At 34.6% G+C, this 72,089-nt stretch overlaps 2 protein-coding genes across 3 annotated transcripts; both read left to right on the top strand.

Moving 5' to 3' along the window:
- The first annotated feature begins 14,504 nt into the window (after positions 1-14,504).
- LOC104247106 (E3 ubiquitin-protein ligase RHF2A-like) lies at positions 14,505-20,887 on the top strand. Of its 2 annotated transcripts, none has more exons than XM_009803055.2 (9): positions 14,505-14,611; positions 15,098-15,238; positions 15,446-15,492; positions 17,970-18,032; positions 18,127-18,235; positions 18,354-18,730; positions 18,877-18,984; positions 19,094-19,451; positions 20,664-20,887. In XM_009803055.2, exons 2-8 carry the CDS (start codon positions 15,107-15,109, stop codon positions 19,395-19,397), a joined length of 1,140 nt encoding a protein of 379 aa, XP_009801357.1. In that variant the 5' UTR covers positions 14,505-14,611; positions 15,098-15,106; the 3' UTR covers positions 19,398-19,451; positions 20,664-20,887. The 2 variants fall into 2 exon arrangements, with proteins under 2 accessions (XP_009801357.1, XP_009801358.1); XM_009803056.2 differs by having other exon boundaries at positions 19,094-19,494.
- Positions 20,888-37,326: 16,439 nt separating this feature from the next.
- On the top strand, positions 37,327-39,769 carry LOC138883516 (uncharacterized). The gene is made up of 7 exons (XM_070164208.1): positions 37,327-37,917; positions 38,019-38,156; positions 38,265-38,425; positions 38,738-38,789; positions 38,849-38,924; positions 39,030-39,158; positions 39,522-39,769. Exons 1-7 carry the CDS (start codon positions 37,327-37,329, stop codon positions 39,767-39,769), a joined length of 1,395 nt encoding a protein of 464 aa, XP_070020309.1.
- The last annotated feature ends 32,320 nt before the right edge of the window (positions 39,770-72,089 follow it).

Raw genomic sequence — 72,089 nt, 5'->3', positions numbered from 1 at the left:
GTATGTAAGGCAATATACTGAAAGCTGAAACTGAACTGATAATATAATAACTACAAGTAGCTGGAAGTCAAAGATAATCTTAAGATATGCTTACCTGCTGATACTGACTTAATTCTCTCAATATAGTAAGTAAAATAGTTGTCCGGCCCTATAAGGCTCGGTATACATATATATCTGCTCTACCGTAGTAGGCTCGCTCATAAGCGCTCGGCCATACTAGGCTCTATATCTCGACCAACTGGGCTCGCTCATAAGAGCTCGGCCACAGTAGGCTCGATATATATATAACTGCTCTGCCGTAGTAGGCTCTCCCATAAGCGCTCGGCCATACTAGGCTTTGTATCTCGACCAACTGGACTCGCTCATAAGCGCTCGGCCACAGTAGGATCGGTATATAACTTACCATCTGATCAGAGGTTGCCCAATAGGGGCCTGCCCATCGATTATAGTTCGATGGTAATGAAAATACTTTTAATACTGTATATATGTAACTTCTGTGCTTTCTTGACTGGAAGAAGGAAATAATCAAATGAATATGAAGTCCCAATAAAGAGAATATTGTAACTTGCAAGACTAGCAAAATATATGTAAATTTCGGGATATGAATTTTTCTTTATGCTTCGTTATCAAACTTGTGTAATGACGAATAAAGTCCAACTTACAATTGTCACCTAACTTCTCTTAATAGAGTTGGTAAGGCTAGTTAGTCCTAAGCACATGAACAATCGCAGAACAATTTTGAAAGGAGGAGATATAAAATATGACAACTTTCGACACTATGCCTCCTATCATCTTTCTATGCTAACCATTGGAAGAGTAATGTATGATAAGTATTGTAGTACTACGTATCTTTCTTTCAAAGTGACATCTTGCAAGTTTAGTTTAAGAGTCATCAAATGAATACCATATGGCTGCTACGTGGAGAGGGATTTTAAACCTTTATCCAATAACTAATTATTCAATTCGGTAATATCTCGCTACCCGATAATTAATCAATTACCCAAAAATTTGAAAATTATTCCCACTTAACTTAAAATATTACTCACTTTTCACATACCTTATACACCTTTCTATCATGGACACATAGTACCTTGTATGGCACTAGTCCATAAATACCGGATATTTTAGCTCGGGCCGTATTTTATCCCAAAATGCCAAACTTTGACAAAATTCATTTTCTTAGACTTGCTCCCCCTTTCACCTTCATGAATTTACTAATCACTTGTGAAATAGCATAATCCTTATAATTCTCAAATAATCTTTTCCTTGGACTGATGGCAATTACCTTACGACAAATTCAACGTAAAATACTGCAGGGTGCAACATCATCGTAACTTATTACTGCGAAGCATAATATCACCGTAATATATTACTGCAGAGGATAACACCATCGTAACATATTACTACAGAGCATAACATCGTCGTAATATAATACTACGGGACGTAATATTGCGGGGCGTAACATCATTCCCCCCTTTGGATCATTCGTCCTCGAATGTTGACTGATGCTCTTATCATTTTCGTAACTTATAGCTCTTGTGAATACCTTAATACTCTTCTTGCCATTTAAGCAATTGCTCTGTGAATAAATCCAAAATCTAGGTTATTCCCCCTTTTGGTCTTTTTGCTCATATCATGACCTGTGGTCGAAATCTTCCTAATCTTGCAACTTCTGTTACCTCCTGTCATGCAGCCTGTATGACCCTGGCTTTGTAGGTGCACTTATGCGATTCATCTTTCCTTTTTCCTTTTAACTTTTAGTCAATCTGTAGGCCTTACTTTGTATATACAAGTCTTAACAGGATGCTTCTCTGGGCCACTATAGGTATACTGCAGTTCTTTGCTCGATACTTTGGATAACTTGCGAATATGGCCATATCTTATTTCATAGATCTGGTTATCCATTCATATGACTTTACTGCTTTTCCATGGGTTATACTATATCATAATTTGTTTTTTTTACTTCAATCTATCTTTACTGAGGTATGCCTACCAAGCTCCCAGTCACTTTTTACCTATCTTTTAGGTATAAATCTCAGTCCCTCAATGCTCCTTCATTACCGTTCATCTTAAGAATCATGGCCTAATATCATGTCATACTTTGTAACTTGTATCTGACCATTGTTGATTCGCCTCAATGTTGATCTATAATCCTCTACTTGAAAACTTGAAACTTCTTACGTAATACATTATTGCAAGGGCTTACGTTGCATTGAGGAATATTTGAAGTGATTTCCATAATTATATTTCATAGTGTTTTAATGTGATTCATCTTATGGGGGTATCCTAATTTCGTGCCGCCATCGATATCTTTTCTCCCTCTTTTTTTTTCTTTTTTCAAATCATTATTCAAACGAAGGCCCAAACGTCATCCTTTATCTGTCACAATTATATCCTCATTTTATTACCAGGTCAGCATTTCATTCCTTCTAAATGCTATTAATCTTAGACTACTTTGAGTTCATTAAGGCTATAGTGAGCTTTGTATAACATAGAGAATCCATTAGCTCCCTTGTTCTCATGGGCCTAATCCTGAGGACTAATCCATTCTCCTCACCTTCTCACTCGCCTTTTCTCGTTCTTACATCCTGTCATAATACTTTGTCGCTTTACTATACTTTAGCTTGCGACCTATACATATCTATTTATACTATTCGTAATCTCCCTTTACTTGCTTGAATTTCCTTGTGTTATTTTAGAATATCAAGCGAGACAGGACATCATCTCTAACTCTTCTTTACTCTCTTAACTAGATCTCTCAGTACTTAGAAACCATAGGCTGGAAGATATGTTGCCGACGATGTCGCTATCATTCTCGGTTATTGGATATCCGTGCTTATAGCCTTCTATCCGAAGTATGGACTATTCACAACTTTTTGTATTTGAGTATCTCGTACGTTGTTCACCTTTACCTTACTTACCTTAAAATTTTGCATCATATCTTCTATCTCTTTCATGACATTCCCTCCACAGAGGTATAATTCATGTCCATAACTTGAAGCTCTATTATAATACTCGCACCTCTGCTACATACACTATCCGATGGGAGCTTCGTACTGACTTCTTATGAGGCTGGTACTTCTTCTAACTGGATTTCTTGTAGAGCCATTATAGATTATGGTTGTTATGTTATTCCTCTTGAACATCTGATATTAAGAGTGATTCTGTCATGTTCTCAAGCACAACTTTTATAATTTTTCTAGGTCCAATAATCAGACTCCTGATTTACTTGGGTGATGTAATTCTTTAGTTTCCTATTCCTTATGATCAACCTTACGTAGGCTTAAGCTATCTTCCGAACTATGGCTCATGGGATCAGTTATCACCTTAGCCTTTCATGGGCATTATGGAATATCCATGATACAATCTTCTAACAATTCAATCCTTTGTCTATGCCCTGGGTTCAATTCTTTCTTTTAACTTATACCGGAGTCTTCTATGGTTGTATGATTATCAACAAATATGTTGTCTGGATAATACTCCAAATTCTTGAGTGTATCCATAACGTACTAACTCTGGATCATTGATCGAAAAATTCTTTTTGTTCCATCTCAGCTTTCTTTAAACGTGTGCAATTACTTTTCTTGGTCTTTCTGACCCTTATTGCATCCATACTTAGCTTATATTAGTGCCCACACTTGCCAGGGTTTTCATACAACTCATATGATCTCGAATATTATTTTTAATTTTTACTTCCCGTTCATTAGCCACGGTAGGTGCCACTTTCCTTTGGAATGTTTACACTGTTGTTACGAGATTGTTATTACATGACCATTTCCTCTTTAGGTCATTGTGCTTAGGTTGAAGCCTTCTTTCTTATCTCCCCAGCTAGTTTTTCATTGTAGTACTTAGGGAGAACCCTTGATTCTCGTAAAGATGTGAGCTTATTACGGACCTTTTTGATGTCCTTACTTGCTTATAATCATCCGTAGTTGCTTGTTTCCATGCCCTTGTGCTTGTATGGTTGCTTCTGAACTAATATTTTGACTGCCTTCCCAGTGGCACTTTCTTTTATCCCCGTAACACTCATACGGTACCTTTAACTATCCCTACTCTTGTTTGAATATATCTCAAGTATTATAATGATATTTTTTAGGCTGAATTCTCCATGTTGGGTTCTACTATGTTTATCTTACACGATCTGATGACTCGTCTGTAACTTCCTATTTAGCCATAACTGGGATCTTCCTGACCAATTACTAACTACTTGTTGGCCCATTCTCATATCGATATTCCTCGTAATCTTTCTTGGGTTATTTTCTTTATCTTAACTTACGTCTCGCGCTGGTTCCTTATTTATTAATAACAGCCCGGGCAAGAACCTTTACTTCCTTTACCATTCCATTGTCCTAGAACCACTTAATTCTGACTTAATGCCACATCATCCCATATTCCCCCCTTTAGGGGTGTACTAAAAGCTGAAGCCACGAATACCTATAGATATTTTACCTCTTCATTTTTGGCGTCGTTTCTCAACATCAATGATCCTTACTCGCCTTACGGCAATCCTTTTGTACCAAGGATGACAAATTCCCTTATTCGCGAGGGTGACACTTAATGTAACTGAAATATACAGTCTCTTAAGCTTAACTTTGCTCACATTTCTTGCTCTAGGGAAGCGTATCCCTGAATGGCCATTCTCTGAATTCATCATGAATCTCCTTCTATGGTCCATTCTATTACCGCCGAAACGAAATCTAAAATTACCATGATGTCGAGTACTTTCCAATCATTCAGTCCCTAATTCATATTTAGTTTATCTTGTTTACCAGCACATACTGATTTTTATTACTCTGGGGATTAACTCTCCCTTCTGGTAGTCGCGTTGGAGTCACGAACTTATTTCTCGAAATAAGGATATAACCTTATGGCCTATATTCTTTTGTTGTCTTAAGGCCCATCACCTTTCGTCTCTTCATTCATTTGACTATAGGTTTGTAACACCCTACCGTTTTCATCCATGTGTGATGTGTCATACCTTATTCATAATGCTTCCTTATCTCTCTTCTCATTACTCTGCTAATATTTCTGCATATCCCTTTTCTTGTGAAAACTTCAATATGACATTCTTTCGCTTTTTGCTTTCCTTTGCTCCATCCAGTGGCTCTTCAAGTTGCTTAATATTCTCGATTTACTAGGGACGCGAGCCACACTAAGGTAATATTTATACCTTTAAGGCTTATAGTGTGTGTCTTTGTAGTACCCATATCTGGCTGCACTATTTTGGAGTGTACCATCTAGGTGTCTCATAAAGAGATCTATTAGCACATTTGCAATATCCTTCAGAAATGTCAACTAACGCAATCAATTTATCCATCATATCTTCTTATACTACTTTTGTTAATCTCATAGGGCATATCTGGAATGGGTGCGACCTATTGTATATACCTCTATTACTATTGAATATAACTCAAAAAGCTTATGTTCCTCTACCTCAATTATAAATGATGTTAACCTTCATTAGTTGGGTACCTCGTACCCTTTTTCACCTTGCTCCTTTTACTTGCTGAAACTTGTACTTATCTTTTTAATCTCTCATTGTCCTTCACCATAAAGATGGATAGGTATTCTAGACTTAAGGCTTCTTATCAGGAAGCTTACACCTTTCAGTACACTCATGATATGCTAAAGACCTCATATTTACTTATCGTAGGCATCATACAAAAATCCAATTCCTCTGACTCAGCTTTTCCATAACAATCTCTCTTTCCAACCTTCTTTCCAGATACTTATTACGAATAGAAGTTCGGGACTTGAATTTTTATAAGTGAGCTCTACCATACGATCTTAGAGTAAAAAGAAAGAGTGATAGTCTTAAATGCCCTGTAGCCTCCTGCTTATAAGTGTGGTGCACGACACACCTATAAACAAGACTACTAGACACGGCTTGTAGACTCCTTAGGATAGAACTGCTCTGATACCACTTTTGTCACGCCCCGAACTTGGGGGGGAGAGACCGACACTCAGTGCCTCACCTATCCTTGCGTACCAACTTGCAACTAAGGGGCTATGAACATATGATGCCATACTTTGGCCATGGGCCACATTGTAAGACGACTACGAATGCTGACTAAATGTCAATATAAAGCTGGGCTGACAAGGCCGTCATAATTATTACAGCTGACAAACCAACCAAATATACATACAAGGCCTGGAAGCCCAACATACTACACTAACTGACAGGATATGTCTACAAGCCTCTACTAATGGATATATTGTGATCGGAATGGCTATCCGACCTACTCATGACATATATACGTATATATACAAGATATACATAAGGCTTTAGACCGGGAAACTACGAAAGGCATGGAGCTTACCGATCAAGCTGATCTCGGGCAACACTTATTGAAGAGGCCTACTCGTCTGTCTGTCTGACCTGTACGCATGAAATGCAGCGCCCCCAGAAAAGGGACGTCAGTACGAAATAATGTACTGAGTATGTAAGGCAATATACTGAAAGCTGAAACTGAACTGAAAATATAATAACTGCAAGTAGCTGGAAGTCAAAGATAATCTGAAGATATATTTACCTGCTGATACTAACTCAATTCTCTCAATATAGTAAGTAAAATAGTTGTTCGTCCCTATAAGGCTCGGTATACATATATATCTGCTCTGTCGTAGTAGGCTCGCTCATAAGTGCTCAGCCATACTAGGCTCTATATCTCGACCAACTGGGCTCGCTCATAAGCGCTCGGCCACAGTAGGCTCGGTATATATATAACTGCTCGGCCACAGTAGGCTCGGTATATATATAACTGCTCTGCCATAGTAGGCTTGCCCATAAGCGCTCGGCCATACTAGGCTTTGTATCTCGACCAACTGGACTCGCTCATAAGCGCTCGGCCACAGTAGGATCGGTATATAACTTACCATCTGATCAGAGGTTGCCCAATAGGGGCCTGCCCATCGATTATAGCTCGATGGTAATGAAAATACTTTTAATACTGTATATATGTAACTTCTCTGCTTTCTTGACTGGAAGAAGGAAATAATCAAATGAATATGAAGTCCCAATAAAGAGAATATTGTAACTTGCGAGACTAGCAAAATATATGTAAATTTCGGGATATGAATTTTTCTTTATGCTTCGTTATCAAACTTGTGTAATGACAAGATCATGCCAAAATAAAGGAAGAGCTTAGCCTTAACATACCTGGCCACAAACTGATTTCTTCTATTTGTGAACTACGGCAGTGAATAAACACAGATGTACAAGACTTCATGCTTCAATACTTCATAGCTTCCAGTCACGGTATACTTTATTCCCCCTAATCATGCTAGCATTTTAATCATAAACATACTGTGACTGAACAATGCTCACGAATAAAGTCCAACTTACAATTGTCACCTAAGTTCTCTTAATAGAGTTGGTAAGGCTAATTAGTCCTAAGCACATGAACAATCATAGAACAATTTTGAAAGGAGGAGATATAAAATATGACAACTTTCGACACTATACCTCCTATCATCTTTCTATGCTAACCATTGGAAGAGTAATGTATGATAAGTATTGTAGTACTACCTATCTTTCTTTCAAAGTGACATCTTGGAAGTTTAGTTTAAGAGTCATCAAATGAATACCATATGGTTGCCACGTGGAGAGGAATTTTAAACCTTTATCCAATAACTAATTATTTAATTCGGTAATATCCCGCTACCCGATAATTAACCAATTACCCAAAAATTTGAGAATTATTCCCACTTACTTAAAATATTACTCACTTTTCACATACCTTATACACTTTTCTATCATGAACACATAGTACCTTGTATGGCACTAGTCCATAAATACCGGATATTTTTGCTCGGGCCGTATTTTATCCCAAAATGCCAAACTTTGACAAAATTCATTTTCTTAGACTTGCTCCCCCTTTCACCTTCATGAATTTACTAATCACTTGTAAAATAGCATAATCCTTATAATTCCCAAATAATCTTTTCCTTGGACTGATGGAAATTACCTTACGAAAAATTCAACGTAAAATACTGCAGGGTGCAACATCGTCGTAACTTATTACTGTGAAGCGTAATATCACCGTAATATATTACTGCAAAGGATAACACCATCGTAACATATTACTGCAGAGCATAACATCGTCGTAATATAATACTGCGGGACGTAATATTGACGTAATATTGCGGGGCGTAACAAGTTAACTAGTATTCGGGAATACATAGCTCGCTTGGTTCTTAGTTGAGTGTTACTAGAGGTTGATTCTGCCAAGATCTGAAAGAAGTTGATTTGACATGAAGTGCTATTCTAGTACTACTTGTGTCGAGGTATTATGGTTGTTTCATTTTGAAAAGATTAGTTAAAGTCTAGTACTGTATTTGGCATGTTTAACCAAGGCTTGAATGTGCTTCAATACTGTTAGCATAGATATGCATCTGTCGTATTTGCCAAATTAATTTGATCACAGCCTGGAACCATTAGTCTACAGGATAGCGACACAACATGTTCTCAGAATTATTTCTTTGGTTTGAGTAGTAACGCACGCATGCTATTATTTGAAATTTTGTTGTGGTTTAAGCCTTGATTGATAGTTTTCTTTATAATAAGTACTCTGCTGGATTTAAAGTGAGACAAAATTTCAAAAGGCCTCCTCGTTCCCAAGGTTCTATTTGCTGCTAGCTTCGGACAAGCTTAAGATGCATTTTAAAATTGTGTGGAGTTTAAGAGTGGATTTAAAACTAGTAGGTAATTATTTTTGAGTGAAATTTCATGTATATAGAAGTTAAATTAGGTGAGAATAAACTGATTGACTCACATAATTAATTTGTGAACTTTTTAGGACTTAAACATGAGTAGATCTGTTCACCTAAATTTAAGTACAATGTGATGGAATTATAGTAGCCTTGTTTGAGCACATTAGTTCATGGTTATATTGCAAGTATCATAAGTCATTATCGAATTAAGGAATTATCACTTTAAGGTTGGGCAAGAGTGTTTTATAAAGGTATAATGGGTTGATGGGTTTAATAACATGCTCTTATCATATTTGGATCGACCCTTAGTTCTTTTACTTTATTTGTTTCTTTCTTTGGCTCATACATTCTGGGCGCCAACTTTTTCATGTCTGTATGGATGGTTGCTTGATTCCATGGGATTGATATTTGATTGAATAGTTGTTGATCTGTGGGAATGGGGAGAGGCCGAAGCTCAGTAGCGGTTGATTTGTCTCCATGCTTTAGTTATCAGGCTCGGTCTAATAATAAAAATGATAAGTTGAGAAAGGAATGAGCATGATTTAGAATTTTCTCCTACTTTATTTAGTTTTCTTTCATTTGTTTAGTTAACTACATTGTCCGCTAGGAGCATGCTTAGGCCAACCACATTTGGGTAGGCAAGCCTTAAGATTTTTGTTGGTCTCGAGGCGAGAGGTCGTTCCCTTAGTCAAATTTATCCGGGGAATGTCCCGAAGGATTTGTATGTATTTATTTCGGGGTATACCTCGAAGTATACATTTGGAGGTCGATAGTAGAACTCATAATATTTTTATTTTTATTTTTATTTTTATTTTATTAGGTGGGGACGACTTCGAGCCTCGTATGTATTTACTTTACTTTTCTATATTTTTATCTCAACTTGAATATTTTAAAAGCCGACTAGATCAAGTATGCAACCGTACTAGTTACGGGACTTGGGGAGTGCCTAACACCTTCTCCCCGAGCCAAATGAACCCCCTTACCCGAATCTCTGGTGCGGACTTGGTTTTAAAGTCTAAAATATTTTAAAAGGAAAAATCATTTTTTTTAAAAACGGTGACCTGGCACACCGAAATCAAAGTTAGGTGGTGACTCTGAGTTAATCCTTTTGAACACCATTTTTGTCACTTTCAAAATTGAAAAACCCTTTTCGAGCTTTACAAAATCTTTTTATATTTTTAAAAGGGTTAAGTGAGTTGGTTTGTAAAAAAGGGGTGTGACACTTGGCTCATCATCATCTTGCATCACCATATCATCATTCACAATCTTTCTTAAGTTTGAGGTACTAGAAACTCCACCTTTCCCACTTCTTGTAGTCACCGCCATAGCATGCCCCATATTGTTCCCATCCTTCGAGTTTACTATCGTATCACTTGGTAGTTCCCCCTTAGGGCGAGTATTCAAAACTTGAGAAATTTGGCCAAGTTGGACTTCCAAGTTGCGGATAAAAGCGTTCTGGGAGGTTAATTGGGCATCGGAGTCGGCATTTTTCTCCATCATCTGCTTGAACATATTTTCAATCCATCCTATCTCATTGTTGGAAGAACTAGAACCTTGTGACGGATATGGAGGCGGGTTGTTCGGTTGTTGATACATCAGGGGCCTTTGAAAGCCCGACCCTCGGATTCCTTTATTATTGTTGTTCCAACCTCCTTGATTGTTATTGCCTCCCCAATTACTATTATTGTTGCCACCCGGTTGCCTTGATTTCCTTGATTACCCCAATTTTGATTGTTGTTGTTCCTCCAATTGCCTTGGTTGTTATTGTTGCCACTATTCCAATTTCCTTGTTGACCTTGATTGCCTCAATTTCCTTGGTTTCCCTGTGATTTCCACTGTTGTTGATTCGGAGCATCGCTCCATTGGCCTTGATAATTGTTGACATATTGAACCTCTTCACTTTGATCATCATATGAATCATCTTGATTGCACCCACTACCACTTTGCTCAAATTGATCCGGATTGTTTTGAACTTGTTGACCCTATTGCCTTCTCTTGTTGACCATCATGTTCACTCCTTCTATGGCATTCACTTGTTTTGGCCCTTGAACTTGTTGAAGCTGAGATTTGTCCAATTGGTTCATGGTAGTTGTCAACTCGGCTATAGCTTGCCCATGGTCATGTAGCTCCTTGTGCAGGTGAATAACATTAGGGCCACCTTGGCACATTGGCTCTACTTTGCCACGCCGAAGAGGTATCCTCCATCTTATCAAGTATTTCACAAGCTTCGGCATATGGCATGTTCAGGAAGTTTCCACGGCAAGTTGGTTAACCACACATTGGTTTGTTGTGTTGATCCCCCTGTAGAAAGTTTGTTGGATCATGGCCTCATTCATATCGTTGTTCGGGCACTCTTTAACCATTGTTCGGTATCTCTCCCAAATCTCATGTAACGGTTCATTTGGATCTTGTTTAAAATCAAGCATCTCATCTCTTAACGTTGCCATATGTCCTGGAGAAAAGAAATTTGAGATGAACTTCTCGACCAACTCATCCCATGTTTGTATGAAATGGTTGGGTAACCTCTCTAGCCAATCCAAAGCCTTCCCCCTTAGAGAAAATGGGAAAAGCCTTAACCTCAATACGTCGTCGGAGACATTAGTTTGCTTGCTCCCCCAGCACGTGTCAACAAAACCTTTGAGATGTTTATAGGCGTTTTGATGTGGAGCTCTGGTGAAGAAACCCCTCTGTTCCAATAGTGTAAGCATGACATTGGTTATTTGAAAGTACTATTGCACTCACATAGACTTCATTAGGTAACACCCTGTGTGTTACCTTTGGAGGAGGTGTGGGGGAGGGTTTGGGATGTTGTCATTAGGCGGGCGGCCTCTCCTTTGTACTTGAGGTTTAAGATGAACCCCATCCACTTGTTCGTCATCTACCTCCTCCCCCAATGGTATATTCCTGAGGGCTTCTTTGTTAAGAGACATTTGGTACCTAAAAGCAATTCACACGCGAAATTAGAAAAACAGAAAGAAAGAAAAATAAAATACACAAATACTTAGATATATAGCTAAGACCGTCTAACTCCCCGGCAACGGCACCATAAATAGATCGGGTTCAAGCCTACACTAGTATTGAGTAGCGAGGGTTGAGAAATGCCCTCCACTTCTTCGCCGTCGAACAATAGGATGTCTTCGGGCACATAACTTGGAGTCCGTTTTTCTCTGGTGAGCGACACCTTGGTATGTTTGAATATATGCCCTTCTAGAACCTCGACCCCCCCAACGATCATAAGAATTACATGTTGCAGTTCTTCTTACTCATTCTTTCTGTTGGCGTCTCTTTCTCTTAAGTGATTCTTAGCTCGGTCACTGAGGAACTCTCGAAGGTGGCCCTCGTTGAACAATTGAGCTACCTCCTCCCTCAGTTGTCTGCAGTCTTCGGTACTATGGCCACGTGTACCATGATATTTACACATCAAGTTTGGGTTTCTCTGAGAAGGATCGGTTTGTATAGGTCTGGGCCACCTGGTGTCTTTGATCCTTTCAATAGCCGATACAATCCCTGATGCATCGACACTAAAATTATACTCCGATAATCGAGGCACTTCTGTGGGATCGGTATGTTTATCAAAACCATTCTTACTCATAAGTCCCTGAGAATTTTGCCTTTGATCATTTCTTCGATCATTCCGAGGAGGATTGCGCCCCGAACCATTGTTTCTTCAATCTACGACATATGGCTGATATCGTTCTCTGTTCGACCTTCGTTCCCTATCGGTATCCCTCGGGGCTTTAAGTGCCAATCTGTTTGGATGAACTGAACCCGAGGGGGCTCCTAGCTGGTCGTCCTCGACCCTGATCTTCGATTGATAACGATAATGGACATCTGCCCAAGTTACAGCTGGATACTCAATCAGATTTTGCTTCAATTGTCGTGACGCTATCAAACTCCCCTCGTTCAACCCCTATGTGAAAGCTTGAATGGCCCAATCATCCGTGACCGGTGGTAACTCCATTTGTTCCATTTGAAATCGGGACACGAACTCCTTCAGTATTTCGTTATCCCTTTGTCTTATCTTGAAAATATTTGATTTTCTCGTTGCGACTTTTATGGGCCCGGCGTGCGCCTTCACAAAAGAATCAGCTAACATGGCAAATGAATCGATGGAGTTCGGTGGCAAGTTGTGATACCAAATCATTGCTCCCTTTAATAAAGTTTTCCAAATTTTTTCAACAAAACGGACTCGATCTCATCATCTTCTAAGTCATTTCCCTTTATCCCGCACGTGTACGTAGTGATATGTTCATTAGGATCGGTGGTCCCGTTATATTTAGGTATATCTGGCATACGAAACTTCTTTGGAATGGGCTTCGGGGCTGCACTCTGAGGAAAAGGCTTCTGCACGAACTTTTTTGAATCCAAACCCTTTAAGATCGGGGGTCCCCCCGGTATCTGATCAACTCAGGAGTTGTACGTTTCCACCTTTTTTTCATTATCTTCGATCTTCTTTTCTCCTAACTCGATTCTTTTAGTCCCTGATCTGTTAACGCTCATCCTTTCCGGCACTGGCTCGGTCAGCGAGTGACTTCCGGCTCTACTACACTCGGAGTTATATGCTGACTCTGAAGCTGAGCAATATTGGCCTGTTGAGCTTGTAGCATCTCGAATATTACTTGGATACTAACTCCCCCGTCTCTTACACCCCTGTGTTCCTTGGCCACCAGATCGGCCTTCCCTACGTGCACTTCCTCCGGGATCTGCGTTTAGGTCTGCGTTCAAAACAATGTGCGAACTAACATCGACTGGATCGACAACCGGCATTTCCCTAGGGTCAATCGGTGGTACACTAGCTCCTAGAGCAACTACTTTATCGTTTTCCCCGTGAAATCCAAGACCATCATCGCCATGTACGGGTGTGTTTTATGAGTTTGACATATTTTAACTTGAGAACAAAAATTCTTGACAAGAACAAGTGTGAAAATAACGTGTGTTACCAAAATCAGTATTGAAACAATCACTATTATCCTTAGCCCCACGATGGGCGCCAAACTGTCTACCCTAAAATTCGAGTAACAATTAAACTTGTATTGTGGTTTTAAAGATATGTGATTTAATCCAATACTAATTGATAAACAATAAATTAAAGGTATAAATTAAAGAGTAGAGCGAGTCAAACCAGTGTGCAAACAAGTCTCGACCTCGAGCTAAGGCAGCCTCGAGGTGGGTTAGCAAGAACAATAAAATAATAAAGTAATTCTGATCAAGAGTAAGCAAAAAGTGATGTTTGTATATTCTCTTGTCAATGATTCCTGCGTTACAAATGATTGGGATCCCCTTTATATAATAGAGGAATCCAAAATAAGGTACACTTCTAATTGTAGTAGGGAATCTTATTATACAGCTGTCTAACCGCCTAGTACAAATCCGTTCCGGAATTCACGTCGTGATCTCAAGGCCACGGCGGGAATCTCGCTCTTTCTGTTATGAAAACATAACGATACTATCTCGAGGTTGGTCATACTTGGCCTCGGTGTTCATCAAGCACTTCGATCTTCGAGTCTTGTACTCCGCCATCGGGCTCGAGCCCGGTCTATCTCGAACTTGTTCTCGGAGCTACCCATCGAGCCTACGAAATCGGGCATACCTGATTTTTACCGTATACAAAAACATGGAGAGATCTTTATAAAGTCTTTTCTTCTATTCAAATTATAAGTAGTTCATGTAATAGAAATTTTTTGTTCATAAAATTATGCATTTACCAAAATGCATTTTAGTGACTTTATTTTTTTTAATGGTGCAACTTTTTAAGCAAATTAAAGGCAAAGGTAAACGTGCCTTCCATTTCTATTTAATATTCCCTTTTTTGTCTCTCAAAATTCTAGGTTCCTGAAAGGGACCTTAGCGTTCATTCTCATTATCTCTTGGGAACAAATTTCTCTAAACTTTACAGGAGGTAAAATTTTCCTAATAACAAAATTCAATCGTGAAAATTTGTCTTTTTTGTTTGAATTTGTGTTTATTTGCTTTTAATTGTGTGAGATTATTCTTTTTCTGATTGTTATTAATTTGTTTGAAGTGCAATTTTTTCTGGTGCTTTAGGGCATTTTTCTTATAGTGAATGTAAATACGTGATTTTCACATTGTCCTGTGTCAAAGTTTGCATTTTTATGGGTTGTTTGAGAAAATTAAAGTTCCAATTTTTATTTGTCTATTCACAGATTTAAAAGACCCATATGACGATATTGTTGAATTAAGAAATCCCCATATAAGAAATTTGCATTTTTGGATGTTATTTTTGTTGAATTAAGAGTTTATTTTAAAAAGAAAATATTTGTTGTCTATTCATTAGTTATAAAATTTTCTTTTTTAAGGTTACATAGGAAGCTAATTTGTGTGATGAGATCTAAAATTTGAATCTGTTTTTTTTTGGGTGCTTAAGGTTTTGGGAATGGATGAGGTCATGAAAACAGAGGGTCATTTGACATCACCTGCAGCTTTTGTGGAAGGTGGAATTCAAGATGCCTGTGATGATTCTTGCAGCATTTGCCTCGAGGCTTTCTGCGAAAGCGATCCTTCTACGGTGAATACTAGTGATGTTTCGCTTTTAGTTAAATGTTTAACATAGCAATGTTTTGATGCTTCAATTTTTTTATAAGGACGTGCTAATGCTTATAAAAAAAAATTAAAAAAAAACTGAAGCATTTATAAGGACATCCCAGACCCCAATTTTACTGGGTCGTTGTTGTTGTGCTAATGCTTAATATATGTGTTTTTTTCTTTCTAATAGGTAACTAGCTGCAATCATGAGTTTCATCTCCAATGTGTCCTGGAATGGTAGGGAGCTGCAAAAGTTTTGTTTACACTATCATTGCTGTTTTCTACAATATTTATGCAAATAGATTGATATTGTGTATCTTGTTTTTTTCCTTTATTGGGGGGGGGGGGAGGGGATGGTTTGAAAACTTGCTTTTTTGGCTAGTTCCAAAATGAGCCAGGGAAAGTAGATGGCTTAGTAACTCACTTGAGCAAGTTATATGTCACAACTTTGAAACTCAATGTTACCTAACAAGGGAGAAGTGTATTGTGTATACACACACGCGCTATACAATGAAGAAGGGACAAGAATATGATCTGACAAAAGAATAGGACTGGTCTTTGAAAGGTGATAGCCCGGAACTGGACGCCAGCGAGTCTGTTGGTGGTTGTTAATGTTATTTCTATGTGGCATTTGCTTTTTGTTATTTACAACCATCTTTTAGTAGTTACTGAATGTCATATATTCTCTAGCACATAGTTTTTTTACACCAGCTTCATTTAGGATTTTGTCTTGCTTTCAGAAAACAAAAGGCATAGATTATGCACTCAAACAATTAGCCCAAAGCAATCCTATGGACTTTCGGGGGGGGGGGGGGTTGCTAGATGTATTTCTCTCTGCTATTGTGCTATCGGAGATCAGTTTTATGAGTTGCTAGATCGTATAAATGTGGATACTGCAAGCATGTCTTTGCTGGAAATATTCAATATGGAATACAAATGAGGCATTTTTTATTTGCATAATTAACTTGTAGAAGGGAGAAAAACTATTGCAAACTTTGGAGCTTGTGCAGCTCTGTTAAGAAAAGTGTTATATATACAAATATCACTTGATATATAGCTAGATTTACTTTGGTATTGAAGTTCAATAAGAATTCATAAATGATTACTTCTAACCTACTATCCAGGAAATATACTCTTTATTTTAAGGTAAAAACTGGCGAAAATTTGTGTGGAAGCATAAATCGATACTAAGAAACAAGATTCTCTTCTGCTGTAGAGAATTGCTGGTTACAGACTGTTCCTACTCCTTGCACCTAAAATATGTTACAGAGGTTGTTAGTGAGAGTACCATGTCGTCTTAAGTATTATTGTTTTTATGATATTTATTAGCATTATTTGGTTTATGCTTCTTAAGTAGGTCTAGATATATAACGATTCAGAGCTTAAAATTACTATTGTCTTTATGATCAAATATAGCAGCATGATTAGATTTACCTAAAGAGGAAAGCAAGAAGCTATTTGCGGAAGAAACATCTGTCAAGCTTTAATGGGAGACAAAGCATCTAGTTACATGGTTTTACTTTGGTGTTTTCTCACTATTATTGGGAGGTGGAATGTAAGGATATTGTAGACTGTATGCAATGGTGGAGCCAGAAATTCAGACAAGGAGATTCAAAAAATACTAGAGTGTCCCACCTAGAATTTGAACATGTGTTCTAAAGCAACTTTTGAACTCCCTTTGGCACTATACTAGAGTCTTCTCTCATTTCAAGGGGATTCAACCATACAAATATGACCAAAAGAAAATTCAATATTCTCCTATTTGTACAATACAATTTTTCGGCAAAGGGGATTCAGTTGAACCCCTTTCCTCCCTTTAGCTCCATCCCACTGTATGAGTCACTTGAATGAAAGTGGTGATTTTGAGGAAGAATATTACCCTTTTTTTACGGAATCACGATCCTTGAGAGAATTGGTGTTTTGGACATCAAGAACTTCAGACTGTTTGATAGCAATGTATGCATAATCATTGCACAAACATTATCTGTCAGAGTGAGACGCGGTTTAAACAAGCTCATTAATATCTCAGAAAATGTCTTTGTTGGGAGGTGGGAGATAGATCCTAGATGTGGTTCTTATTATTAATGAGGTTGTGAACTCAAGACTGAGTAGTGGAAACAGAGAATTCTATTCAAATTGGATATAGACAGGGCACTGAATTATGTGAGTTAGAATTTATTGTTGTACAGATGATTATTTTTGTAGTTAAAATTATGTCAGACAAAAGAATTTGAAGAGAAACTGTGTGAAAAAATGTTTCTCTGCCCTCATCGCTTTTCATCCACCGTTTTTGGTTTTATGTGTCTACATCAGAGGCCATTGCTTCTCTACATCCATGCCTCATTTTTTTGAAAGAATATAAACATTTTATGAACCGGTAATTTTTTTTATTATCTACTGTTTAGAGAATATGCTGTAGGGATGCAGTAAAAATACCCTGTCTCTCACTCACTCACCCACACCCACAAACTACTCTGTTTGTGATTAGAGTTATAAACATTTATTTGTACGCTAGGACACCTTTGTTGAAGAACAAAATAACCTTTTTTTGCTGTTTTTAATTTGGGGCGGGGGGGGGGGGGGGGGGGGGGTAAAATGTGACTGGCTTATAGATTGTTTTATTCTGGAACATGAGAAGGAAATGATTGAGGGACTATACAGTTATGATGAACATTGAAATATACAGTCTAATTAGTTTAAATTTTTTAAAACAGGTGTCAGAGAAGTTCTAATTGTCCAATGTGTTGGCAGTCCATAAGTTTGAAAGATCAGATGAGGTTCGTTTGGCTTCTTTTTTTCAGTCCATATTTTTCATGATTCTGATTCAGGGGTGTAGGCTTTACTTGACTTTAATTGACTTCCCTCCTTCAGTCAAGAATTGTTTGAGGTTGTGGAACAAGAAAGGAACTTTAGAGTTAATGCGGAAAGAAATGCTACACTATTGCACCTTCCTGCGCTTGGAGATTTCGGATTACAGCATGTATGTGGCCATCTTAAAGGATAAGCATTTTTCACCTGTCATTTGATTTATGAAGTTTCACAAGCTAGCGTGTTGGATGTATTACCTCTACTTATTTTGTTCTTTCATTGCACTGCAGTTACCTGTGGATATTGATGATCCTGAACTTGAAGAGCGCATTCTTCAGCATTTGGCTGCTGCAGTTTCAATGGGAAGGGCTCACCATGCGGGTCGAAGGGAGGGCTCAAGAAATCGCTCATCCACCAATGACCATCCACAATTTTTTCATCCTAATTCCTCTCCTACCACTTCTGTTTCACCTTCTCATACGGGAATAAGTTCTGATCTTGCTGCAGCCACAATAGCTGATTCTTCTCTTCCCATTACCCCCGGTAACAGTGAATCAGCACAACATACGCCTCACCTTTCATCAGTTCAAAGTAATCAACTTTCTGCTTCATCATCTCGATCTGTTCTGAACCCAGCCACAATACAAGGAATATCTATTGGTGATAGGTAGTAATGGTTTTCAACATCCTTTCAATTTTATGCAAACACTTTGGCTTTAATCTTAAATTGGTTTATATTATGGGCTAGGTTGGTTAACACATGCAGATTTCTTAAATCATCTTTCATTTGTTTTTGGGTTTCTGTCTTTCTAGACACTCTTCTAGTTCGTCTTTGACACCAAGCCAAGGGAAAGCTGGACCATCAGACCTTCAGTCACTATCAGAGTCCTGGAAATCTCGATTTAATTCTCTATCAATGAAGTATGAATGACTTCACTCAAATGATTTTTATTCTTAATCTAAGCAGTTGTGCTTGTTTTATGTTTTTTTTGTCATCGTAAGCCACATTATATATGGTCTTGTCTTCCAGATATAAAGAATCAATCTCAAAGAATACACGAGGGTGGAAGGAGAGATTGTTTTCTCGAAGCTCTTCAATGCCTGATGTTGGTTCTGGTAGGAGCGAGGCGAATGCTGGAATTGCTAGTCTATCTCGCCTGATGGAACGCCTGGAAACTCGAGAAAATAGTAGAGCTGGTTCTGTTTCAGCAGTTACTAATATGGTGGATTCTTCACACACACTCCAGAGAGACCATGGTAATATGGGTACTCATATTGGAAATGGATTGAACCGAAACTCAACAGCTTCTGCTGCAAGTTCAGCTCGGAATTAAGTCTTCTATTTAAGCATTTACCTGGTATCTGTCCTCAGCATTTCATCTTTGAATGTAAGTCATTGCTCCAAAGGGACGTTTTTCTTTTCCCTTCGGTGTAAGTCATTCCTTTCTTTTTTGCGTTTTTCCTTGTTTATAGCTTTAAAAATGCTGTTTCTTTATTACTTTTGAAGATGTTAAAAATGGGGTCATTGTCATTCTCACTATTGTTATTCTCACTGAATAAAAGGTCAAGATACATGATCATACACTTCCCTTATTTGAATGAAAATTTGTTATTTGGTAGTAGTGCATGAAAAGAATCTGCTGATACTTTCAGATGGAGACCAGATAACTGAACTAACCACATTTGGTTTTAGAATTTTGCAATGTTAACTTTTTCAAAACTGCACATAATTTGTTTGGTTTGAAAATTCATATTGTTCGTGAAAAATAACCCAAATAGTTATCCTGAAACCAATAACATATATTCTTATTTTCTGAAACAACTACTTATTCCAGGACAATCCAGATTTAAATGTTCCAATTTTCCTTAAATTGTTTAGTGGTTGCATAATTAATTAATTACTGCCTGATTGGTAGTTTGGCAGCTCTAAAGTTGCCCTATGAAAAATGTAGGAGAAATTCATATGTGACAATATGTTAGCTCTAGTACATTTCTGACTCTTTTTTTCACTATTTGTCTTAATTTTTTACCTTGTGTCTGGGAACTTAAGCCGGAATGGTGTCTTAGAATCCAGAGCCTGAACTTAAGTAGGAATGGTGTCTTAAGTCAGAAATTTGTGGAGAACCATATTGTTTTTGTAAGTTGTCTACTCTTCTATGTACCACTTGTATACTGAGATTTTCTCTGGCCTCATGAATACATTATCTTTAAAAAATATTTGCCATGGACCCATCATTACAAGGAGAATATATTAGTCCTGCATTCTTTTTGGAAAACCTAGGGATTGCTAAGTTGCTTACACTTTTGGTTTGTCACTCGCCCTATGCATCGAGTACAGCAACAGAAACTAAGGATTGCTAAAGATACTTTCTTGCTTTGTTGGTTTGTCCCTTGCCCTATATTGAGTGGAGCAGCTCTTGTTATCGGTACCTCTTTGCTTTTGTTGCTAGTTGAAGGTCTCTTTTGGTTGCTAAAAGGCAACCCTATAAAAGAAACAATGTAGTATAAACTTGCATAAGAATCTGGACCTTTTTACTCTTATTTTGCTTGTGCATTATGTGATTTTCGCTTAATTTACTGGATTTTGTTTTTCATTTCAGGTTATTAACTTGCCGGGGTTCAAATATGACATGCTGAGGACGAGATGTCTTCCTTCAGTCTTTTCAAAAGGAGCAATAGCAGTTGCAACGTGAATGTGATTTGCCTGTATATTTGTTTATACGTTAACGTGAATCGAATGTTGAAAGAAACATATCATTAGAATCTGGTAGAGACCCTTGTGTTGGATATTTACAAGATACAACGTGATATATTGACAGAATTATGTTTTGGTTATCATATAAACCTTAAATAGGTTCTGTTTAAGGTTTTTTTTTGTGGGGGGGGGGGGGGGGAAGAAGATGAGGGGTATTATAGCTGCATTTGTTCTCGGGCTTTATTTTCATCTTATGCACATTACACTGGGTTAGCCTTTGCGTCTACCTGTTACACTTTCCCCGTTGAATGTACTTTTAATTGGAATTGTTTCGTTATGTATTATTTTTTGTTTCTATGTATATCATTGAATTTGTGTTAGTTTTGGCAACTAAGAAATGTTGATAGTTAAAGGAATCCTATGCTTTCATGGAACTAGCGGTGTACATAGGCCGGGTTGATTCGGATTTGACAATTACCAAACCAAACCAATTGTGTCGGGTTATTAAATCTAAAGATCAAACCAAACCAATAAATTCGGGTTTTTCAATCTCGGTTTTTCTCGGGTTATTTGGGTTTTTTCAAGTTTTTTCTGGTAAAATAGAACAAAACATATAATATTTGCTCAAAATATTTCTTTAATCTTAGTAAGATATAACTATATAAAGCATTTTCCAAGAAAATAATACAAAATATGAGATGTGTCATGGCATTATCCTAAAATATTCAACAATAAAGACAATAAAATTATGTAATATAAATATTGCTAATTAAAAAGCCATAATAAAAGTAAACATAATCTAAAAGTACTAAGTCATGCTAAAATAAATAGACTAATAAGAGAGTATTAATTACATGACTAAACGCTAAAGAAAAATAAAAATAGGTTATGCATTTTTATCTAAATTGTTGCAAAATAAAAAATAGATATGTAATACATTCTCATTCGTAATATTGAATTGAATGTCTTTTGTTAGCATTAGTATTGATTTGATTTTGGTTTGGACTTTTGTTAGCATTATTTAATTAACTAATATTAATGGCTATTTAATTTATTGAAGCATTCAAAAGTTCTAAGTCCAACCTTGAAATAATAACTTAAAAGATAAAATTATGAAAATTTTTAAGAAATATTTATAAATTACATCACAATAAATATATTTATATATTGAATATATCTACAAGTTCTATATATGTAATATCGGATTGATTTGGTTTCAGTTTGACTTTCTTTAGTTAAAACCAAACCAAACCAATTATGGTCGGGTTTTTTTTTCCAATACCAAACCAAATCAAACCAAACCATAATCGAATTTTTTTCTCGATTTGACTCGAATTATCGGGTTGGTGCGATTTGTCGGTTTTCTTTGTACACCCCTAGAACTAGGTACTATTACCTTCAAGAGTGGGAAAAGACATTTGTGGAGTCAGGTACACAGACGATGCGAAAGGAGTATATGGATTAAATTGAACCCAATAGTTTCGCACATGAAAATAAATGTGGAAATTCACAACTATTGTCGGTAATAATTGAACTTGTAAACCTTAGGAAATCTACAATGTACATGCGCCCCAAAAAATAATAACCGACAAATATATATTTGATTAGTGACTGTAATTACTTTTGACTGATAGGCCAAATATAAATAGCACGGTCTTGCCAATTTTCGGACTGGTCATTCAAAAATAGCCAGTTTTTGCCAAGTTATTGAAAAATAGCCACTATTTTGCTGCAACAGAGACTGGTCCAACATAATATACTGGAGTTCGGTGCACCTGTGTATGAACTTCCAGCATATTATGCTAGACCGGTATACTTTGCTGGCGCTCCAGTATATTATGTTGGACCGGTAGATTATACTGGAACTCCAGTACATTATGCTAGAGTATTTTTTCGAATTTTGAACAGTGTTTTCGTTCAGATTTATCTTTACATGAAAGTGGCTAAATTTCGGTTACTTTTGAAACTGTGGCTATTTTTGAATGACCACTTGTAAATCTGGCTATTTTTGAATTGAGATTTTTGCATTCCTATGCCATATAGTAAACTATATTTTCCTAACTGTTCATGTTTAGTAAATCACCCTACCTACACAAGTTTTGTTTACAAAATATATATATTTCACCTTAAAAGGCTCTCAGTCCATTATTAGTGCCTTCAATTAAGGGATTTAGTTACACCATTTTCCTTTTTTTTCCCTCCTCTTCTCTTTCCTTATGTTTCCGCTCATATGTCACAATTCGGTGGATCTTTCCTTCGATTCGATTTTGGATAGTTGTTCCAAAACTTAACCAGATCGCTATATATAGCTAATTAGCAATCCCCTTTTAAGCAGTATAAGGATTAAATTCAACTAAATCTGTTAACGCATGAATGCTTTTACTAATCTAGACGGTGCACATATTTTCTCTGCTCTTACACGCACTCCTATTTGGTCAAATTTCATTTGAAGTAATCGCAAACAATTAGTGAACTTTCTGATGTTACGGAAAATAAAGCTTTTTTGACGGAGAAAACGTAAAAAAATCGTTATAGCCATTGCCACAAGTATTAACAAAAATCACGCGAATTCGAACTCATACTTCATGGGCAAAAAGACATAAGAAACGAGGAATCTGGAACGAGAACAATCTAGAAGATTTTTGCTTTCCATTTGATAAAATAAAATTTTATGTATAAATTAAGTTGTTATTTAATTTTTAGATACTAATAATTTAATTTTCTTTGCAGGAAATTGTAACACCCCGAAAATATTTTGAAGTACTTAAGCGCTATTAAGAAAGTTGACGGGCGCTAATTATATTACTTTGTCAGCGAACGAGGACTATTAATATAACGGATATCAATTAGATATGATAATAAGTGTACGAGGCATATTATAGGTGATTTGGGGTCTAAGGAGAGGCTTAAGTCCAAGCCAAGTTGAAATTTTTCATTATAGATGAAAGTTGCAAATGAGTATGCACAAGACCTTACTTTGAACTATCATATCTCCAGTTCTATAAGGAGTTGTGTGATGCATAGACTATTAAATTAAAGCCCTTTGAGTCTAGTTTCCCACGCAATAAACCATTCATCATTTGGAGGTGTATATAGAAAGTTATGACCATTTTACTGGGCAGGCATCTCTAGCACGAACATTAGCGCGAAGTCGCGCATTATGCTGAGTATTCTGCCTCCCGCGCGCGAGCTCGCGCGAACAGGCGCGCGAGCTCGCGCGAACAGGCGCGCGAGCTCGCGCCTGGAAGGTTTTAAATATCCTAAAGACCGGAAATAAGAGAATTTAAGTCATTTCTCAAGCTTAGGGCTTCCTCTACACCCCCAGCTCGACCAAGGCATCCAATTGCACACCTAAGGTGAGTTTTTAAGTGTGTTTTCATGGTGATTTCACTTCTCAATCACTAGTTACAACATGATTTTGACTGGGTTTCATAGGATTTCTTCAAAATCTCAAGAACACCCCAAAAGTTGTCTGTCAAGATTTGGTCTACTAGAGGTAATCCTACACCTTAGACTTACATATATTGAGTTATTATGGAATTATGAGTATGAATCAAGTATTACAACTTATGGTATGGTTATTGGAAGATATAAATTCCCAATTTAAATACATGACCATGGTAGAGATTTAAAGGTGATTATTTGATAGGATTTGTTGGTTGGGTGTGAATGGATGGTCATACATATGTTGTTGGAAGTTATAAATTGGTTGGGAATGATGGTGGAATGAATTGTTGGTTAATGGTGATGATTGGATGAACCAATACTATAGTTATGAGATGTAAATATCTATGCCTACAAGGTGTTTGATAATATGCCTAAATGGCATAAGTTATGGAATTCGTTACTAATATTGGTCTCATTTAATATTGTATTGTAGATTGAAGTTGCTTAAGTGTATTGGATCATGGTAGTATTATTAAGGGGTGAATTTGAGGTATGCATGGCTAACTTTAACTCTTGAAGAATCCCCTTGTTATGATGAGCATACGGTATGTGTACCTTGTATGAAAATGTGTAAATTCATATGGGATTAATTCCTACGACTTGCATTAAGTATATTGAATTATTATGACTATATTTGAAGCTTCAGACGAATTCGAGAGGGCAAGCGTGTTGCAGAGTAGCTTTCCGGGCTAGTTCGAGGTGAGTAATTGATGTAAATGATGTCCTGAGGGTTTGAAACCCCTAAATTTCACATCATAACGCTATATTGAGGTGACTTGCACGCCGGATAACGGGCGTAGGGTAGAGCACCATTGGGATTGCGACTTGGTCCGTCCCGAGAGATGTTTTTACCGTGTTTTCTACTTGAACTAAATTGAGAATCATCCTTACTTAGATTTGATTGTTACATTTGGGCTTCTTGCCAATTATTTGAATCCTTCAGGGATTGATATCACTGTTTTCGCATATTTTGCATATCATTTGATCTCAGTCCAAGGTTTTAAATACTGTTTTGCAAACTCAGCCATCTTTCTAAGATTTGAAAACTTAAATGATATTTCTAAATGATATTTCGGGCTGAGAACTACTGTTTTACAAATGACCAAGGGGCTTATGATGATTTCTAGACTGAGCATGGATCGGGCTGCGCGCCGCAATAGTGTTATATTGATATTGAGGTCGAGAGCCTGGTTGATTACATTGATATTGAGGCCGAGAGCCTGGGTGATTATACTGATATTGATATGAGGCCGAGGGCCTAGATTTGATGCCACGAGATGGCTTGATATTGCGCTTGGAATGTAGGAGCCCCTCCGGAGTCTGTACACACCCCCCAGTGAGCGCCGTCGACGATAAATAAAATGGATGGCTCGGGTTGCACGCCGCAGTGGGTACTAGAGAGTACCATTATATGCATTGCATTGCACTCATGCATAGAGTGTACCATCATGTGCATTGCATTGCACTCATGCATTTATTCCTTATCTGCATTATCTTCCATAACAATTATGTGCTCTTATTTCATTGACTGGTTGCTTCATACTGTTCTGAGCCTGAGGGACTGATACTGTTTTGAGATACTGAGCCCGAGGGGCAGATTTTTACTTATTATTTTGATACTGAGCCCGAGGGGCAGATTTCTAATTATTATTTTGATACTGAGCCCGAGGGGCAGATTTCTACTTGTTATTTTAATACTGAGCCCGAGGGGCAGATTTCTACTTGTTATTTTAATACTGAGCCCGAGGGGCAGATTTCTACTTGTTGTGTTGATATTGAGCCCGAGGGGCAGATTTCTACTTGTCATTTTACTGCTAAATTACCTGTTTTACTGGTTTAAAAGAAATTTCACATGATATTTCACTGAATTGTTATTTTAAATGATTTCACTGCTTCTGTATAGAATGTTGTGTGCCTTAACGTGTTTTCTTACCTTCAATCATTATTTATATTTATTACTCACTGAGTTGGAGTACTCACTTTACTCCCTGCACCTCGCGTGCAGTTGCAGGTATTTATTCACCCGGTAGCTGGTATTGCCTGCGTGAAGGCAACATTGTAGAGGTTTTAGCGAGGTGACTGCCAGCGTTCGCGGCACCACTGTCTCTCTATGTTATTCATTATTCTTGTTCAGTGTATTTCTAGACCGTAATGTGGAAATTTCATTCTTATAGATGCTCGTGACTTGTGACACCCCGGTTAGGGCTGAGTTGGGTTGGATTCTGTATTTTATCTATACTTTCCGCTATTGGATATTATTAAACCATGTTTATACTATAATTGTGTTAATTAATTGTCTTAAAAGGATGAATTGGGCTGAATAGCTGGCCTTGTCTTCATGAGAGGCGCCATCACGACCAGGTTCGGGAATTGGGTCGTGACAAGTTGGTATCAGAGCCTAGGTTATATATAGGTCTCACGAGTCATGAGCAGGTTTAGTAGAGTCTTGCGGATCGGTACGGAGACGTCTGTACTTATCTTCGAGAGGCTGCAGAACCTTTAGGAAAATTTTCACACTCTTGAATTCTTATCATGCGTCATTGATTCAACTTGAAATGTAACTCTTGAAATTCCTTCCACGTGTTCGTATGCGCACATGAGCGCTTGGTATCAGCTGTGCATTGCCGACTTGTGATTCTACGAACGAGATTCGAGATGTGTATTTGGTGTTTCGGTAATGGGCCAGTCTAGAAGACTTGAGGCTGGGTTTCGACTGCAGCTTAGGCTCGGTAGCTTCAGTGGTGTGAATTTGTACATTTGGACTTATGTGTCCGGTAGTGTCCTTATGAGTTAAAATTTGTGGCTCAACAAGCGGTGGGATGAATAAATGATGATTATGATGCGACTCGGGAATGCGTTTGGAAGGTTTGAACGTGAAGAGAAGAGTTTCTCGAGAGGTTAAAAAAAATAATTCATGTCTTGTTGATGAGTCAAACTCAGAAAGATTAAGTGATGGCGTAGGAGTTGTAGCTGTGAAAGGTTATAGAGAGACGTCAATTTGAAGATAAGCATGTGGGTTATCACCTGCAGGGTAAACTATGTATGTGCGATCACTATAATATTGTGTGGAGAATTTTATTTACTACCAGTACGGTAGATGCATTGAGATTTGAATTTGAATTAGTCAAGAGAGTTCACCTGACCGTCACGAGAATGAAGGCGAGCTTAGTAGACGAATTGAGATACCATATAAATTGTGTTGCATGAATTGGGAAGAATTTGATTGAATCCCACTATAGTATTATGGCAGTAATAGAGTGTGGGCCATTGTAAGTTATCAAGTGTTTTGATTTAAGGCTTATAGCCAAGTGGGAGAGTCTGTTATCGATGAATTAATTACATGGTTATGCGTTATGTTGGTTTCGGTTTGAGGCATACTTGTGAATTGATTGTGATTCGAGGAGATTGGGGTCGAAGATGACTCGAGCGAGAAAATTCTGGATACGAGGTATGTTATACTTTATGAAGATATGAAAATCATGGAATGATTAAGTTGTTATTTTGAAGAATGTAATGCCATGAAGTATGAACTTGATTGATAATGTTAAGACATGGTTACTTCTTTAGGTGTTTTGTGTTAATGTGGCAAGTGTATTTTGTCCATTTGGGCGGTACAATTTAAATTGAGCAGAGTAGATGACTCTTGAGAGAGTTCTAATGGATTCAAAAATGTATATGTGGCAATTGAAAATTGTTCGGATTTGTATACCGCTATAATCAATTATTTACATTGAGATGATATCGAAACTTGCAGTACTTCTATATGACTACGAATTCTGTATTCTAGTACAAGGGAGGTAAAAGAGTGATTTTTTTAATTCATAAGGTACTTTTAGAGTGGCCGTTTTGGGTTGTGATACTTAAGGGGTGCTTAAGAAGAATATCATGGCTTATGGGCCTTATGGCCATGTGATTTTATGCTGGGATATCTGGTAGTGAGCTTTGGGTAACATTACTGGTGTACGTCAAGTAAGAGTGTCGACCTAAGGGTAAATCGGAGAGAAAACAAAGTGATATAGCTTGGTAGTAAGCAGGATCCAAACGATAATGGATATGATCAGTTCTTGGTTTACCTATTATGAGATGATTCTCTACATAGGTTTTGGGTGACAACATTCATGGGTTTGGCAGCCTACGTGGCTTGGTCGAGTTAGAGGAATCCATATTTGGTATGTTGATTATGTGCAAATAAATTTTAAGGTGTTCTTAATGGTTTCTACCATGGTTTGAGCCGGACATTTTCTACCGGTGTGAGGCATATGTTGTGTATTATGACTTGCCCTGGGGTGGGAGCCATTGGAAGGTTTCTAACTAACCGGCAGGTAATTTGCTGGTAACTCGGAATTGATAATGAGATTCTTGTGCTTGTCATATGATGGCGTGGTAGACATGGTGTATTGTGTGAGATTAAGAGTTTCATGAAAAGGGTGGTAGTTCATTCTTGAATGGAGTATCACAAATTTTGGACATCATGGCCCATTTCAGATATTTAGGTGAATGTTATCAACTGCCCGGTAATCCCTGAGAATGATGTGCATCTCAGAAAGTGTATTGTGTTTTTACTTACGGATGCTCATTAGTATTGCGGTACTCACCTGGTTGATAGACTGTTGATATTCGAATTATTATTATGGGATACAAAAGAATTATGGAAGTATTCCTAGTTGTATGATCGTGCATGAGGAATGTTTTAGTCATTCGAGTGCTGGAATTGTGATCAGATACGGTGATTTCTGCGATCTATGAATTTGGAGACTGGGAGTTCCCAGAAGTATAATAACCGGGATTCGCGGCATGTTTGATGTGAGAATTTTATTTGAACTCAGTGGAGGTACTAGCTGCACTAATTGATTGTGATAACTGTGTGTTGTGAGTGTGCATATATGTGAGGTTCGAATCCATGTGCGAGCACCGGGGCAACTATTCATGATCATGAAAATGTTTGGGCTATAACAAGCTTAGAATTTACTATTAAGCTTTAAGCTACAATGTTTCTCATTTGTAACATTGTGTGAGCTATTTTGGGTATGTTTGAGGCTGCGAAGGGGTTAAAATCCCTGAACGAACTTGATAAATGCCTCAGTGATGAAAAAAATTCGATTTGAGCTATGATAACATACTTGGTACATGCTTACACTTTAGCATGTCACTTATACCAGTCCAGGAACATGAAAGTCTTATCTTACTCAGCATGAAAATGTATACCTATTTGAATGCTCCCATATAAAATGTTTGAACTGGAGGTCTGAGACTATACCGGGCAGATTATATTATTGGCACGTGAGTTGTCCGTGCGTATTTTATTGTTGGTACGTGAGTTGTCCGTGCATATATATGTATTGATGTGATTGGCACGTGAGTTGTCCGTGCATATATATGTATTGATATGATTGGCACGTGAGTTATCCGTGCGGGTGCTATTGTTAGTACGTGAGTTATGTGGAAATTACGATTCCCCGTTCAATAATAGATTAATGGTTTTCTTCCTATTCATGCTATGATATTTCCAGATCAGGGCAATCTGAGAAAATTGGGCGCATGCACATATAGATGGCCTTCTCACAGAATTTGATGAGTTGGATTTAAATAATGTTCTAAGCCGAAAAGGCAGGATTACATCGGAATAGCGGGAATAGTTGTGTTTGGTGATATAAGGTCATTGAACATAGAATGAGTACTATGGGATGTGATTATGGTAGATTTGGGAATCAGGAGTGTACGAAGATTTTGGAATGAGACTTATGGAAAATGGAGTTTTATACTAGTATTGGTTGGTTTTGAGCAGTTATTGTGATCGAAAATGGTGTTGTGAGTATGCGAGTTGCGTAGTATATTGTGTAATTATATTTGGGATTATGGTTAAAGCTTAATATAACTTGCTCTAATTCATACAGTGTGTTGACGTAAAATTCAGGTCTTGAAAGGAAATTTCTGGATGTTAGAAGTTTGATTTCAAGGTTTATGGGCTAAGGCCAAATTAGTAATTTTTAGTTATGTGTTGTCGTCAGGCCTATATGGTATAGGATGACGTGGGACTACCCTCGGGTATGCATGTGTGATAGGTGAATTAGGGATTTGAAGGTTCAAACATATCAAAGGAGAAGCATTACCCAGTGATCAAATATATGGGACATGAAATTTTATCATCATTTTTGTACCAGAACATCTTAGAGTAATTGTTGAAGGTCGGCAAAGGTTTAGTTCAGATGTTTGGCATGGAGATTTAGAGTTGAAGAAAGTGAACGGGTTATTCTCAATATTTTCTCCATAAGGATGTTATGTGAATTTCTAATACGGGTAAAGTATGTATAGTTACATCGGGCCTTATGAAATCCCGAAGGGAATATGCCAAGCTATGAGCATGATGTCTCCCTATTATTTTTCTCCATGTGTTTTGTGTTTTCATGTATCTATGTCTAAGAAGGTAGTTGAAAATCCTTTATGTATCATTCTGGCGGGAAACTACTAAAGGTAAAGTTAAGGGGTAATTGGCTTATGAGGGAAATCTATTTGTCATACTAGTTAGATAAGTCTGGGAGTTGAGATCGCTTTTGTAAATGTATTATGACGAAATCTATTAGTCGAGGAGCCCACCTTGGAGGTCGAAAATGTTAAGGAAAGAAAATGTTCTTACTTGGTTGAATAGCCTAATAATGGTGGATCGAAAGGTATTTTCTATGTGTTACGATTCAAATAGGTGCAACTCATGTCCATGTATCAATTTTGATAATATAATGCATGTAATATTGAGATTAATGTTGTTGATATACATTGTGATGCTTTGTCGAGTTGTGGATGTGTTGTTAGGATAGTTTTGGTGATTCTCTGACAGGTGGATAGGTCCAATTACAAAGGAGACTCTGCCGAAATTTTTGAAAAATTTGGGACTTAGTAAAAATTTGGGAGCGGACTCTAATTCTCATTCGAGTACGAATGATCCTAAGTGGGGGAGAATGTAACACCCCGAAATTTTTCTGAAGTACTTAAGCGCTATTAAGTAAGTTGACGGTCGCTAATTATATTACTTTGTCTGCGAACGAGGAATATTAATATAATGGATATCAATTAGATATGATAATAAGTGTACGAGACATATTATAGGTGATTTGGGGTCTAAGAAGAGGCTTAAGTCCAAGCCAAGTTGAAAATTTTCATTATAGATGAAAGTTGCAAATTAGTATGCCCAAGACCTCACTTTGAACGATCATATCTGCAGTTCTATAAGGAGTTGTGTGATGCATAGCCTATCAAATTAAAGCCCTTTGAGTCTAGTTTCCCACGCAACAAACCGTTAGTCATTTGGAGGTTTATACAGAACGATATGACCATTTTACTTGGCAGGCGTCTCTAGCGCGAACATTAGCGCGAAGTCGCGCATTATGCTGAGTATTCTGCCTTCCGCGGGCGAACAGGCACGCGAGCTCGCGCGCCTGGAATGTTTTAAATATCCTAAAGACCGGAAATAAGAGAATTTGAGTCATTTCTCAAGCTTAGGGCTTCCCACTTCTCAATCACTAGTTACAACATGATTTTGATTGGGTTTCATAGGATTTCTTCAAAATCTCAAGAACACCCCAAAAGTTGTCTTTCAAGATTTGGTCTACAAGAGGTAATCCTACACCTTAGACTTACATATATGGAGTTATTATGGAATTATGAGTATGAATCAAGTATTACAACTTATGGTATGGTTATTGGAAGATATAAATTCCCAATTTAAATACATGACCATAGTAGGGATTTAAAGGTGATTATTTGATAGGATTTGTTGGTTGGGTGTGAATGGATGGTCATACATATGTTGTTGGAAGTTATAAATTGGTTGGGAATGATGGTGGAATGAATTTTTGGTTAATGGTGATGATTGGATGAACCAATACTATAGTTATGAGATGTAAATATCTATGCCTACAAGGTGTTTGATAATATGCCTAAATGACATAAGTTATGGAATTCGTTACTAATATTGGTCTCATTTAATATTGTATTGTAGATTAAAGTTGCTTAAGTGTATTGGATCATGGTAGTATTATTAAGGGGCGAATTTGAGGTATGCATGGCTAACTTTAACTCTTGAAGAATCCCCTTGTTATGACGAGCATACGGTATGTGTACCTTGTATGAAAATGTGTAAATTCATATGGGATTAATTCCTACGACTTGCATTAAGTATATTGAATTATTATGACTAGATTGGAAGCTTCGGATGAATTCGAGAGAGCAAGCGTGTTGCAGAGTAGCTTTCCGGGCTAGTTCGAGGTGAGTAATTGATGTAAATGATGTCTTGAGGGTTTGAAACCCCGGAATTTCACATCATAACGCTATATTGAGGTGACTTGCACGCCGGATAACGGGCGTGGGGTAGAGCACCATTGGGATTGCGACTTGGTCCGTCCCTAGAGATGTTTTTACCGTATTTTCTACTTGAACTAAATTGAGAATCATCCTTACTTAGATTTGATTGTTACATTTGGGCTTCTTGCCAATTATTTGAATCCTTCAGGGATTGATATCACTGTTTTCGCATATTTTTGCATATCATTTGATCTCAGTCCAAGGTTTTAAATACTGTTTTGCAAACTCAGCCATCTTTCTAAGATTTGAAAACTTAAATGGTATTTTTAAATGATATTTTGGGCTGAGAACTACTGTTTTACAAATGACCAAGGGGCTTATGATGATTTCTACACTGAGCATGGATCGGGTTGCGCGCCGCAGCAGTGTTATATTGATATTGAGGCCGAGAGCCTGGTTAATTACATTGATATTGAGGCCGAGAGCCTAGGTGATTATACTGATATTGATATGAGGCCGAGGGCCTAGATTTGATGCCACAAGATGGCTTGATATTGCGCTTGGGCTGTAGGAGCCCCTCCGGAGTCTGTACACACCCCCAGTGAGTGCCGTCGACGATAAATAAAATGGATGGCTCGGGCTGCATGCCGCAGTGGGTACTAGAGAGTACCATCATATGCATTGCATTGCACTCAAGCATAGAGTGTACCATCATGTGCATTGCATTGAACTCATGCATTTATTCTTTGTCTGCATTATCTGCCATAACAATTATGTGCTCTTATTTCATTGACTGGGCATCATACTGTTCTGAGCCTGAGGGGCTGATACTGTTCTGAGATACTGAGCCCGAGGGGCAGATTTTTACTTATTATTTTGATACTGAGCCCGAGGGCAGATTTCTAATTATTATTTTGATACTGAGCCCGAGGGGCAGATTTCTACTTGTTATTTTAATACTGAGCCCGAGGGGCAGATTTCTACTTGTTATTTTAATACTGAGCCTGAGGGGAAGATTTCTACTTGTTATTTTAATACTGAGCCCGAGGGGCAGATTTCTACTTGTTATTTTAATACTGAGCCCGAGGGGCAGATTTCTACTTGTTGTGTTGATATTGAGCCCGAGGGGCAGATTTCTACTTGTCATTTTACTGCTAAATTACCTGTTTTACTGGTTTAAAAGAAATTTCACATGATATTTCACTGAATTGTTATTTTAAATGATTTCACTGCTTCTATATAGAATGTTGTGTGCCTTAACGTGTTTTTTTACCTTCAGTCATTATTTATATTTATTACTCACTGAGTTGGAGTACTCATTTTACTCCCTGCACCTCGCATGCAGTTGCAGGTATTTATTCACTCGGTAGCTGGTATTGGTTGCGTGAAGGCAGCATTGTAGAGGTTTTAGCGAGGTGACTGCCAGCGTTCGCAGCACCACTGTCTCTCTATGTTATTCATTATTCTTGTTCAGTGTATTTCTAGACCGTAATGTGGAAATTTCATTCTTATAGATGCTCGTGACTTGTAACACCCCGGTTAGGGCTGAGTTGGGTTGGATTTCCGTATTTTATCTATACTTTCTGCTATTGGATATTATTAAACCATGTTTATACTATAATTATGTTAATTAATTGTCTTAAAAGGATGAATTGGGCTGAATGACTGGCCTTGTCTTCATGAGAGGCGCCATCACGACCAGGTTCGGGAATTGGGTCGTGACAGAAATATCATAATTTTATAAGACAATTCATAGTTCATCAATGAAGGAGATATCAGACAAGAAAAGTTCAAGTACTGAATTATCCAGAGAAAGTTTGTGTAAATGTGATCTACCATGACAAAGGATAACTGACTCACAACCGGCTACAACAAACTATAACCGATCCATAACCAAAGAAGCTCATAGCCAAGCATAACAAGGCCACAACCAGCCATGACAAGTTCATATCCAGAAGATAACTGAAAACCTTGTCATGGCTTGCCTATAAAGAGGCATCGTTCGTGAAGGAGCGAAGAAAAAATGGTAGAAGTGTAATATTGAGCAGAAAGTTTTTTTCTTTCTCTTTGTTCTTTAGTTTTGCTTCTGTTTCTTCTTTTAGCCATTACACTGGCTTAATTTCTAGTTCCGAATAAATTGTAGTATTGAAAATTACTCTAGTTCCTGTTTTTAATTAAATAGGGGGAATTATTCTCTTGAATATTTTTTCTATTTTCTTATTTAATGGGCAGATTATTTCCGTTGTCGGTATTGGATCCAATATGAAGTAACTTATCTTGTGTTGGGAAAATAACGGATCTTAATATTTTTATATAATAGTAGATATTATTCCTCAATTTCACATGCTTGAGCTGAAGCTTTTTATTTAAATTTTATCTGCTTTATAGTTGAGTGTTATTTAATTTTGTTAACATCTATCTATTTCGTACTATATATTAACTTCTCACTAATTCTGTAATCGAAAGAGGCAGAAGAAGTAATAGTTAATTTTGGTATTGATAGATGTTAACTTGTATTTAGTGACATCTAGCTCTTATATGTTAAAATGGATTCTACACTTATTTGTAATCGAAAGAGGCGAATGTTGTAGTAATCAGTTATAACAAGTAGGGTAACCGAAAGGCACTTACTAAAAAGAGCATGTTTTAGTTCAAGTATATATTTCTGGTTCTTTAATATTACCATTTTAACTATTAATATGTATAACCGAGAGGAGTACATTTAATTGTTCAACTATAGTAATAATATATAAATGTAATCGTGAGAGGCATTTATACATTTTTGAGAAATAGAAGTTAAAGGATAAATGTATCTACTATATAATAAAAATATTAAGCGAAGCCAGGATCCCAACACCTTTTTATTATATTTGTGAAAAAAAAATACTTTCTATTGATTTATTCGTGCATTTTTAGTTAGTTAATTCACAACTCAACTCTTTCTGATTTTCTCAAATAGTAATTAAAACAAGAAACGTCTGTAGAATAGATAAACTAATCGATGTGGGTTCGACATCTTTCTATACTACTATTTGATAGAGTACGAGTTTAAATCATATACACCAGACACTCGTCAAATTTTTGGCGCCGTTGTCGGGGATTGGCTAAAGTCTACTACAGATTAATTGTTTTACTACTAATTTGAGATTTTTTTATTGTCTAATTATTTTAACTTTTCTACAGAAATTTCAGAAAGTGTATGACTCGTTCCTCTTCTACAGAACTAGTCAAATACGCTCCTGAAATTGAAAAATCCTTGCGGTTGTTGCGAAAAGAACAAACCTCACGATCTCAAATTTTCACATCAGAGGAAATGGAGAACGAAGAACTCAATAATCAACTTCCACCACATCAAGTAGAAGAACAGTTTGATGAGGTGGCACCACGACGTGATAGAATACTAAGAGATTATGCAAAACCAGATCATTTTGAAGGAGAATCAAGTGTAAGGAGACCACCAATTGCAACAAACAACTTTGAAATCTGCACAGGCTTGATTCAAACCATTCAACAATCATGTCAGTTTACTGGTGATGCAAGTGAATATCCTCACACCCATTTAATTGATTTTCTTGAATTAGTTGAAACTTGCAGGTATAATGGAGTCACAACAGATGCTATCAGGTTGCAGCTTTTTCCTTTTTCATTAAAAGGTGAAGCCAAAACGTTGCAAAGTCTACCAAGAGGTTCCATTACAACATGGGACCAAATGACCCAAAAAATTTCTTAATAAATATTTTTCACATGCAAAAAAAATTAAAATGAAGCAAGAAATCAATAATTTTATGCAGACAGATACCGAATCTGTATACCATGCATGGGAAAGATTAGCAGCAATGTTAAGAAAATGCCACATCATTGTATCCAAGACCCTGACATTTTATACATTTTTCATCACGGTCTTAAGCCCTCTGCTAGAAAGGTAATTGATGCTGCATCAGGAGGATCAATAATGGGAAAACCACTGCAGAAGCAATACAACTACTTAATGAAATTTCGGAAAATGTTGTTTAATGGCCCTTGGAAAGAATGATTATCAAGAAAATAGCAGGAGTAAATCAAATTGAAGCTTTGAATTCATTAGCACAACAAATTGCGACCTTAACACAAAAAGTCGAAGCTTTTCAGGTAAGTGCTCAATCATCATCCCAACTTGAGAATTGTGATGTTTTAAACGTAATCATCCGAATCATGAATGTCAAACTTTAACGTAAAATGAGGAGCAGGTAAATGTGATTGGTTATAGAAATAATTACTCATTTGATAGTCCCATGGCATAAAAACATCCAGGATTTCAGTGGAGTAATCCTAATGGTGTTGAGAATCCTCAAAGATTTTTTAATCAAAAGCAGCAGGTACAGGGACCACCTGGCTTTCAAAATCAAAACAGAGGGCAACAAGATTTCCAAAAATATCAACAACCACCCCAAAGAGCTCATCAGCAAAGCCTCGAAGACATGATGTACAATTTCATTAAGGCTACTGATGAGAAGGTTGAAAGTCAAAGTTCAGCCATCAAGAATTTAGAAAATCAGATGAGCCAATTAGCAACCCTCATGTCTGAACAAATAAAAGGTGCTCTACCAAGCAATACCGAGAAAAATTCAAAGGAACACCTCAAAGATATCTCTCTACGGTCAGGTAAAACTCTTGATGATCCATATGCAGATAGACAAGGAAAATCACAAGAAGTGGAACAGATAAATAAAGGTGAGAATAAAAGAGACTCTGAACTTCTAAAAGAATAAAAAGATAAAGGAAAAAAGGTACAAGAAAATGAATTGACGACAAATCCTCACTCTGTACCCCTCCCTTTTCCCCAGAAAATGAAAAGAGAAAATCTTGACAAACAGTTTTCAAAGTTTCTGGATATTTTAAAGCAACTTTACATTAACATACCTTTTACAGAAGCTTTAACACAAATGCCTTCATATGCTAAATTTCTCAAAGAAATTATGTCAAGTAAAAGAAAATTGGAAGAAGTTTCAGTGGTTAAGCATACTGAAAAATATAGTGCTATACTTCAAAATAAGCTTCCACAGAAACTTGGTAATCCAGGAAGTTTTATAATTCCTTGTACCGTGGGAGGTGCTCACTTTGAAAAGGCATTATGTGATTCGGGTGCTTCAATAAATCTAATGCCTTTCTCAATTTTCAGGAAATTAGAAATTGGTGAAATGAAAGATACTTGTGTGTCTCTTCAGTTAGCTGATCAAAGTACTAAAAGGCCCAAAGAAATAATTGAAAATGTCCTCGTTAGAGTAGATAAATTTGTATTCCCAGTAGATTTTATAGTACTTGAAATGGAAGAAAATACTGAGGTACCATTAATTTTAGGTAGACTATTTCTCGCAACAGGAAGAGCGATCATTGATGTTCATCAAGGACAATTAATATTGGAAGTTGATGAGGAGAGAGTAATTTTTGATATGCAGAAAATGATAAAATTTCCTGGGAATGAGTTATCATCATCCTGTTTCAAATTGACTTACTAGATGACCTTGTAGATGAATTCAAGGATAATCAATTAATTATTGATTCATTGGAAAGATGTTTGGTCAGGTCAGGGACCAGAAGTGATGAAAATCCCACAATCAGAGAAGAAGCTGAAACACTGGAAAAAGAATCAGAAAATGAGAAAGTCTCACAAGAAGAAGTTCAATCAAAAATTGAACTCAAAAATCTTCCTTCTCATTTAAAATATGTTTTTCTTGAACCTGAATGATTTCCAGTAATCATTTCATCTTCTTTGACTCCAGAACAGGAATACAAACTGATAGAAGTCTTGAGGAAACATAAAAGAGCCTTAGGGTGGACTATAGCTGACATCAAAGGAATCAATCCAGCTATTTGTATGCATAGAATCCTCATGGAAGAAAATTACAAATCTATAGTCCAACCCCAAAGGAGACTGAATCCAGCAATGTAAGAAGTTGTCAAGAAAGAAGTAGTGAAACTTCTAGCGGCAGGTATCATTTATCCAATATTTGATAGCCCTTAGGTAAGTCCTGTACAGTTAGTACCAAAGAAAGGAGGTATGACCGTAATAAAAAATGAAAATAATGAACTCATACCTACTAGAACAGTCACAGGATGGAGAGTCTGTATAGATTACAGACGACTTAATGATGCCACGAGGAAAGATCATTTTCCTTTGCATTTTATTGACCAAATGCTTGAAAGAATTGCAGGCCATAGATTTTTTGTTTTCTTGACGGATATTCTGGGTATAATCAGATACCAATTGCTCCAGAAGATTAGGAGAAAACCACATTCACATGCCCCCAAGGTACGTATGCTTACAGAAGAATGCCATTTGGACTATGTAACGCTCCTGCTACATTTCAGCGTTGCATGTCGGCAATTTTCTCATATATGACTGAAAAGTTTCTTGAAATTTTCATGGATGATTTCACACTTTTTGGTAAGACATTTGAAGATTGTCTCTATCATTTAACTTTGGTGCTTAAAAGATGTGAAGAGACAAATCTAGTTCTTAACTAGGAAAAGTGTCACTTTATGGTAACAGAGGGAATTGTTGTAGGACATAAAATCACTGCTAAAGGAATAGAAGTTGATAAGGCTAAAATTGATCTTATAGCAGGATTACCCCCTCTCACCACTGTTAAAAGTATTAGAAGTTTCTTAGGGCATGCAGGTTTTTATAGAAGGTTTATAAAAGACTTTTCAAAAATTTCAAAACCTCTTACTAACCTACTGATGAAAGATGTGAAATTTGAATTTTTAGATGATTGCAGAAAAGCATTTGAGTTTCTCAAAGAATAATTGACTAATGCTCCAATTGTTGTCTCTCCTGATTGGGGCCAGCCATTTGAAATAATATGTGATGCAAGTGATATAGCAGTAGGAGCGATATTGGGGCAAAAGAAAAATAAGATCTTTAGACCCATATAATATGCCAGCAGAACCCTCAATGAATCTTAAATAAATTATGCAACAACTGAGAAGGAGTTATTGGCAGTAGTATTTGCGTTTGACAAATTCCGTTCTCATTTGATAGGAACGAAGGTTACAGTGTTCACCGATCATGCAACCTTAAAGTATCTATTAGCAAAGAAAGACGCTAGACCTAGATTGCTAAGATGGATACTCCTTTTGCAAGAATTTGATCTCGAAATAAAAGATAGGAAAGGTTCAGAAAATCAGGTAGCGGATCTTTTGTCACGTTTAGAGAATCCTCCTACTGAAATACTAGATATCCAAGAGGAATTCCTGATGAGCATATCTTTTCTGTCGCAACGGTTGTAAATATACCTCCTTGGTTTGCTGATATTGCCAATTATTTAGCGGGAGGGTGGATTCCAAAAGATTTTTCTTACGATCAAAGAAAAAAGCTTTAAAAAGAGGCAAGACATTATTACTGGGAAGATCCTTATTTGTTTAAATTTTGGCAGATGACATAATCAGGAGATGTGTACCTGAAACAGAAATGAACAATATTTTAAGCCATTGCCATGATGGAGTTGTAGGAGGACACTACGGAGAAAGAAAGATAGTAGCTAAAGTACTTGAAGTTGGATTTTATTGGCCTACTTTATTCAAAGATGCAAGAAATTATGTTGCCACTTGCGACAAATGCCAGAGAAGCGGTAACATTTCAAAAAGGGATGAGATGCCTCTTAACTCTATCCTTGTTTGTGAAATATTTGATGTTTGGGGCATTGATTTTATGGATCCTTTTCCTCCTTCAAACGGCTGTGAATATATTTTAGTTGTTGTTGACTATGTTTCAAAATGGGTAGAAGCAATTGCTACTAGAAAAAATGATGCTCATATTGTTTGTACTTTTCTCAAGAAAAATATTTTTTCTAGATTTGGAACTCCACGAGTTATCATAAATGATCAAAGAACTCATTTTATAAATAGACAATTTGCTAGTTTGTTGTCAAGATATGGAGTTACTCATAAAACAGGAACTTCATATCATGCTCAAACAAGCGGACAAGTAGAAGTATTCAACAGAGAATTAAAAAGAATTTTTAGAAAAAACTGTTGGTTCTTCTCGAAAAGATTAGTCTTTAAAATTGGATGATGCATTATGGGCATACGGAACTGCTTATAAAACTCCCATAGGCACATCTCCTTATAAACTAGTTTTTGGAAAAGCTTGTCATTTACCTGTAGAGTTAGAACATAAAGCATATTGGACTATAAAATTGCTGAATCTAAACTTACCAGATGCAGGTAAAAATCATCTATTGCAGCTTGATGAGTTAGAAGAATTCAGACTTACAACATACGAAAATGCTAAATTGTACAAGGAAAAGATAAAAAAGTGGCATGACAAGCTCATATGCCATAAAGATTTTAAAGTGGGAGATCATGTCTGTTGTACAATAGCCGATTGAGATTATTCCTAGGAAAGTTTAAGTCACGCTGGACAGGACCATATATCGTAATAGGAGTGACCCCCTATGGTGCCATTGAAGTACAACATGCAGATGGGGGAGACAAATTCAAAGTAAACGGTCATCGTTTGAAGCCTTATATCAGCAGATTCTTCGACAAACAGGATTCAACAATCCTTTTTGCCTGATTTTTAAAATAAGTCGAGCTGGCGACGTTAAACTCAGAACTATTTTCTTCCCCTCTCTTTAATCTTTAAAGTAAGTATTAGTAATATTTCCTTTATAGTAAATATATATAATAAAATTAGTTTTTTTTGTTATATAAAAAAGTAAATAATAATAATAATAATTGCATGTTTGTATTAATTATATATATATATATATATATATATATATATGTGTGTGTGTGTGTGTGTATGAAGTATATATTAATATATTTTGCCATGATAAAGAAGCACTCTCATGATTGAGACAATGAAAGTTTTCTCCTATCATGAAAAAGAACATTTTCTTTACCATAATCTTGTTTTTATTATATGAGAGAAACCTTGAGAAGCCAAGAAAAAGGAAATGAGGCCAGAATCGAAAAAATCAGGGAAGCTCCTTTATCTCCTTTTAATTTTAATTTATTTGTCATGAGGACATGATATTATTTAAGCTTGGGGGTAGATATGTTTGTTATATGTGTGTTTCTTTTTTAAAAAAAATCGGTTAAATATAAAAAATATATATTTTACAACTGAAAAATGTGTTTTTAGTAAAGTTATAAAATTTTAAAAATAAAAATAAAAAAACTGGAAAAAAAAATTAGTTGCCTTATTCTTAAGGCAACTTATTTCATATACTTCCGTGGACTTTTTTGTTCAGTTCTTTGCCATGGTCGTAATATTTTGAACTGAACATTTTTTTAGGACTTTTAGTTGTTTTAACTTGTTTTGGTAAAATAAGTTGGCTAAACTTAATTTGACTTGAAAAGCATGAGATTTAGAAAATATGAATTTGATTAAGTACCATTCACGCGTTTTATGATCACTTTTCTAAGCTCATACTTACTTATTGGTGATTGAAATCATAGTTTTCGTTAGCCCAAGTGTATTGTGTTGTTAGCTTATTGTTTAGTTCTCTTGCTTATCTGGAAATCTAGAACTTGCCTTAAATGTAGATTGAGACGAAATTCTAGGTAGATCTTTGAGTTAAGAAATGAACGTAGGCCTTTTTTGTTGAGCCATAACCTAAATTGACCTACCTTAATAATTTTTATCCCTAGTTAGCCCAGTTGAGCCTAAATAAATTATCTCTTATTTTGTTGATCACCAAGCTTTAACCCTTAGCCTGTTTGTTGTTATCACTTGTTTTTTGTTCACTCAATTTCCTTTTGGGCACTTTAAGAGGTGATCTGAATGTAAAAATCAAGGCGTGAGGTGTAATTGTGAAAGTAATTGTGAAAATAATTGATGAAAGATAATTGTTTGAGGTTGTTAATCTTTTGAGATGTTGCCATGAAAACTGAAAAAGATAGTTGCTTCTGAAATCCGTTAAAAAAAGAAGAAGAAAAAAAGAAGGGAGAAAATAGCAACAAAGAAATTCGACATCTCCGTAAAAGAAATGTGAAAGGGATGAAAAAAATAGAGGTTATTGTCAGAGCAAAGACAAATGTGCTTAAGCAATGAAATAAAGTGTAGTGCCCATAGGGAATTTAAGTTACTATTATCCATATGCATCATACCTATCCCTAAGCCTACATGACAACCTTGTAAAAGTCCTACATGATCTTGACTCAAAGACTCCTACATTAGTAGAGAACCACATGATAGTCAAGTATATGGCAATTTCCAGTAGCTTGAGGTACTTCTTTGTTGAGAGTGAGTGAATTTTTCTATCTATGCCCTTCTTTGTTCTACATCTATATATTTTGTGATATATGGGCATCTCTCTTCATTTGGTGAGACACACTAGGGATTAGGAAATATTATGATTTTAGTTTTCAATAGGTGAATATGAGTACGATTAAAAGTTGTATGAGCTTGTGAATTGGTCTTAGTTACTTTTTCTTTGGCGAAAGTTCTCATGATTTCGGTTAAATTGTTTAGCTGTTATGTTTAACTATTTTATTTGCTCGAGGACGAGCAAATATTTAAGTGTGGGAGAATTTGATAAAATAAAATTTCATGTATAATTAAGTTGTTATTTAATTTTTAGATACTAATATTTTAGTTTTCTTTGTAGGAAATATCATAATTTTATAAGAAAATTTATAGTTCATCAATGAAGGAGATATCAGACAAGAAAAGTTCAAGTACTGAATTATCCAAAGAAAGATTGTATAAATGTGATCTACCATGACAAAGGATAATCGACTCGCAACCGGCTACAACAAACTATAACCGATCCATAACCAAAGAAGCTCATAACCAAGCATAACAAGGTAACAACCAGCCATGACAAGTTCATAGCCAGAAGATAATTGAAAACCTTGTCATGGCTTGCCTATAAAGAGGCATCGTTCGTGAAGGAGCGAAGAAAAAAATGGTAGAAGCGTAATATTGAGCAGAAAGTTTTTTTTCTTTCTCTTTGTTCTTTAGTTTTGCTTCTGTTTCTTCTTTTAGCTATTACACTGGCTTCATTTCTAGTTCCGAATAAATTATAATATTGGAAATTACTCTAGTTCCTGTTTTTAATTAAATAGGGGGAATTATTCTCTTGAATATTTCTTTCTATTTTCCTATTTAATGGGCAAGATTATTTCCGTTGTCGGTATTGGATCCAATATGGAGTAACTTTTCTTGCGTTAAGAAAATGACGGATCTTAATATTTTTATATAATAGTAGATATTATTCCTCAATTTCACACGCTTGAGCTGAAGCTTTTTATTTAAATTTTATCTGCTTTATAGTTGGGTATTATTTAATTTTGTTAACATCTATCTATTTCGTACTACATATTAACTTCTCACTAATTCTGTAACCGAAAGAGGCAGAAGAAGTAATAGTTAATTTTATTATTGATAGATGTTAACTTGTATTTAGTGACATCTAGCTCTTATATGTTAAAATTGATTCTACACTTATTTGTAATCGAAAGAGGCGAATATTGTAGTAATCAGTTATAACAAGTAGGGTAACCGAAAGGAACTTACTAAAAAGAGCATGTTTTAGTTCAAGTATATATTTCTGGTTCTTTAATATTACAATTTTAACGATTAATTTGTATAACCGAGAGGAGTGCATTTAATTATTCAACTATAGTAATAATATATAAATGTAATCGTGAGAGGCATTTATACATTTCTAAGAAATAGAAGTTGAAGGATAAATGTATCTACTATATAATAAAAATATTAAGTGAAGTCAGGATCCCAACACCTTTTTATTATATTTGTGAAAAACAAAATATTTTCTATTGCTTTATTCGTGTATTTTTAGTTAGTTAATTCACAACTCTTTCTCAAATAGTAATTAAAATAAGAAACATCTGTAGAATAGATAAACCAATCTTTGTGGATTCGACATCTTTCGATACTACTATTTGACGGAGTACGAGTTTAAATCATATACGCCAGACACTCGTCACCATTTTTCTTGTTTTTATCTCTAAACATGAAAAAATATCAGCCAAAATTTAATGCGGATAATTTTTTAAAACTATACGACTACAATAACATACAACTTAAATACATATTTTATACAAAATTTATACAATATGTCTTTTGTATATTTTGTATCTGATTTATACATAGTAAAAATAAATTTCATACAACTTATTTACAATTTTCATATATTATTTCTACCAGTTATATAGAACTACAATATAATACCACTTAAATGCAATTTTTATACAAATTTTATACAATACGTCTTTTGTATATTTTGTATCTAATTCATATATAGTAAAAATAAATTTCATACAACTAATTATATATTATACAATTTATCTACAACTTTCACACATTATTTCTACCCAGTTAAATACAACTACAATAACATACAACTTAAATACAAAATTTATACAATATGTCTTTTGTATATTTTGTATCTGATTTATACATAGTAAAAATAAATTTCATACAACTAATTATATATTATACAACTTATCTATAACTTATCTACAATTTTCATACATTAATTCTACTCAGTTATATACAACTACAATATAATACCACTTAAATACAATTTTTATACAATGTTGTTCAACTTTCAAACAATAGTTAAATGAATAAAAGAAAAATAAATAAACAACAGAATACGATTTTTCTACAATTTCTGCAATATAATGTATGTCATGTCTTCTTCTTCTTCTTCGAGTTTCAATCTGAAATTCAGCCAAAACCAAGTCTAATCTTCACCAAATCCCCTCAAAATTGAGATATAAACTCCAAATCATATTTCCAGTTATTTGCAACAACACTCAATCCTACCAAATAGTGATTTTTGAAAATCCAAATTCAAATTCAAAGTTTCAAATCTTTTTAATGGTTGTCAATGGTGGAATTGCTACTCTCTTTTCCTTTGCTTTATATTACTGAAATTTGGGATTGAGAGACAGAGAGAGACGTAGAGAGAATTCGCAATTCTTTGCAACAACATCCAATCCAAACAAACAATGTCTTTTGAAAACCCAAATTCGAATTCAAAGCTTCAAAGCTCTTTAATGGTTGTCAATGGTGGAGAGGTTAGAGATTTTCGCTGGTTTTAGAAGAGGAAATAGTGGGTGATTGAAGAGGAAATCGTGGGGTGTGGTTTGATACGTGGGTGAGGGGGTGGAATTTGGAGAGAGAAACTTGGGGGGAGTGGGAATATACGGTAGAGTTAAATAAGGAGACTAATTAATACCATTAAAACCCCTAAAATGTACATAAATGGTAATTAGGTATATAAAAGGTAATTATATTAAAAGTTAAGCATGGAGGGTAATATAGTTTACTATATGGCATTGGAATGTAAAAATCGCTTTGAATTTCTCCCGTTAAAAGTCCTAAACCTTAGTCAGAAAATTTGGACCTTAATGTTATATCAAGAACAAAGCCTCTAGCCCAAGCCCAAAAGGATTAAGTAGGCTCCAAAACAATTGTTATATGTGAATGTGAGTATACAGTCGATAAGCTCTAGAAAGAAATGGGTGAAATTCAAAAATAGTCAGATTTATAAGTAGTAATTGAAAAATAACAAAATTTTAAAAGTAATCGAAATTTAGCCACTTTTCATGTAAAGCTAAATCTAAAGGAAAACACTGTTCAAAATCTGAAAAATATTTCAGCATAATATATCAGAGTTCGAATTTTTTACATATGAACTTCCAGCATAATATACTGGTTCGGCATAATATGCTGGAAGTTCATACACAGGTGCTCCAATCTCCAGTATATTATGTTGGAACTTTCCGTGTGTTGGAGTTCCAGCATAATATGCTGGAAGTTCATACATAGGTGTACCAATCTCCAGTGTATTATGTTGGAACTTTCCGTATTGCAGCAAAATAATACTATCCAATGACTTTGCAAACGCTGGCTATTTTTTAATTACCAATCCGAAAATTAGTTAGCCCGTGCTATTTTCACAAAAGAAACGCAGAATAAGCAATACCTAATTCTTTCATCATATGTGGCTTTGAAATTTTAAGCAAAATTCCTACTAAAGGTATAAAATCATGAATAGACAGTGAAATTCCAACTATAAACAAAAAACAAACCCGTGTTTTGATGGTAAGTAGGAATACATATTGGAAAAAAGGAGAGATGTGGTTGATATTTCACTAGTTCGTTGAATTCATAACATCAAGTTTAAAGAAAATTATCAAAAGGAAGTAGCTAATGGATTTTATTAAAGACCATGCACTGATTTAGAATTAGAAAAGAACGACGAGCCTAATTTTTGCAAGTATAATGTTGTTTTGTTTTCACTTAATGATCGGTATACGCATTCTCGTATTCATATTAAGGTTATCACTAATCCGGATCTGCGTAGCGTAAGATTCATTTTAAAAAAACGCTTCCTATCAGAATGTTTTTAATTCCTAAACCTTTAGTGGAGGGATCTTATCCGTCCTAGTAGGGGTGTTAATGGTTCGATTCGGCCGGTTATTTTATAAAATTTATACTATACCAACTTTTTGGTTATTCTATTATATATAACCAAAATTAGACTTTTCGAAACAGTCCCAATCATGTTGGTTTCTCTTCGGTATCGGTACGGTTCGGTTAATTTTCAGTAATTTTTTTAAAATGTCATATAAAAGTCACTAGTCAAAGTAGAATGGAATAACATACGTATTTTTATAAGACTTGACAAAACTCTCTAGATATTTTTATAAGACTTGACAAAACTTTCTAGATATTTTTACAGTTTAAAAGGTGATGAATTAAGAAAACATGAAAGATGGCTAGAGTATAGATTCATCAACTATTCTACTACAGCATAAAAAAAACTAAGTAAATACGAAAGATATTAACCAAGCTGGGACTCAAGAATAAAGTATATAGAAGATTAAATATTCAAAAAGATAAATCTGAATCATACGAAAGGAAACATATTCGATACGTTGTAATTTGCTACTCATAATCGCTACAATACCTTGTGTCTTGCTAGTGAATATGCTAGAAATAATTTAGTTTCAATAGGATTAGCATAATAGGTATGAGAATTAGGATTTTGAGTTTAATTACTTTTGGCTCGTAACCGTTTCATAATTCTAAAGTCCAAGAAAAAATTTAATGCTTTATTTTTTTAAACTTAATATATAAATATATTTTTCATATTATAAATTTATTCGGTACGGTTCGATATTTTTTCGGTTTATTTTCATAAAATAAAAAACTACCCTAATTATCGGTACGGTTATAGATTTATATAACAACCTATGATTTTATTAAAAGAAACTTAAAAATCGGTTTGGTACGGTACGATTCGGTCGATTTAATCGGTTTTTAAATATTCATTGACACCCCTACGTCTTATTACTAACTCTTGGTGGTCACCATTATTACATCTAAGATTACTTCTAAAATAGCTCATATTCATGCATAAGTATAAAGGATCCATCTTAACCTCTACGATATGACATTGATCGAAAATAAATGATTTGTAAATAGAAATGAAAATGAAGGAATCTGAAAGTCACATCTATAGTATTTGAGTTTGATCCCTCACTGTTCTCTCCTTTTTCTTTTCTTTTCTTCAATCAATGTATCAAATTTTAGTTTCACTATTTTCATTATAAATTTTACTTGTCAAATGTCAAAAGTCAAGAAAAAGAAATTGTAATGTGTCGGCTAGAAGGCTAATATCATCTCATTTTTATAATTCCTTTTTTTTTCCTACAGAAGTTATTGCTTGTATGTTATGATGTCAACCTCAAATAATAAGTAAGATGTCATACCTATGAGTTTTTTATATTTTACTTTTGGTCCCGAATGACAATATTATGGCTAGCAATTATTTTTCATATATAGTAAGTATAGCTGTAGAAGTATCCCACTGGGCCAAAAATTAATGATTCTAAAAAATAACTAGCAAATCAATTTCTTACACATTTTTTATAACCATTATCATTAATGGTAAGTAGAAATATAATTAATGGAAGTAGTTTAATGAATTTTATACATAATCTAAATAGATCTTAGACAAATTTAATTTATATATCTATATTTATATGTATATTTGTATCTATATGTATATCTATATATTGATCCACTCATAGATTTTCTTCTATATTAGCTAGAAATATGGAAGTGAAAAATTAATTAAACATTAAAAAACTATAATAGAAAAAATAAAAAAATACAGAAATACGTAAATTGAGATAATCTATGACTATTTATATTTTGGAGTATGTTAAAATATAAAATAAAATTAAAATTTATTTATGATATTAAAAATTTATTGAGTATAAAAATTAAATAAATTCAAGCAGCAAAATAAGATATTACTCAATTTATCAACATTATATTAAAAGGAGAGTAATAAAGCATGAGGTTAAGCCAAGTGGCGTATTGAGAAAAAACCACTTGGCACTTTTATGAAATCTATTTGTTGGATTCTATTTGTATAGCATTGAAAAAAAAATATTATTTGATATTCTTTTGTATCTAATTATTAATTGGATAAAAAAGAAAGATGAAATCGAGCTATCCGTGAACATATATTACCATATCTATATTATATTATATATAAGTTCATGGTTTCCGTCAAAAAATTATTATTTAATGTTCTTTTGTATCTAATTAATAATTAAATTTTTTTTGGTGGGAATCTATATTATATTAAAAGGAGAGTAGTGAAGCATGTGGTTAAGCCAAGTGGCAAGCTAAAATGAAGACTATGGAAATTTTAAGACAACATTAATTATTAAAAATTATAAATAGAAATATAATTAATGGAAGTAGTTTAATGAATCTTATACATAATCTAAATAGATCTTAGACAAATCCAATCTATATATCTGTATTTATATGTATATTTGTATCTATATGTATATCTATATTTATATCTATATATTGATCCACTCATAGATTTTCTTCTATATTAGCTAGAAATCTATATTATATTAAAAGGAGAGTAGTGAAGCATGTGGTTAAGCCAAGTGGCAAGCTAAAATGAAGACTATGGCAATTTTAAGACAACATTAATTATTAAAAATTATAAATAGAAATATAATTAATGGAAGTAGTTTAATGAATATTATACATAATCTAAATAGATCTTAGACAAATCCAATCTATATATCTATATTTATATGTATATTTGTATCTATATGTATATCTATATTTATATCTATATATTGATCCACTCATAGATTTTCTTCTATATTAGCTAGAAATATGGAAGTGAAAAATTAATTAAATATTAAAAAACTATAATAGAAAAAAATAAAAAAATACAGAAATATGTAAATTGAGATAATCTATGACTACTTATATTTTGGAGTATGTTAAAATATAAAATAAAATTAAAATTTATTTATGATATTAGAAATTTATTGAGTATAAAAATTAAATAAATTCAAGCAGCAAAATAAGATCTTACTCAATCTATCTATATTATATTAAAAGGAGAGTAACGAAGAATGAGGTTAAGCCAAGTAGCGTATTGAGAAAAAGCAACTTGGCACTTTTATGAAATCTATTTGTTGGATTCTATTTGTATAACATTGGAAAAAAATATTACTTGATATTCTTTTGTATCTAATTATTAATTGGATAAAAAATCTGTTGGGAAAGAAAGATGAAATCGAGCTATCCGTGAACATATATTACCATATCTATATTATATTATATATAAGTTCATAGTTTCCGTCAAAAAATTATTATTTGATGTTCTTTTGTAACTAATTAATAATTTAATATTTTTTGGTGGGAATGAAATATGAAATAGAGTTGTCCGTGAACAAATATAACCATACTTGGAGTAATATTACATATGACAAATATTCCGTTGAAATATGAAATTAATGCTTTGAGTTAATATGGGTAAGAGAAAAAGGTATGAAATATTCCGTTGACATAAAAATGGAAAGAAAAAATTCTTTCCAAAAACGTATTATGGACCAAAGTCCAAAAATAAGTAAAAGAAAAAGATTATTGTGACATGACAATATATGATTACTCACACTTGCCATACAAAATTACAGGATCATCGACTTGTAATACTTATAAGGATTTCTTTTATGGTAGGCATCCTTTTTCGAGAAAGAATTAATTAAAATTTTATTTTGTATCTTACACATTAATTTTAATTTGAAATAATAACTCTATATTTAGTACAAGCTTTGCATCTGACCTTATTTGCGAACAATATACATTAATATAGGTATCATATACATTACTATAAGTATCTTCAATTAAATTTTGTGTATAATTCAGTTATGGTACGTATTCTTTTTAAGAAAGAATTAATTAAATAAATGTTTTGTCTTACATCTATATTATACTAAAGAAAATAGACTGAAAAATTTAAGAAAGAATTAATTAAACTAAAATGTTCTCTTTTTTATGACCAAAGTAGAATCTTTTGGTCGTACAAAAAAAAAAGACGTAAGCAGACCAATATACTATAATTATAGGTATCTTTAATTAAATTTTGTGTATAATTCAGTTATGGTAGGTATTCTTTTTTTTTTGTTGAGAAAGAATCAATTACAATTTCGTTTTGTATCTTACACATTAATTTTAAGTTGAAATAATAATTCTATATTTAGTACAAGCTTTGTATCTGACCTTATTTACGAACAATATACATTATTATAGATATCTTTAATTAAATTTTGTGTATAATTCAGTTATTGTAGGTATTCTTTTTTAAGAAAGAAATAATTAAATAAACGTTTTGTATCTTACATCTATATTATATTAAAGGAAATAATATTGAAAAATGAACAAGAGGACAAAGGAAAAAGACAAGAAAAATTAAGGCTTGGTGATTAACAAATTTTAATTAACCATAAAAAAAACTTTGAAAATTAAAATAAGCCAAAAGCTAAAAAATGAAGATCCGTATCATTTTTGCGCATTCACTCATACAAATTAATTTACACATACCTTTTTAAATATTAGGATTTCATATACTTAAAAATTGATTTACTAGATTGTCTTTCCTTAGAAATCTTTATTTAAACAACTTTTGCGTAGGTTTGGCTTCTCTACATTACTTAGGGTTTAGCTTCCACACAAACTTCTGCAAAGTATAGCTTCAAACTATAACTATATCAGCAAAATATTAATGTCCAAAATGAGTTGGAATTTGAAGGGTCGTGTTGTTAGATTATGGCACATTCCAGACCGCGAGAAACCAAAAAATTCTAATTTAATTGAATTAATTATTCAAGATGAAAAGGTGCATACTCTTTTACATGTTATTTTTTTCGAGTTGTGATGTATTTTCTTCAATTTATGCGCCTTACTAACTTAAATTTCTTTTCAAATTTTTTATTTTAGGGAGATCGAATTCATGCAACTATTGGAATTTCGTACTTTCAATACAAGCATTAGGAAATGTAAGGTGTCTTACGCATAATTAGGTTTTCAATTTTCCAAAATGTCAGTGATAGGGGTTCACCAGAAATTCTTGAGTTTTTACCCATGTTTTTTTGTAGTGATAAGCCTCAATACAGAGGACAACTTCTGAAAAATGCACTGCAATATGTCATGAGCATTTGCTACAAAAATGTTCCCTTAGGCATGTTCTACATATCAAGCAAATTGTATAACATCATTATTTTTTGTGGAACATTCATATCAAACAAATTTTATAGTATCATTATTTTTATGGAACATTTATTAGGAGATGGAATGAAAATTTTACTGAACTCTTAAAATATTTTTAATGTTTGGTTGTAAAGATGGTATTAACATTAACATATTAAACTTTATGGTGTAGGTCGTTCTTTTTAATTATTCGCACATCGCACGGGTACTAATGCTAGTTATCGTTAATGGTAAGTAGTGATATACGTTTTTTTTTTAATTTGCGTTGGCAATGTCAATTTCGTGGACTTTTTTTAAAAATTAATAATAACAATTACCGAGTACGACCCACTGGCAGTACAAATAGATATTTGTTATACACAGAGAAATCGAACCCACGATTTTCAAGATCATGAGATCTCTGCATTTACTATGGGCATAAGTGTCAACGATAATTATTGGATTATTTAAAAGTTGAATATATTTATTTTTCCTTTCTTCATTTACTTAGGAGATTGATCAATGAGAAAAGGGCAAGAGAAATAGTGAGAATTGAACCTATACAACTTTGTTAGAAAAAAATACTCTATCACTGGCTATAAGATTTGTAAGTTAAGTATGTCATTTAGCTGAAAATATATGCATTGATCTATTTTCTGACTAATTGTCTAGTTTAAATTGAATGAACTTTGCTGAGATATAATCACAGAAAGTTATTCATTCGTGAAAGAAAATATCAATGAACATTACTCCCTCCGTTCAAATTTACTTATTTACTAGTATAGACTTAGCACACCCCTTAAGAAATAATAAATAATATTGTAATTTTACTGTCCCTACTTATTACTATTGGAAACCTAACTTTGACTATTATAAATTATCCATTAAGTTAGAAAATAATAAGGTATATAGGTATAAAATGATAAATTATCCATTAATTTTTCAAATTGAACAAGTAAAAATAGACATATATTTTTAATACAGTGGACAAATAAATTTTGACGGATAGAATAGAAGCCTACTCAATTTGAATGGAATATTATCGAGCGTAGTTAATTACTGATTAGGTTTTTCTTTTAAGTAATAAATCAATGGGAGTATGTCATCGTGCTACTTTGACAAGTACGCCAAAGATAATAAATATGTTATGAAACCAACGACACATTAAAAGAAAAAAAAAATACCTTTTACATGAAACAGCAAAAACCAATGATTCTTTTTATCTGTTTATCTTCGTCTAAAAATTTGGGTTGGACCCATTACATGTAGTGACATGAAAAGTGACCAATTGTCCAATTCAATATCAATTAAAGCTTAATAATTTTCTCTTTGCGTCCAAAAGTCCAAAATATCATTCATAAAAAGAGGATAAAAGACAAAGTTCTCCTAACTCACAACTTTGGGATAATTTTTCCCTGCTCATCAAATATGCATATACAATCCGATCTTTCTATAACGCACTCCTATATAATAATTATTTATTATAAAATTAAAGTAAATTTTTTTTGAAACTAATTTTTATGTTATGTGATAATATATATTTTTTATATTAACACTTCTCTATTGCAGTCAAAAAATATCATAACAAATGAGGCTATTATATAGAGGTTTAACTGTATTTGAAAGCTCGAAAAGAGAGAAATATATGAAGTCCTCAATTAAATAACTTCTTTCATTCCCATACATATTCAAACTTAGAAAGTTTTTTGGTCTAGTGAATTGTCCAAAACAATTATATTGAACAACTCAATAAGGAGATCACGTTTCAAATGAAAATATCATGAGTCTCAAAACAGTGACTTTCTCGTAGCTAATGATAAATTCAGAATTTAAACATTATGAGTTGTTGAAATAAATATTAAACTAGTGCAAGAACCCGCGCGATACACGGATAATTTGACAGAATATTAATCTTATAAAATTATAATATATCATATTAATTTATTAAATATTAGTTATATTTTATTATTTTGATATAGCGTGCAGAAATATAACACAATCTATATAAAATTAAAGGATACACATCAAATAGTAATCACATAAACTGTTTGTTCCTTTTTATTTGAATTATTGAATTAACAATTACTTAATACTATTGATAATATTCTTGAGTATTATTTATTTATATTTTATTTTTTAATTAATTCAAAATATAAATATCATAAAATTATCTCTATCCCCTATTTTCGTACATTCCTTTCTACTGTAATACTTATCTGATTAATTTTCCAATTTTGTAGTTTGTTGAAAATTTAAATAATGTAATAATTTTTTACTAAATTATAATTTTGAATTCATCAAAGTATAAAGAGATACGCATTTAGTTATTTTTATAAAACATCTACCAATATTTTAATAGTTATTAATTTGTGTTATGTATATATATATATATATATATGTATGTATGTATGTATATATGCTTATCTTATGTATAATATCCTAATTTTTTATATTTTTGTATTTTTGTATTTTTCATTTGAATTGAAAGTTTATTTATCTTTTATTTTATTTTTTTATTTTAAAATAGTTTTAAAACTCCAACTTGAAACTACTCCCTAATTTGAATGGATATTTTTATTATATATTTTTATATTTTTATTATAGCTAATTTTATTTTTTCTTATTTTTTGTTTTTTTTATTTTATTTTAAAATATTTGTAAAACCCCAACTTGAAACTACTCCCCAATTTGAATGGGAATTTCTTTTATTTACATATTCTCAGTTTTTATTGTAGCTAATTTTATTTTTTCTTATTTTTGTTTTTTTATTTGAAAATATTTTTAAAACTCCAACTTGAAACTACTCTCGAATTTGAATGGGTTGTTTTTTTCATTTTTTTATTATAGCTAATTATAAGATATCTATATTTACTAATTCAAATAGAGTAACCAACTAATTCAAAAGATTTTTTGGTTAGAACGGTAGTTTATTTTATCTTAAAACTCCAATTTGAAACTACTCCCAATTTGAATTGACAATTTTTGATTATTTTTAATTTCCTTTTTATTTAAAATAATTATAATACACCAACTTTGTTGGAGCTTTGTCCTAAAAATCTATACTTGGCGTTTTATAATTATACCACTTGGCATCATATAATTATTTACTTCTCTTTTGTATATGTAATATATATATATATATATATATATATATATATATATTAGAAAGAAACTACTCTCCAATTTAAATTGACAATTTTTTTTTTGTTTTTTTATTTTAAAATAATTCTAAAACTCCAAAATGAAACTATTTCCCAATTTGAATTGGCAATTTTGCATTTCTTTATTTTCCTTTTTTATTTTAAAATAATTTTAAAACTCCAACTTGAAACTATTCCCCAACTTGAATAAGCAGTTTTTTAAATTAATATTTTTGATTTTTTACTGCAGCTAATTTAATTTTTCGTTTTTTATTTTAAAACTCCAACTTGAAACTACTCTCCAATTTGAATGGGTAGTTATTTTTTTATATTATTATTTTTTAATATAGCTAATTATAATATATCTATATTTATTAATTCAAATAGAGTAACCAATTAATTTAAATTTTAAAAGGGGTTTTTTAGTTAAAAAGGTATTTTATTTTGTCTTAACAATGCCACTTGGCTTTTTGTGGTTATGTCACTTGTCTTAATAATGTGCTTTTGCCTCTCCTTTTATTATATATAAATATGTATTCAACTCTAACGATACTTGCTTTTGCACATATATGTAAGGTTGAACCTCGAAACATTGATTATCTCGAACCCAGTAATCCACGAACTCATTGTTGAATTTGCCATTATTCGCTGTCGCGAAAATTATTCCGATAATTAAAGTCTTTAAAAAAAAAGATCTAAATCTTGTTAGTGGGCCTTCAAAGTCAATCTCCAAAAAAGGCGACAAATTCAAAAATAGCTAAATTTACAACTGGTCGTTTAAAAATAGCCTAATTTTAAAAGTAATCGAAATTTAGCTACTTTTTATGTAAAGATAAATTTGAGTGAAAATACTGTTCAAACCCCGAAAAATACGCCAGTATATTATACTGGAGTTCCAGCATAAATATGCTAATATACTGGAGTTCCAGGATAAGTATGCTGGAATTCCAGCATAATATGATGGAGTTCCAGTATAAATACACTAAAACTCCATCATAATATACTGGAGTTCCAGCAAGTATAATTGTCCAGTATAATATACTGGAGTTTGGAGCACCGGTGCTCCAGTTTCCAATATATTATACTGGAGTCAGTAAAGTATATCAGTCCAGTATAATATGTTGGAGTTCATACACAGGTGCACCGAACTCCAGTATATTATGCTGGATCGGTCTTTGTTGCAGCAAAATAATGGCTATTTTTCATTGACTTCGTAAATGTTCGTTATTTTTGAATGACCAGTCCGAAAACTGGCTATATCGTGCTATTTTTATCTAAAAAATATAAATAAAGGGCCTTAAATCAATGGGCCACAAAATGATTAACCTAAAAACCCAAAAAAGACATGAACACCGACAATTTCCAAGGGTAAATTAGTCTATTAACACCATGACGTTTAAGAACAAGACAGACAATCTTCCATTTGGCGAGCTGTCCTTGTTTTTCAAGCCTTGTGACCTAAGCTAAAGCCACGCGTTTCACGCGCTAAGAAAAAGACGTGGAACTTTCTTTTGTTATGTAGCGTAGAAAACAGCGGCAAAGCTGTGGCATTTTACTCCTGGGCAGGACATCGACAGCTCGTCTCCCGGCTTTACTTACACTGCAAATTTAGAACTTAAATTTTATGATTTGGATAAGATCAAATTTATTTATATTTGATAGCCGTAAAATTATACAAATTTTATATATCTTTTATGTATAGCTTACAGAAATATTTATATGTACAAAAAATATACTCCTTCCGTTTCAATTTATGTGAGCCTATTTCATTTTTAGTCCGTGCAAAAAAGAATGACATCTTTCCCTATTTGGAAACAATTTACCTTTATGCAATAATCTATAGCCATACAAAATATATGCACCTTGTTTTATACCACAAATTTAAAAGTCTTCTCTCTTTTCTTAAATTCCGTGTCCACTCAAATGGATTCACATAAATTGAAACAGATGATTAACTTTTCTAATATTATTTTGAGAGCGGGTATGCAATATCATTTTTCCTTTTTATTCGAGATCTTATTATTGTTCGACCAAAAAGTGTTAGACTTCTTCATTGAACTAATTAAATAGAAGATTTGAGGCAAATCCTAGCCACAAATAATTTATCCTAGATCCGAGGTAGGGGATAAGAATAAGCAGGCATAACTGAACATAAAATTTAACCATAACAGTGATTAAATCTCGTTGCATAAAAAAAGGATGATGATATTGATGATATCAAATTATAACGAAGAATACATAGATAAAAAGGGTCACCGTTTGCCTGGTGCCCCAATTTGCCGTTTTTTTGTTCCGCTACTGAAAATCGGGCCCTCCAGGAGATCAGCGATGCTGGCCTGTCACGGGCGTAGCCGGAATGGCTTTGAGGGTGAGTTTCTTATTGCTTTCTTCGTTTCACGCCTTTTACTCTCGTTGACTTCTTTTCGTCATTTTTTCTTTTCTTCAGACTTTCATTTTGGAGACTGAGAGTCTCCGCCGCGAGGAGAAGCGAGCTACAGTCTTTCAGAAGGTAGTTTCAAAATACTGCCGATACCGAGACAGGTGCCGCGAGATTCATGCACGACTCATAGAGGGCGGCGATCCTCAGTCCCTTAGGGAGGAGTTGAAGCGAAAGGACGAGGACCTGATGCGGTCCATGGGCAGATGTAGCGAACTTGAAGGGTTGCTTAGGGCTAAATAAGAAGATCTCAAGGTGGGTAAGGGTGTTTTGGCTAAGTGTGTTGATCTTCAAGCGAAGGTGGTCGCCCTGCGGGTGGAGCTTGAGTAGAATGATTCTAGGGTCGCCGGTCTAAGCGTTGAGCTGGCGGAGAAGGCGACCGAATTGGAGGGAAAAGTGGCCGAGTTGGAGCATTTTATCCGCGTCCTCGGGTCTGAGCACGCAACTGAGATGGGGACGGATATTCTGAGGGAGGCACGACTTGATGAGAGAATTGGCAAGCTTGAGGGAGAGGTCTCGGCCCAGGGTGATCAAATTGTTGCTCTTGAGGCTGAGAGGGCTCAATTGTTGGCTTCGACTCCTTCTGCGTCCACCTCTGCTGATGTTCCTCACCATTTATACGAGATGTGGATCCATGTTGAGGCTCAGCGGGATATATATAAGGGCTTGTTGGCGGCGGGGAATGTTCCTGACGCCGTTTTTGAAGAAGTTCATGTGAAAGCGCGTAAGACTCGGCTTGCCTGCGGCTATGACCCCGCGACACCGAAGGTCGATGGGGATAATGAGGCTCAAGACGGGCTTGCCTTTGATGATGACCGTTCTTATGGAAAAGGTGATGGTAGAGGTGAGGTTGCCGAACCTAGCGGAGAAAGATATGATGGCGTAGATGGGGGTGATGCTGAGTGAAACCCTTGTACTTTTTACTTTTGTTTTTGTACTTAGTTTTTTCTTTGTACCTAGTTGGTTGGGTGGGGGTCCCCTTTTGGCCCTTTGTAAGGCACTGTCTCCTTTTTTTTAATAAAAAAATCGGTTCGTCTTTGATTGTACGTCTTTGGCTCTTTCTTTTCTTTTTGGATTTCTCGGATTTACTCGTAATAAGTCTCTGACTTTTGGTAATTGATTCGAGCGGGATCGAATTTGACCTGCTAGTTTGGACGAGGTCAAATTGACTTATTAACTCGAGCGAGAATGTATCTGTCGTGTTAGTTCGAACGAGATCAAATTTTGGTTCGTCCATTCGAGCGAAGTCGATTTTTGACTCGCTAGTTCGAGCGAGATCGAGTTTCGACTTGTAAATTCGAGCGAGGTCGAATTTCAACTTGCCAGTTTAAGCGAAGTTGAGTTTTAACTTGTTAATTCGAGTGAGGTCGTATTTCGACTTACTAGTTTGAGTGAAGTCGAGTTTTGGCTTGTAAATTCGAGCGAGGTCGAATTTCGACTTTACAATTTGGGCGAAGTCCATTTTGACTTTTAAATTCGAGCGAGGTCGAATTTCGACTTGCCAGTTTGGGCGAAGTCCATTTTGACTTGTAAATTCGAGCGACGTTGACTATTTTTCCTATGTTGGCGTGACGTGTAAACTTGGTGGAGTTACGTAAGAATTCTGTATGTTGTTTTGCTTATTCATTTATTGAAGAAGGTTAGACGTTACTGTACGATCCGTAGATATTTCGAGGAGTCCCGGTCTATTTAGTTCCTTTATCGCTCTACCTGGAGAGGTAGTTGATAAAATGGGTGATGAATGTCACACACAAGCCGAGATCATATATGGGCGACATCAGATTTTAACTAGTTGTGTCGTCGCATAGTTGCTTTGGCGAGTGCGTGGATGGGTTTCACGCACTTGTGTTCTTTCTGAGTACTGGAGAGATTCGTATGTTCTCTGGGCTAGTGATTTGGTCCCAGTCTATTCGGACTTTTCCCTTTATGGCGTTCAATACCAATTTGTTGGAGAAGTGGATTCACTCATATGTTGCCTGTAGGGTGATACATCGTGGAGAGTGTTGTTCTGATGGCGTTTGTTCTCTTGTTCGCGTAGTTGGGAAAGTGTTCCTGTTCCTATCCCACTCAAAGAAAAAATAGTAAGTTAAACCGAACTAATTTGTTTGTTACCTCGGCCTGATTGGTTTTCGAGTGGAGAGGGGCGCTGTAATATGAGTCGTTTCGATCCATACTTGAATGATGGCTTTAGTTTTGATCCTGGCCCAGTGCTTGGCTTCGCCGTTAGTCGAATCTGGGCGTCTTGTGGAATGACAACTTATTTTGCCCGTTAAGATTTCGAGTTCGAGCCCCGGTCCGATCCAGTCCCAGGTGTACAAAAATAAGGGGAACATAAGTCATAGCGCAAACACACGGGCATGGTAAGCTTGCTATTTCAAAGAACTACACAATAGGCTATCATTCCTTCCTAAGAGAGAGAGAGGGCAGTGTGCATAAAGTGTAAATTGGTATCCGACATCAATATAGTAATAAGATGGTGGGCGTGCTTAGTGCGTGGTGGCCATAATCCTTTTTTGACGACTCACGCTCACGACACACCAGACTCACCCCTTCAGCAGGGCGTAGCTTTCACGCAGATTTCAAAATATAATTTTGATTTTGTGCAAAGATCTGGCCTCGGTTTATTCGGCTATTTCGAGAGCTTGCCTACAAATATTTTGAGTTGATGTTTGTACTGAGAGGGCAAGGCTACGTCAACTAGGAAGTGGGACTCTGGCTGACCTTAGATCTAGAGGAAACTACAACTTTGGCTAGAAATTTCCCACAGACGCCGTCAAATTGTTCGACCAAAAAGTGTTAGACTTCTTCATTGAACTAATTAAATAGAAGATTTGAGGTAAATCCTTACTAAAGATAATTTATCCTAGATCTGAGGTAGGAAATAAGAATAGGCAGGCATAACTGAACATAAAATTTAACTATAACAATGATTGAATCTCGTTGCATAAAAAAAGGATGATGATTTGATGAAATCAAATTATAATGAAGAATACATAGATAAAAAAGGGTCGCGTTCTTGAATAAGGTTGACCCCTATACATTTGATACAATATCATTAATGATGGATACTAAGGATCTAAGCTTCCTTTCTTCTTGACCAGGAACCAGAGATGAATTATCTCCCCTTCCTCTCGAGACATGTCAACCTCTGTCTATGAGTTTTTTGCCAGCCTCCCTCTGTTACTCTCTCCTACGATATTTATACAAAAATTCTTTCTTTACCCAACAGTCTTTAATCGGAACACTTAAGTTCTTGGAATATCCTGTAAAATATTCCTCTAGAAATATCTAAGGGTTGAACTAGCCATTCAGGCTGAATGGAGTGCTCGACCTCGACCGAAGCCGAATCACTCGTTAGTGTATCGCTTCTCATACGTGATCTCGGCTTGGTTAGCTCTTGGCCGTCCTTCTATTCAGATTTGACCTATACACTTACCAAGGACGCATGCATGTGGTGTGAAGTAGTGTCATCCGACATCGCTTGGTCCGAAAAATTTACTAAATATATATTTTTGAATAATATAAAATCCAAATATTTAATACAAATGCAAAGAAATGACACCGCTTAACATGAAAATTAGTTTTGGCTTGTTGATTCGGCGCTTCAAATTTATTATAGAGGACATGGGATCGAGTCCTATAGGATACATTTATTTTATAAATTTGGTCTTTCTTCTTGAAAAATATTGAAGCCAACCTTCGATCCCTTATCCAAGATGGCAAAATTAAACTATTTGAATTGGCACATAATTATTGGCTAAAAGTAATCTAAACCCATTGTAGAATGGGATTATTCGAACAACCTTTAAATCTTAAATTTGAAAAAAGTGGCCGTACAGCTGTAACAGTGTATGTGAATTGCGTTTCTTTATATATATATATATATATATATATATATATATATTATATCATTATAGTGATTTATTCATTTGTTAATTTTTTTTAAATATCGATACTACTTATGAAAAATCTTTCGGACACCCTTGCTTATTACAGTTTGTTTGATTTATTAAGTTAAAATATATTACTTATACTTATTCAGTAAATTGTTTATATATGTATAAAGTTTACGCCAGATTTATTAAAGTCGGACTTTGAATAAATCCATAGCATTAACACTACGTTCACGCTGAGCTGAGGTTATCGGCTCGGTTTGCTCTTCGCTGTAGTATGTTTTTGTTACGAACGGCTATTATCTAAAGATGTGGCTTGAGCCGAGCCGTTTAAGAATAAATGAATTAAATAGGTCCTCTATGATTAATCAACTTTATTACTACCTTATTTAGGGCTTTGTCCCTTTACCAAACCCTTTAATTTGCACGTACCAGTCAGGTACATGTTCTTATAAATGTGGATGGATCTACACTTAAGGCAGCCAGCAGCAGAATTTTAGAGATTTGTATCTTTTAGAGTATAAGTTTATACTCTAAAACAAATTTCTTGTTTCGAGACCTTAAAAATTTCTTTCTGTCTCATTTCGATTTGCGTGCGCAGTCCGGACGAGTAGTCGCAAAGCCATTATGTGAAAATCTATGAAAAAGAATAGAATTTTGACTTTAGAATAAATTTAAGTTGACTTCGGTCAACATTTTGGGTAAACGGATCCGAACACGTGAAAATATGGGACTTGGGTGTATGCCCGAAATCGAATTCCGAGGTCTCAAACCTGAGAAATGAATTTTTAAAGAAAATTATTTTCTGGAATATTTATGAATTTTTGAAAGTGAAATATGTTTAAAATTTGATGGTATCAGGCCCGTATTTTGGTTCCGGAGCCCGGTACAGGTCTTATATATGATTTGAGTCGAACCTGTGAAATTTGGTAAGAAACGGACTTGAAATGACATGAAACAGACCCTATTTGAGAAAATTGAAAAATTTGAAGTTCTTAAGAAATTTCATGATTTTGATGCTAAATTCAAAGTTGTTGATGTTATTTTGGTGATTTGAATGCACGAGCGAGTCCATATGATGTTTTTAGGTTGGTGTGCATGTTTAGTTTGGAGCCCCGAGGGCTCGGGTGAGCTTTGGATAGGCCACGGGGTGGATTTTGGACTTGAGAAAATTGCAGGTTTCAGTTGTTCTATTGCATGCCTGATGCGAAGCCTGGCTCGCAAATGTGAGTTCGCAAATGCGAAGGCTATGTTGCAAATGCGAAAATAGCCCAGGCCAGCCTACCTCGCAAATGCGAGGAATTTATCACAAATGCGATCCTCAAGTTGTAGCCCAGTCGTCGCAAATGCGACTGTTTTATCGCAAATGCGAGGGTCACTTCGCAAATGCGATGTTAGCAGAGTCTGGGAATTGCGAACCCTGGTTGCAATTGCGATACCTGCAACCTGTAAATTCATAACTTAGACGCATTTTCAACCATTTTTCACATCTTCTCAAAACATAAACTCTCTAGGGCAATTTTTCAAAGGCAACTTCTCTTCCTAAGCGATTGTAAGTGATTTCTAACTAGTTTTCTTTATTCTTTAACATCTTTTCACATGATTTCAACTCAAAATCAATGATTTTCAGGAGGGAATTGGGTGTTTTGGGTAGAACCTAGATTTTTCAAAATTTGGAGATTTGGGCCTCGATTTGAGGTCCGATTTCAAAATAAATTATATATTTGAGTTCGTGAGGGAATGGGAAATCGGGTTTTGATTCGAACCTCGGGTTTTGACCATGTGGGCCCAAGGACGATCTTTGACTTTTTGGGTAAAACTTTAGAAAATTTATTTTCATGCATTAGAATTGATTCTTTTAGCATTTATTAATGTAATTAAGTAACTTGTGGCTAGATATAAGCGAATTGGTGGTGAAATCAAGGGATAAAGCGATAGTTGATACTTGAATTGTGTTCGTGACATCAAGGTAAGTGTTTGGTCTAACCTTAGCTTGAGAGATTAGGAGTCGTGTCTTATTTGCTACGTGTTAATTGTGGAGTACGACGTATAGACATGGTGACGAGTATCTGTACGTCGGTGTCAAGAATGCCCGTGAGTCTTGTATTATAATTGTTATGACTCCGTTGTGGTTTATTGCGCTTCATATGAGGATTATCATAATTGTTCCCTTGCCGGGATGTTATTATCATTATTGTTCCCTTGTCGGGATGTTATTGTCATTATTGTTCCCTTGCCGAGATATTATCATCATTATTGTTCCCTTGCCGGGATGTTATTGTCATATTATTGTTCCCTTGCCAGGATGTTTATTTTGATACTATTGTTCCCTTACCGGGACTCTTTTATGAGTGGTGTTGATATAAGAAATAGGAGCGGGTTGCATGCCTGCAACGGTAATATAAGAAATGAGAACGATAATATAAGAAATGGGAGCGGGTTGCACGCTGCAACGGTATCATATGAAATGGGATCGGGTTGCACGCCTGCAACGGTATTACGTGTGTACTTGTTTCTTCTATTTCCTTATTTTTGCTGGTAATTGATTTATGGCAGTCCTCATGTTTCTCTACTGTCATTCTATTGTTACCTGTTACTCCCCGCAGCATGTTTCCCCCGCCCAATTTTTAATTGTAATTATCTGCTTCTATTTTCGACGTATATGATTTAACTACACATATTTATTTGATAGTCTGGTCCTAGCCTCGTCACTACCTTGCCGAGGTTAGGCTAGACACTTACCAGCACATGGGGTCGGTTGTGCTGATACTACACTCTGCACTGTGTGCACATACTGATATCGACGCTTGGACCGCAGTGAAGGTGCTGTCTTCAGTCCACACAGGCGACCCGAGGTAGTCCTGCAGACGTCCGCGGGCCTTGGTGTCACCTCCTATCTTACCTCTTTTTGTTTTTACTTATTCAGAGACAAACTTATATATTTCATTCAGACTTTGTTTGTAGTGTTATTATATTGTCTGTGAAGCTGTGACTCCAGTTCTGGATATTATTGTACTTCAAATTATGTAGCAGCGTTCGGTTGGAATATTAAGTTTCGGCTTCCGCATTTTCCGCTTGTTTAATCTTATTCCGTTGTTTAACTACTTAATATTTTACGTTGTTTAATATGTTTAAATAAAATGGGAGATAAATTCGCAATATTCGGCTTGCCTAGCTTCCACAAGTAGGCACCATCACGACTCCCGAGGATGGAAAATCCGGATCGTGACAAAGTTATTACAGCTTGTTATAAAAGATTAATGAGTATATGGTTTACATTACAATGTTTTAAGAGGTAAAGATATGGATCATGTTCCAAACTCAGTTCAAAGAGATTTCCTGAGGTTAAACTCTCATGAAGCTAGCTAATATTTCTATAGATGTAGAAGTTGGGTGCAGTTCAGAGACGGAGCCAGAATTTTAATTTTACGGGTTCTGAATTTTAAAATAATGATTTCAAGTGTTAATAACTGGATTCTAAATTTAATTTTTGTACATATTTAATAAATTTCGTAACATAAATATATTGTTTGATCAAAAGCTACTGTATTCGGCCAAACTCATAGCTGGACTTCTAGCTTCGCCTCTGGGACATATATTTATATTTGAAAAAAAATTAAAGATCTCGAAACTCATTGAAAGCAAATACAAGCTGGACTATATTTCGTTTTTTAACAGACTTTTTGCGTTTGGTAATAACTTTCCTAATTTATATAATCTCATTGATTGTAAATGTAAAGTGATGACGCAAATGTACAATTTCAGCTGGAAGGTGATACAATAGTTAGAGCACATGGTACAACAATTCACGAGCAAAGCTTTCTAATTAACATAATAAATTAATAATTGCTCAATCAATCAGTTGCCGACAATAATTAGAAGTCTATAAAGTGAAACTATTGGACTTGCTATTTGGTGGGGAGGGAGGAGACTTGGTATTTTCTTTGTAAAGACAATTGCTATTTTGGAGATCCAATTGAAAAGGTTCAGCACTACAACTTGCACAATAAAAGCAGAATATTTAGCCAACGAGAAAGATGGGCAAAGTCTGTATTTAAAAAATGTGTTTGCAACATGTGGTCAACATGGGCTGCTTCAATTCAATAACCAAACTTTTGATTCTAATTAAAAGCTGTCTGATTTGATAAATCTTAAAAATGACGTGCATGATTTGCAACTTTTTGATCTGCTGTCTATAACCCAATGTATCAGTTGGCGCTACTATTAATATATATTCTATTCATTCGGTCAACAAATATTTTACTCAGTAATTACTGAACTAGAGTTGTATAGACTTAGTTAAATTAAAAAGCGGAAAAAAAAGTTCTTGAAAATAAGCAAATCAACCCCTTTAACTTTCAAAAGGTGTATTGCTTCGCCCGAAGTAATATTTGGTTAAATTAGCCCCTTTACAATCTTACTCTTGCCTTTCGATCACTTTATTTATCTGTTATACCTTCGCCATCTATAAGTAGTTGAGTAAAATAAAATTACATTACTTTGATAATTTATTATCCTAACCTGAGTCAAAGATAAAATACTATATTCATTTTACTAAAGCTCAAAAGAGATTCTGTCTTTCGCCTCTAGGATCATCTTGAAGTTCTTAAAGTTAATGATAAAACTTAAATTGATCTATTCACCATTAATTAAATAAAGATATACTCATTTTGAAGCGAGCTTGATATGAATTTTTACTTTGTTTCCAAATTTCCAAATCAATTTGAAAATATTTAACTATGGAAGACTTATAGTATTTTCTTGTATAATTTTTCAAGTCATTCGAATTCATGAAAAAGCTACTCCTATTTTCTAATATTAACACAGTACAGTTTTATTCTACTCCTGTTTTTTCAAGACATATACGAATAAATCATATGTGTCGGCTGTCGTAGTTCTTAAGGCATGAGAATCTAGAACTCTGCAAGAATAAGAATATCCGATAAAGCACCAACCATCAAAGTCCAGCACTCAACAAAAGTAGGGAAAAAAATATACACACATTGAGAATCACAAAACATAAGCATCACTAAAGATTATATTGTGATGAGTATGATCCCTTACTCTTTATTAGCTCTTGTTTGGACATAAGTTTTGACTTTTTTTAAAAAAAAAATTCAAAATATTATTTGTTAATGAAATTTGATCAGTTTTCGAAATAATTTCAAGCTCTAAAAAAATGGTTTAGGCTAGTTTTGGGTGAAATTTTTTTCTTCCACTCACAAAACTTCAACATTTAAAATAAAATACATATTCGAACACAATTTTAAACTTTCAAAGATTATTTTTCAACACAATGTTAGAAACTCTTTTTTTCGAGTTTAAACCAAATCTATATCCAAGAAGGTGCCACCGAAACTTATAGGTAAGTTCTATAGATTGGTGGTCAGACCAACAATGTTGTATGCGGATAAGTGTTGGCCAGTCAAGATCGCTCATGTCCAGAAGATGAAGGTAGCAGAGATGATGATGTTGAGATGGATGTGCGAGAATACCAGGTTAGATAGGATTAAGAATGAAGTTATTCGCTTCAGCTGACCGAGTACACGATTCTTGATAGGAAGGTATGGAGGTCGAGGATTAGGTTAGTAGGGTAGGTAGTCTAGAGTGTTCATAATAGTAGTATTGGCACGTGATCTCGCTTTCTGTTGGTTGTAGGTTTTTAACACTAACCGTTATTTTCTTTCATTGTTGATCACCTTACTAATCTTATTACTTTTATTCTGCTTTTATATGGCTTTTTGGTGCTGTCCCTTCTTGTCTATATTTTCATTTATGTGGGTGCTTACTCTTTCCTGAGCCGAGAGTATATTGGAAACAACCTTTCTATCCTCACAAGGTAAGGGTAAGGTCTGCGTACACACTACCCTCCTCATACCCTACAGTGTAGGATAATACTGGGTATGTTGTTATTGTTATTATTATTGTAAACCAAATCTATATCCAAAAGCTAATTTAATTAGAGATTTTGAATTTGAGCCTTTATAGTAGGGAGTGTTTCCTCCGTTTAAAGATCTTATGTGTCACAAATTTAAATTAATCAGAGCACAAAAAAAGGATACAAAATATCGGACAGAAAAAAAAGAACACAAAACAAAAGCAAACAAATGTATGAGGCAAAATCTGTCTCTAGAGTACCCAAGCCAAGATAATATAATGGGAAAGATTCTTGAGTCGACGTTAGTCGAAGTGATCCAAGAAGCAGTAAAGTCCTTGGCCGAAGTATCGACATGAGCTGTAGTCGAGATGTCGACAAGAGCCATAGTCGATGTCAATAAGGGCTGAGGTCAAGGTTGAATATCAATGATAGGAGCTGTAATGGCTAGTTTATCAGGATAGGATGTTAAAAGGGAATATTCTAGTGGATATTCTCTGCACTTGTACCATTAGGATTCCTTAGGAAAATGTCCCATATATATATATATATATATATATATATATAGAGAGAGAGAGAGAGAGAGAGAGAGAGAGAGAGAACATGTGATATTCATTTGTAAGAACACACTTTGACAAAAAGATTCTCTCACTCTCTCTTACTAAGATACAAACACCACATTTTCACTAAGATTCTTGTCTATATTATTCTATACTTTTCCATCAGATCCGAAAATAACTCGAACACTCAAGAATTTGTCTATTACTCATCATTGTCAAGAGGAACAACCATCTAATTCATCCTTTATTGGGTGAACCATTCCTCCTATTTACTTAAGTCTGTCACTCATCATTATCAGGAGGAACAACCATCTAATTCATCCTTTATCGGGTGAACCATTCCTCCTATTTACTTAAATATCATTTATTGTTATTCATTGCTATTAAATGCTACATTATTACTCATGCTCTTTGGAATAATTATTGCATATTGTTATCACTATTCGACCAAATTTATCTAATGTTTATTGCTAGGGGTGTACATGGGTCGGGTTGGTTCGGTTTATATCAAAACCAAATCAAACCGACGTTTGGATATTTGTTATTTCTCAAATATAGAGTAATTGGTACTTTCTATCACCAAAAAACAATAGCAAACAGGAAATGGTTAATTTCATAAACAGTTTTCCATCAAGATATTTGAGAAGATAAACAGTCTTCCTATCAATAATTTATTGGATAAAAGATTTAAAAAATGATTCAGTTTTTAACATAATTAATCACAAAAGTGCAAGATTTTGAAAATAAAAGTTTAATTAAAAGGTGCAGCGTACCCTTTTCTTTAAGATCAATTTGCAGTCCTCTTTCACTAAATATGACAAATTAGTAAACAAACTCAATTTTTTTCCAAGAATGCCAACAAAATGTTTTTCCAAAATTTAATAAATAAAGTATGACTTCATAATTTTAATTTGATTTTTATTAAGGTTGACATCTTTGGTTTTATGTACTTTTATGATGAGTATTGTTTGTTTTGAAAAATTAAAATTTTAATATATATTTTTGTGAGTATGTGATGACTATGCAAGTGAAAGATAAACCAATATCAGCAAAATAAATTGTTTAAAAAGGAAAATAAATCATTATGGATTTGCTAATAAGACAATAAAAAAACTGAAAAGGGCCTAAAATGCCCTTTTACAATATGAAATAGGACAGGCTAGTCCTCCGTTAAAAGTTGGTCTCTATTCTGTCCTTGCCGTCAACAAATGGGCTCGTATATGCCTTCCATCACTAACGGAAGACTCATAAAGTCACGAGGAATATATGTGAGGACAAGTTAGACCTAGTTCGAATTGTACAGGGGCATATATGAGTCAGTTATAATAGTCATTTCTCGAACACTTCACAACTCCATATCAGTTTACTTAGACACCTATTTGACAACACCAAACTAATTATCTTAGCAAATAAACTCAGTCATAGATATAACAAATGAACGACAATGAATTTATTAAATCGTTTTATAAAAACATAAAGCTTCATTACATAATAAAAGACAACAATTAAGCCACAATAACACTAACATTACATATCATTTCGCACTGATCCAAAGAACATAATAAGATATCCCAATATCACACACATGAAAATCCACATCTTCTTCCGAAATTTAGCATCAAGCACAACTAAGTACTCTAAATCGGTCACTTTCTTCATTAGAACATTTCTTTCCAATTCCAAGGCGTCTATTCCTCCATGATCGACGAACATCATAACATTCTAAAGATCAAATTTTCCTTTTCACGGATTACAACTTCCTTTTCCTTCTTTAAACTACATATGATATTTGAAACTCTAAGAGGAAGCTCTTCATCTTGCCATTCCCAATAAGAATATTTTTCATCCTAAAAATCAAAAATAAATAAAATAAATTTATAAGCAAATCGGAATAATTAAAAGAACCCATCAAAAAATTTACTTACCTCATGCTTCGGGCACTTGAAAAACCTTCTCCTAGCATTTAAGGGTGTCCATGTCATGAAATAATTGGTAGTAAGTCCGTAATGACACCTCCTATTCGACCCATTTGAGCTACTAGAACATTCCGACATTGTCTTTTGTTGTCTTTTGTTATGATTCGACCCCTTTGAGCTATTAGGATTTAATGAAGTCATAGCCGTTCATTTGAATGTTTGTGTCTATGACTTAGTTTATTTGATGTGATAATTAGTTTGGTGTTGTCAAATAGGTGTGTAAGTAAACTGATATGGAGTTGTGAAGTGTTTGAGAAATAACTATTATAACTGACTAATATATGCTCCTGTACAATTCGAACTAGGTCTAACTTGCCCTCACATATATTACACGTGGCTTTATGAGTCTTCCGTTAGTGATGAAGGGCATATACAAACCCATTTGTTGACGGCAAGGGCAGAATAGAGATCAACTTTTAACGGAGGACTAGCCAGTCCTATTTCATATAGTAAATGGGCATTTTAGACCATTTTCCGATAAAAAAAAAAGACTAAGAAAAAGGAGAAGTGACAAATACAGTGTACAAATACAGATACTTTTGATCATGTGCATTCATAGTGTTGGCTTGTATTTTATATAAGGAAAAATACATAGTTTACCCATTAACCTTGCACATCCCTGTTACACACCTCTTGACCACGGGCAACCTTTTACACACCCAACCTTTTAAAAGTGTGTCAAATACACACTACTTTTTTCTTGACCAATTTTTCAAAACATGGGTAATTTCACGCTCCAATCAGATAGTGACATGTGTTACTATTTTTTATTTAAAAAATAAAACACTTAAACTTACAACTATACGCCTTAACCATTTTCTCCCTTTGATCTCTTTTTGTTCTCTAATTAATTATCCGTTGCCGTCGACATCTAGAACAATCCAGGTCACCACCTTCCGGTTCAAACCAAAATTAAAATAGAAAATCTCAAGGAAGCGCGAAGAATCAGAAATCTTGAGATAATATCAAGCTATATTATAACTTAAGACCAAAAGCCCACTTCAGAATTTGCTTTAATTCTGTGTCGAGATTTGAGTTCGCCGGAAGATGATTTAGGGAAGGAAAATAAAAGACAAATTAAGAAGTGGGTTCACCAACACTATTAAATTTTCCTTCACACAAAGGTAATTTGAAGATTGAAGTGCCAAAACTAGAAGGTGATTTCCCAGTCTTGATTTTTTGAAGAACAGTTCATCGGAAGGTCATTTAAAGAAATCCGCCTAAAACAATAGAAAGTACCATAGAAAGAGACTCCAAAGTAAAAATAATTAACCGAACCGTGAAAATTACCATAGAACGAGACCCCAAAATTACTTCACCTGAAAACCCCAAAACTCCATAGCTACCGTCCCTTTTAATTGACCGCCGTGAAAAATAAAAAATATAACATAAAATACCATAAAACCTTAAATGAGTACGATAAGGCACAAAGGTCAGATCATGCTTTGGAGAAGAAATGAGGGAGAAAGAGAACTTGCACTTGATTAACAATTGGACAAAAATGAAGATGAAAAGAAGAAGAAGAAATTTTTCTAGAAAAATAAGAAATGAATAGAATTATGGGACCCACTAGTGCCATGTGTTAAAAATTATGATACATGGCATTTAATTAAAGATCTGAACTGAAATTTAGAGGTTTTACGCGCTTACTTTGTTTGTTATACACGCCTATGCTATCGGTCAAAAAGTAGTGTGTATTAGATATACTTTTAAAAGGTTGGGTATGTAAAAGGTTGCCCGCCCGTGATCGAAAGGTGTGTAACAGAGATTTGGGTGTAAGGTTAATGGGTAAATTATGTATTTTGCCTTTATATAACGTGTTCTCTCACATAGATAATTGTATATTATATTTTCAAAAGCAATATCAATTTTTACAATAAGAATTATGTTCATGACTTATATTTGTATAATGTATTTTCTCACGCTGATAATTATATGTTATATTTTCAAAAGTGATATAAATGTTCACAACAAGAAATTTGATCATGACACATTAATTGAAACGTCACGATAGAACATACATTAAGGACATCCTTTATAATCATAACAATGATAATGTTAAAGATAATTTTAGTTACATTATACCTACCTAAGTGAATGTGCATGTTGAACAACTGAACAATATATATTCAATTATCAAAAAGTCGTTTTCGGATCAATTCAAA

The sequence above is a fragment of the Nicotiana sylvestris genome, chromosome 12, assembly GCF_000393655.2.
Source record: "Nicotiana sylvestris chromosome 12, ASM39365v2, whole genome shotgun sequence".
Lineage (NCBI taxonomy): Eukaryota > Viridiplantae > Streptophyta > Magnoliopsida > Solanales > Solanaceae > Nicotiana > Nicotiana sylvestris.
The sequence above is the reverse complement of the archived record's forward strand: the minus strand, read 5'-3'. Positions and strand labels throughout refer to the sequence as shown.

Bases quoted from the DNA above. Each gene is read 5' to 3' on its own strand.
- LOC104247106 (XM_009803055.2), top strand. From the start codon at position 15,107: ATGGATGAGGTCATGAAAACAGAGGGTCATTTGACATCACCTGCAGCT. The intron at 18,236-18,353 runs GTATGTGGCCAT...ATTGCACTGCAG, and splicing joins GAGATTTCGGATTACAGCAT to TTACCTGTGGATATTGATGA. The intron at 18,985-19,093 runs GTATGAATGACT...CTTGTCTTCCAG, and splicing joins TTTAATTCTCTATCAATGAA to ATATAAAGAATCAATCTCAA.
- LOC138883516 (XM_070164208.1), top strand. From the start codon at position 37,327: ATGAAAAGAGAAAATCTTGACAAACAGTTTTCAAAGTTTCTGGATATT. The intron at 37,918-38,018 runs GTAATTTTTGAT...GATGAATTCAAG, and splicing joins TGGAAGTTGATGAGGAGAGA to GATAATCAATTAATTATTGA. The intron at 38,790-38,848 runs GTACGTATGCTT...GCTACATTTCAG, and splicing joins CACATTCACATGCCCCCAAG to CGTTGCATGTCGGCAATTTT.